We start from the raw sequence: 60948 nt of genomic DNA, 5'->3' as shown, positions 1-60948 counted from the left end.
AAACTTTTATATTTTTACTTTAGAGTAACATTGCAGAAGTACTGGTGCTACGTTTACTTAAAGCAACAGATCTGAATGCTTCTTCTCTTTCTGTCAGTTCTATTAACACAGATTACTTTAGATTACAAACCGCTGGCAGGTGAAGTAACATATTTATTCCTTATGAGATATGGTTCTTGCACATAACTAATGTAGTAATTTAATACACATAATCCTCGAAGCTAAAACTTTGGCTTCAAATCGACATAAATGAAGCCTATTTGCATACAGACTGCGAGGCTGTGGTTCCTTTACTGCTAAACAAGCCGCACAGCACAGGATGAGGAAATGGAAGTGAAGCAACAGAGTGACTTCACCCCTTTATTGCCTTGCAAATATCAGTGTTGAAAACAGAGCCCTCTTGGTCAGACACAACCGTTCAGCTCTGCCCTTGAATCCGCCGCTGATGGTACGTACAACCACACAGAAAAACTTTATCGGGTTAACTCTGTTGTGCAGGAAATGGAGACAGTGCATGTTTCAGGATCGGGGGGGTGCTTCTTTTTCGCCTGGCTCCTGTTGAGCTAATGGGACTTTGATTGAGGTTAGTTAATGAATAACTCAGGAAAGGTGCAACCTTCAGCAGACGTTTGGTCAGCTCTTACTGTATGACTCATGCAGTCACAAGGAGCACAGGTCTCTGTGTGTGTTTATTATACAGGCAGGACAGCATAACAGGACTTTGTGAGGAGGATTTTTAAACTTTGTATGAAGTTGTTTTGTTGGTTGTGACTGAGGAACAGTGCTGCTATGGTAAGTTGTGTCCTTTTTAAACACTGTCATTGACGCTTTAGACCTAGTTCTTTTTTCAGATATCACTGCTTGTTTTTCCTGTAATCATCTAAAGTGATTCTCTCCAGGTCTGTCAATGTTTGTTAACCAGGTTTACTTTGTAACTGCGGTAGCTTGAAGTTTCCTTCTAACAATCACACAGGCCTCGGCTATCTTTTCCTGTTATATCAGATGCAGGAAGTGAAAGTTTTGGTCGTTCAGAGTGGAGACTCCAGAGGTTGCTGTTGAGTCCGGTTCACATGATTTGCCCTCATTTCCCACAGGCTGACCCAAACGCCCAGCACACGGCCACTGGCTCGTCGGCCAAACTCGACCAAGTGCAAGGTCAGGTCAACGAGGTTAAAGTCATCCTGAAAGACAACATCAGCAAAGTGCTGGAGAGAGGCGACAGGTTAGACGACCTGATCGGCAAGACTGATGACCTGCAGGCGTCGGTGAGTATTCGATCAGAATAAAAACAACAGGGCTCCAGTACTGTGCTTCATTTTGAGATACTTGCTACTTTATACTACATAATGGTTTCATTTAAATAACTGTTTGAGGACCGAAGTGGTGAAATCAACCAATATTTAAAGCAGCAACCAGGGATTTTCATTTAGTGTTGATTCTGGCGGCCCCTGTGGACGCAAGCAGTAGTGTTTAATTGACATGTGGCAGCCATTAAGAACAACAACATAGAAATCTTCTCTCTGATGGTCTTGTTTATGTCATATAGAGGCCTCAGTATTAAATTACGAATGTTCCAAAACACCCAAACGCCCTCCTATTAATCCTCTTAAAACCCCGTAAATTAAAACCCCAAATGCTGCTTTAACATTAATGATTCAGTATTTACAATGTCATGTATAATAACACCAGTATATTAATCGATCCCTTTTCAAAGTGTTTTTAACTTCGATACTTTAGTTAAATGTTGTTGTTAATACGTCTATACTTTCCCTTGAGTAGGACTACACTTTCACATTACTGTATTGGTACTTTTACTTAAAGGAGAACTCCACCGATGTGTCACTGCGGTCTAATAACATTGTCAGAGCGATGGCGGATAGATCAGAGAAAAAAGGATCAGAGCTGATTCACATATCGTCTTTCTTTTTATTCCACACGGGATCAAAATCTGGTGCCTACATTACCCACAATGCAACTGACAGTAATTCAGGTGTTTATGCTTATAGCAGCTAATGTAGCCTCAAGCAGAGATGAGGAGCAGCTGCAGAGGTCTAATAAGCTCTTTCTACCTCTGCACACACAGATTATTTTCACTTTTCAAATTCTATTCTCTTCAGACCCGACACCAAATTCCTCAGATTGTGTGCAGCTCTCTGCGGAGCCACAAAATATTTCCTACAACTGTTAGTCAGAACTCCCAAAGACCTGTAAGCAGACACTGATATGTAAAATCGGTGGAGTTCCCCTTTAAGTAAAGGATGCGGGTGCTTCTTCCATCGCTGGTGTTTTATTAGGTTTCCGTTATCTTTCTTTTTTCAGGCTGACTCGTTCCAAAGAACATCCACAAGGGTTGCCAGGAAATACTGGTGGAAAAACATTAAAATGATGATTATAATCGGCGTGATTGTGCTGATCATCGTTATCCTCATCATCCTCTTTGCCACCAATGTAATATAAATCCTATCGGCACTCCTTTTACTACCAGCTCAGGACTGAAAGCAATCAAACTGGTGGATGAAGCTCAACCTGCAGACATCTGATTGCTCTGATCTGAGCCTCTGATCATTTCAGCTCAAATATTTTGTGTAAATTCAAAAGGAGAAATGTTTTGTATTGATCAGGTTTATCTGCGATGATGTGGATATAAAATTCAGAGCGGCGGAGCTCAAATCGCCAGAAACACGGCTGAAATACTTCCTTGAACACTCCAACAGTCATGTGACGTGACTCTATTAATATTTCATAAAGGATCACAAATCCAAATGAGTGTTTATTATTTTTATTATATTGCATTTCTTTATGTATAATTACCTGTGTGTATATATATATATATATACTGTATGTTTATGATTCTGTAATAACATATGTATTATATGACTGATGACTATGATTAAGCAGATAAAATGCAACAACGTATTTGATATCTTTGCTACCACAGTACTGTATATATATGTGTGTGATCTGTTCCAACCAATCTAACATTGCAGTAATGTAATAAAACGAAGCAATTCACAAATAGCATATGAGAACAATAAATACAAAAACCAGAAAGGGATGAGGAACGCGAACTGCTCGAAAACGTTGCAGTCTTCTAAAATAAATGCAAAACATCAAAAATCCAAAACTCTTTTAAGATACAACAAATACTTCGTTAAATGTAGAGGGGGAAATGTGCTGTAGGTCATAGTGCTCTTCATTTATTCTCTTACAATCAGCTAGTGATCTTTGCTGGATACCATCATCTCTCTGTGGCCAAATGCTCCAACCAGCTCCGACCGCTGACACCTACAAAAAACAAACAGACACAAATCAGCTCTGGATGAACAAAAAAATGGTTAAATTATAAGAAGAAAAAAAATAGGAATCCCCCGTGTTTATAATGTCCAATGTAAAAAAAAAAAAAAAAAACAAACTGAGAACAATTATTTTAACATTTTGTTTACAGTTTAAAAAAAAGTAATAGTTAGTCCATAAGCTAGAAATCCTGAAGTGCAATAAATTGAAGCGGTCAAAGCCAAAATATTAAAATGGAAGAAACCTTTGATTGGTCAAAAAATACACATTAAAGAAAGCATTACATGCAAATTTCTGCAAATGTAGTGACACTTCTGGTTTTACAAAAGGTTATAAGAGGAAAATTCATTACAGGAAAATTAACAAAAGGGAGGAGTTGTTTTCCATCGCTGTCAGTAAGACAAAACAGAGCAGTACATGTACACAAAGTAAAGCACTTTATCCCCCAACACAGTAGAGTCCAACTACGAACCAGGTTTTAGCTCATGGACTACTGGCTACAAGAGCTAAATAAAGAAACAAGCATTTTAGATAAGATTAGGAATGCATATATTAACAATAGGAACTGGGAAGTCCAGAGAATGCTGTACGTATCCTTTGAAAAGCAAATAGTTATTTTTTCATATTTATAATCATTACTTGTGGGGGGGAGTAAGGGCCTGTAAAAAATGACAATTACATGTGTATATTTTTAACTTTTACATTACAAACAGTTGCAAACAAATTAAAAATGGAAAGAAAGATGACAAAGCTGGACGTGTCCCATATTGTTTTTAGTTTAGAAATGCTGATACAGGATGTTGTAAGACCATACCAAATGGCAGCATTCGAGAGCGTATGCTTCTCGTACCCGGTCCGCATTGAGCGGGCCCTGAGAGTATCTGGGAGTCAGCTCATGGCCTGCAAGGAAGCTCCGCTGGCAGGTACAAACAAGGTATGTCAGAGTTAGGAGACAACATACTTCCTTTTCTGTTTCCTTGCACATCCTTAACTTTGGCATCCATTTACTGTAGTAGCAGTACTTTACCTGTTAACTTTACAGTTTAAAAAAAAGAAGGTGCAAAAGAGGCAGCAGAAGGCCAGCTGTTAAAATAATCGCCACAAGAGTGTAGCCTCTATGTTACCACTACTGTAAAGCACTTGAGGGTGCTGAGAAAAAGAAATTTACAAGAGGAAATTACACATAATGTAACCAAACAGCAAAGTAAATATGACTAAATTAAGTTTACAGTAAGTAGTGTATTTTTGGTTTTACATACCTACTTGAAGAGGAGGGTTTCCCCCATTAATACGGCTTGTAACTGTTGGTGTGACCACCACGCCGTGGCGACTTGCCATATCCACCAGATTGATCTGCAAGTGTGGCACAACTTTTTTTTTTTTTTTTATCCTTTCAAAAGTGAAACTAAATGGAATAATTAACATGAAAGTGAAGCTCATCAAGGTGTTTCACTGATGGATTAACTTACCGTTGTAGTCACCGTATCCATAATAGTTGTTGTAACCAGGGTAATCATAGCCACCATAGCCTCCATATCCTTGATTATTGTAACCATAATTCCCATAATTTCCATAGCCTTGATTCCAGTAGTTGCCATAACCCTGGTTCCAATTCTGATTGGGACCTGTAGTTAAACAGAAGACATTAAAAGCTTTCCATGTTTGTCTGGAGGTTGCGGTTCACGGTCTGTGCCTTAAAGAGTAACTAAACCCCCAAACCGCCTATGCAAATAGGTATTTAGTTGCTAATTGACATTTTAGTGCATTTTATTATTTGAATTTTTACAGATGATGCTAAATATGAACAGCGACCTCCCTCTACTGGTTGAAATCCGGCTTCCGATGTGGAAGCAGGCGACGTGTGCGCTGCCAGCTTTCGTCCCTCCTCGTCCCCTCCTATAAAACAAACGTCCCGACTCTGCAGACACCCCGACACTCCCTCTTTGAGCCTCTTTGAGCCGCTAACTAACGTCACGACACAGGTAGAGACTTTTTAGAAAACAGCCGTGAATGTGTTTCTAGTGGCCGTGAAAGCTCCGGCGGACTCTGCTGCATTGAGTGGTCCGTCTGTCACTCTGGCCCGGCTGATGATGAAGATGATGATGATGATGATTCTCCTGTGACGTCTTCTGCTGCATTTTTAAAAATGTGCTGAGAGGGAGGGAGCTAGCAGAATTTAGGGGTTCAGTTACACTTTAACCTCTCAATCCTCAGATGAAGCATCAATCTGTACAAAATCTTCAGAGTAAAAAACAACATGTTGTGGTTTTATGGGAAGTTATGTGCCAGTCTTTTAAACAACTTCCCATGAAACCTCTTTTACTCTTCTGTTTTTGTGTTCAATAGTGAGCTTTAGAGGTGCTAAGCTATTTCCCCATTTCTAGTGTTTACGCTAAGCTCACTGCCTGACTCTACAGACATGAGATTGATGTTGATCTCAGCTAACTCTAAGCTAAGAAAGTGAACAATTAGAGACATAATTAAACAGTTTAAGTCTTCTCCCTCCAAAGTTTCATCTGTCAGAATTTACTTTATTACAGAATTTAATTTTAATGTGAATTCAAAAAGCTGAACAGGAAGCATTATTTCACGTTTTCCACTCACCACCACCTCTTCCTCGAGACCTGGATGAGTACGAGTATCCACCTCTGCCTCCCCAGTACTGCTGCTGCTGGTACTGTTCCTTGGACATCGCCACTTTTATTTCACACTACAGGGACACCGGTTAACGTGATTTATTGTCACAGCGATCATGTGTCGGTTATAAAAGTCACTAAAATATGTGTACAACCACGTAATAAAGCTTTATGTGAGAGAATACAGAGCCTGTACCTTGCTTAATCCAATGTTGTGGTATTTTTTCTCCATGATGCTCTTAACTGGATCCTCCTCTTTGAATGTGATGAAGCAGAAGCCTCTTCTTTTGTTTGTTTTGTTCTCCATGGGAAGCTCAATTGACTCCACCTGTTCACGTTATCAATGAATGTATACAAATCGTATTTATTGTTGTTCAATTGTGTTTATAAAAAGGAAACGCTGAATCTGGGAGTGAACCTACCTCTCCGAAGGCACCAAAGTACTCTCTGACTTTCTCTTCAGGAGTGTCTGGAGAGAGACCTCCAACGAAGATCTTCTTTACGGGCTCCTTGCTCTTCATGGCCTTGGCTTTTTTGGGGTCAATGACCTTTCCGTTGAGTTTATGTTCCTTCTGTGAGGCCACCTTTGTGACAAAAGAGGGTCATACAGAAAAATAATCTCTAAGTATCAATTAACAACGTCTGTATCAATGTATCAATTAAATAATTAATATTATTTCCCATTAAATGTCAAAAAGTTGCAAAAAAGTCCCCAATTGAAGTTCATAGAGTGAAAGGTGACTTATTCACAGTAATAAACTCGATGATATTCAGTTTATAATCAATTAAAACAGATAAAAGCAGCTGGAAACAGCAGATATTTGGCTTTTTTTTAACTAGAAAAGTTCATATAGTTGCCAATTAACTATTGAACCTGATGATTAAGATTAATTCCCTATTTGACAGCTTTATTTAACAGTTTAAGTCAGCACCCAGTACCTTGGTTTGCAGTTCATGCATACAGTGTAAATACTGAACTATACCTTGTCAACACTTTCTGGTTCTTTGAAGAGCACAAAGCCGAAGCCCCTCGAACGGCCAGTCATGGGGTCCAGTTTTAATGTGCAGTCTACGACCTCCCCATACTTGGAAAAGTAATCTTTCAGGTCCTTCTTGGTCGTGTCCCAGCTGAGCCCTCCTACAAACATCTTCCTATTGGAGAAACAGCACATTTAAGGGCCCATAAATAAGAAAAAAAGCAGCACTTATTTAGGTGTTTACAACACTGGTATAGTATCTTAATAGTATGGAAGCACATTTCCACCAATGTGACGGCATAAAAAAAAGATTCTGTATGTTATTATAATGAGAAACTTTCTCAAAATAACTTTTCTGAGACACTAAGTCAAAATATTGAGAAGGTTTCTTGTTATTTTTAGATATTAAGTGATTATTTTCAAAAATATTGAGAAACTTTGGTATTAATTTGAGATATTATGTCAATATTTTTAGATATTAAGTGATTATTTTAGGTACTTAGTGATTATTTTGAGATACTCAATCAACAATATCGAGAAACTCTGATATTATTTTGAGATATTAAGTGATAATTTTAGATGTTAAGTCAACTTTCTCACTATAAAGACACACAATCCTTATTTTTCCGTCACCTTGGCAGAAATGTGCTTCCATATATATCGGCTTAACACTGTTTCATTAAACAAGTTTTAAGTGTGGAGGTTAATTCAAACAGTCACCTCATCTTCCTCATCCTCAAACAGTCAGATGAGTGTAAACGCCACTGTACCCCTCATCTCCCCCCCCCAAACATTTAAACCCTTCATCTCCTCATCTTCCTCATCCTCAAACAGTCAGATGAGTGTAAACGCCACTGTACCCCTCATCTTCCTCATCTTCAACATCCTCAGTCAGATGAGTGTAAATGCCACTGTACCCCCACCTTCCTCCCTCCTCATCTTCCTCATCTTCAAACAGTCAAATGAGTGTAAATGCCACTGTACCCCTCATCTTCCTCATCTTCCTCATCCTCAAACAGTCAAATGAGTGTAAACGCCACTGTACCCCTCATCTTCCTCATCTTCCTCATCCTCAAACAGTCAGATGAGTATAATAACCACTGTACCCCTCATCTTCCTCATCCTCCTCATCCTCAAACAGTCAGATGAGTGTAAACGCCACTGTACCCCTCATCTTCCTCATCCTCCTCATCCTCAAACAGTCAGATGAGTGTAAACGCCACTGTACCCCTCATCTTCCTCATCTTCCTCATCCTCAAACAGTCAGATGAGTGTAAATGCCACTGTACCCTTCATCTTCCTCATCTTCCTCATCCTCAAACAGTCAAATGAGTGTAAATGCCACTGTACCCCTCATCTTCCTCATCTTCCTCATCCTCAAACAGTCAAATGAGTGTAAACGCCACTGTACCCCTCATCTTCCTCATCCTCCTCATCCTCAAACAGTCAGATGAGTGTAAACGCCACTGTACCCCTCATCTTCCTCATCTTCCTCATCCTCAAACAGTCAAATGAGTGTAAACGCCACTGTACCCCTCATCTTCCTCATCTTCCTCATCCTCAAACAGTCAGATGAGTGTAAATGCCACTGTACCCCTCATCTTCCTCATCCTCCTCATCCTCAAACAGTCAGATGAGTGTAATAACACTGTACCCCTCATCTTCCTCATCTTCCTCATCCTCAAACAGTCAGATGAGTGTAAACGCCACTGTACCCCTCATCCTCAGTCAGATGATTAAACGCCACTCCCCTCATCTTCCTCATCCTCCTCATCCTCAAACAGTCAGATGAGTGTAATAACACTGTACCCCTCATCTTCCTCATCTTCCTCATCCTCAAACAGTCAGATGAGTGTAAACGCCACTGTACCCCTCATCTTCCTCATCTTCCTCATCCTCAAACAGTCAGATGAGTGTAAACGCCACTGTACCCCTCATCTTCCTCATCTTCCTCATCCTCAAACAATCACATGAGTGTAAACGCCACTGTACCCCTCATCTTCCTCATCTTCCTCATCCTCCTCATCCTCAAACAGTCAGATGAGTGTAATAACACTGTACCCCTCATCTTCCTCATCTTCCTCATCTTCCTCATCCTCAAACAGTCAGATGAGTGTAATAACACTGTACCCCTCATCTTCCTCATCCTCCTCATCCTCAAACAGTCAGATGAGTGTAAACGCCACTGTACCCCTCATCTTCCTCATCCTCCTCATCCTCAAACAGTCAGATGAGTGTAAACGCCACTGTACCCCTCATCTTCCTCATCTTCCTCATCCTCAAACAGTCAGATGAGTGTAAACGCCACTGTACCCCTCATCCTCCTCATCCTCCTCATCCTCAAACAGTCAGATGAGTGTAAATGCCACTGTACCCCTCATCTTCCTCATCTTCCTCATCCTCAAACAGTCAGATGAGTGTAAACGCCACTGTACCCCTCATCTTCCTCATCTTCCTCATCCTCAAACAGTCAAATGAGTGTAAACGCCACTGTACCCTTCATCTTCCTCATCTTCCTCATCCTCAAACAGTCGGATGAGTGTAATAACACTGTACCCCTCATCTTCCTCATCTTCCTCATCCTCAGTCAGATGAGTGTAAACGCCACTGTACCCCTCATCTTCCTCATCTTCCTCATCCTCAAACAGTGAGATGAGTGTAAACGCCACTGTACCCCTCATCTTCCTCATCCTCCTCATCCTCAAACAGTCACATGAGTGTAAACGCCACTGTACCCCTCATCTTCCTCATCTTCCTCATCCTCAAACAGTCAGATGAGTGTAATAACACTGTACCCCTCATCTTCCTCATCTTCCTCATCCTCAAACAGTCAGATGAGTGTAAACGCCACTGTACCCCTCATCTTCCTCATCCTCCTCATCCTCAAACAGTCAGATGAGTGTAATAACACTGTACCCCTCATCTTCCTCATCTTCCTCATCCTCAAACAGTCAGATGAGTGTAAACCCCTCTCTTCCTCATCCTCAGTCAATGAGTGTAAACGCCACTGTACCCCTCATCTTCCTCATCCTCCTCATCCTCAAACAGTCAGATGAGTGTAATAACACTGTACCCCTCATCTTCCTCATCTTCCTCATCCTCAAACAGTCAGATGAGTGTAAACGCCACTGTACCCCTCATCTTCCTCATCTTCCTCATCCTCAAACAGTCAGATGAGTGTAAACGCCACTGTACCCCTCATCTTCCTCATCTTCCTCATCCTCAAACAATCACATGAGTGTAAACGCCACTGTACCCCTCATCTTCCTCATCTTCCTCATCCTCCTCATCCTCAAACAGTCAGATGAGTGTAATAACACTGTACCCCTCATCTTCCTCATCTTCCTCATCTTCCTCATCCTCAAACAGTCAGATGAGTGTAATAACACTGTACCCCTCATCTTCCTCATCCTCCTCATCCTCAAACAGTCAAATGAGTGTAATAACACTGTACCCCTCATCTTCCTCATCTTCCTCATCCTCAAACAGTCACATGAGTGTAAACGCCACTGTACCCCTCATCTTCCTCATCCTCCTCATCCTCAAACAGTCAGATGAGTGTAAATGCCACTGTACCCCTCATCTTCCTCATCTTCCTCATCCTCAAACAGTCAGATGAGTGTAAACGCCACTGTACCCCTCATCTTCCTCATCTTCCTCATCCTCAAACAGTCAGATGAGTGTAAACGCCACTGTACCCTTCATCTTCCTCATCTTCCTCATCCTCAAACAGTCGGATGAGTGTAATAACACTGTACCCCTCATCTTCCTCATCTTCCTCATCCTCAAACAGTCAGATGAGTGTAAACGCCACTGTACCCCTCATCTTCCTCATCCTCCTCATCCTCAAACAGTCAGATGAGTGTAAATGCCACTGTACCCCTCATCTTCCTCATCTTCCTCATCCTCAAACAGTCAGATGAGTGTAAACGCCACTGTACCCCTCATCTTCCTCATCTTCCTCATCCTCAGTCAGATGAGTGTAAACGCCACTGTACCCCTCATCTTCCTCATCCTCAGTCAGATGAGTGTAAACGCCACTGTACCCCTCATCTTCCTCATCCTCCTCATCCTCAAACAGTCGGATGAGTGTAATAACACTGTACCCTTCATCTTCCTCATCTTCCTCATCCTCAAACAGTCAGATGAGTGTAAACGCCACTGTACCCCTCATCTTCCTCATCTTCCTCATCCTCAAACAGTCAGATGAGTGTAAACGCCACTGTACCCCTCATCTTCCTCATCTTCCTCATCCTCAAACAATCACATGAGTGTAAACGCCACTGTACCCCTCATCTTCCTCATCTTCCTCATCCTCCTCATCCTCAAACAGTCAGATGAGTGTAATAACACTGTACCCCTCATCTTCCTCATCTTCCTCATCTTCCTCATCCTCAAACAGTCAGATGAGTGTAATAACACTGTACCCCTCATCTTCCTCATCCTCCTCATCCTCAAACAGTCAGATGAGTGTAATAACACTGTACCCCTCATCTTCCTCATCTTCCTCATCCTCAAACAGTCACATGAGTGTAAACGCCACTGTACCCCTCATCTTCCTCATCCTCCTCATCCTCAAACAGTCAGATGAGTGTAAATGCCACTGTACCCCTCATCTTCCTCATCTTCCTCATCCTCAAACAGTCAGATGAGTGTAAACGCCACTGTACCCCTCATCTTCCTCATCTTCCTCATCCTCAAACAGTCAGATGAGTGTAAACGCCACTGTACCCTTCATCTTCCTCATCTTCCTCATCCTCAAACAGTCGGATGAGTGTAATAACACTGTACCCCTCATCTTCCTCATCTTCCTCATCCTCAAACAGTCAGATGAGTGTAAACGCCACTGTACCCCTCATCTTCCTCATCCTCCTCATCCTCAAACAGTCAGATGAGTGTAAATGCCACTGTACCCCTCATCTTCCTCATCTTCCTCATCCTCAAACAGTCAGATGAGTGTAAACGCCACTGTACCCCTCATCTTCCTCATCTTCCTCATCCTCAGTCAGATGAGTGTAAACGCCACTGTACCCCTCATCTTCCTCATCTTCCTCATCCTCAAACAGTCACATGAGTGTAAACGCCACTGTACCCCTCATCTTCCTCATCTTCCTCATCCTCAAACAGTCAGATGAGTGTAATAAGCCACTGTACCCCTCATCTTCCTCATCCTCCTCATCCTCAAACAGTCAGATGAGTGTAAATAACACTGTACCCCTCATCTTCCTCATCTTCCTCATCCTCCTCATCCTCAAACAGTCAGATGAGTGTAATAACACTGTACCCCTCATCTTCCTCATCTTCCTCATCTTCCTCATCCTCAAACAGTCAGATGAGTGTAATAACACTGTACCCCTCATCTTCCTCATCTTCCTCATCCTCCTCTAATCCTCAAACAGTCAGATGAGTGTAATAACACTGTACCCCTCATCTTCCTCGTTTTTGCTGGCGTCGATCCTCGACCCCTCGGCCTCGCCCCCCATCAGGCCACAGTCTCCCGCCGCAGACATCGGGTCGTCGCTGTTAGCCTCTCCATCCTCCTCCATTCTCATCATGGTCGTGTCGTCGCTGAATTCATAGTCGTCCGACATGTTTGTTTGTTTGTTTTCGTGGAGGGAGGAGGAGGAGGAGGAGGAGGAGGAGAGAGGGGGGGGGTCGGCTTTTAAAGAGCAAACTAAAACGCTCGGGAATCGAACAGCTCGGGATGCTAGCTAGCGGCTAGCTAATATTCTGTTGTCATGTGTTAGCTCCTGGCGTTATTAAAAGCAAACTGGGTTAATCTGCATTAATGCAAATAAACGCTGAGTAGAATATAAATTATTCTTTAAGGTAAAATGACGCGTCGGGAAGGTAAAAGGTTAGTTTTTGATGATGCGTGAGCGTCGTGTTTGTTTTCATCGCTTTTCTTCTTCGCGTGTGTTTTTTTTATTTATTTTTTTATTTTTTGTATTTTTTTGGTGCGTCTCCGCTCAGCAGCGCCACCCGCCGAGCTTCCGGCGCCAGGCGGTACTGCAGCCTCCCGAACATGTGTGCTCACTGTTGTTTCTGAGGCGAGTCAGTGTTAGCTGCGAGGGGATGGCAGTCACAGCAAGCTAGAGGCCGACAGCAGAACCAGACAGGGCACATTTAGAGGCAGTTAGCTCGTCTTTACTCTGCTTCACCTGCTCCGGGTTGGAGAAGCAAGCGAGGGGCGGCGTTCACTGCCTTTTAACACGCTGCTGCTGCTGCTGCTCGTTGAAGCTAACGTCGGCTGCAAGACTCCTTAAAAGAGATAAAAATGGCCTCTGTTTCAGTTCCTGCTGGTACCAGTGCACTCTTGTTGGATATTGAAGGGACAACCACGCCAATTACGTTCGTAAAGGTACGTTTTTTTTTATTTAAGTGTTGCTTTCTGCGTGGTGTTTATAATGCGTTAATAGCACGTCGGCTAATGATGTTAGCTCAACGACGGGCCTAACGGACTGTTATGGGCTTAAAGCAGACTCAGACCTCAATGTAATGTTTCTTTTTTATTCATTTTAGTGTTTAATTGCGTTAACCAACTTGTTTAAAATGTAATAACCTGATAATAACACACCGAATGCCGCGTTCAAAGTCACATCGGAGTTACCGTAATTACAAGTTTCGCCAACCTATAAAATAACGTTCAGCTCAACTCCTGGCAGCCAAAATCAGTTATTTATTTAATTTAATGTGCAGTAATTAAGCACAAAGTCTGATTAATACACTCTTATATTGTCAGTGCATGATATTTCCAACTCACACAACCTACTTTGTTATCACAGAGCTATTTATTTGTTTGTTTATTTATTTATTTATGTCATTGTTGAAACAGGCTGTGCATATTGTATATAGTGTCATCCTTTGCACTCATTGCACTACAGATGTTATTGTTTGTTTATATCTGTGTAACTGTACATAGTTGTTAATGTCTTGTTGTCCTGTTTGTTTGTGTTTGTTCTGTGTTTGTACATTGAGAGCAACGTAAAGTCAAATTCCTTGTACGCGTGCTCATACTTGGCCTTAAAAGTCTTTCCCATCTGAACCATCCATCACATACGGCTTGAACGCAGCATAACAGTTAATTTGGGAATTAATTAGTATAAAGCAGACCCCTAAATACACTAACAGTCAGTATATTGTGCACCAAACAATGACTGAAGTATGAAACAATCAAAAAGTACTGGTTATATGTTCAATCTGGATTTTGTAAATAAATACACACCAGTAGTGTGTCTGATTTATTAGTTTTCCTCCTCTCTGTTAACACACCTAATGAGTCTGCGTGGTTGTTTTCAGGATATCTTATTTCCGTACATCAGGGAGCACCTCGAGGATTACTTGTCCACTCACTGGGAAGAAGACGAGTGCAAACAAGATGTCCATCTCTTAAAGAAACAGGTAAATGGATGTGACTCATCAGTGATTTTAATCAAATTTTAAATGCAAGTTTGTTTTTTTTGCCCCTCCAGGGTCATTGCAGTTTGTCATTCAGCCTGACAAAGACGTAAATATCAGCATTTATTACGCTCTGTTCTGTTCTATAATCTATATCTAGGCTATAATCTGTTAGTGTCAACGTCTTAGTGAGTGGAGGAGGAAGACTTTGGCCCTCGTCGTTTATGTCAGTGTATCTGGGCTGTTAGCTAATGACACACCCATTATTTTCTTGATTAAATCGATTTTGTTTTATCCATAAAATGTCAGAAAGTACGTTTTTAAAAAATGCCATCATTTCCCAGATTCCAAGTTTGCGTATTTATGTTGCTTGTTTTGTCTGACCAACAGAAATAATCATATAGAATAATAATAAAAAGCAAATATTTACATTTGAGAAACCGAAATTTTGGCATTTTTGCTTAAAAAAAAAAAGAAAAAGTAATAAATCAATTATCGAAATAGTTGCTGATTAATTTTCTTTCCACTTACATTTCAGCTCTACATTTTCAACCAATCTGTGTTGAACTGTTTGCAATAACATTTTACACATGATGAATTTAAATTAGTTTGTTAATTTGTCCGGTTGCATTTTGTTTCCCTAAAATTGGGTCCTATGTGTAAGAAGGATTATAATTCCTACGGTATTCACACAGTGCGGATGTATAAACAAGTAAACACTCAACTAAAACAACAACAAACATGTCAAGATGTGACTTGAAACAGGAGGTATAATATTATACTGCTGCACTTAAAAGGAGTTTTATAAGTTTTGTGCTCATGAATATATCAAATGCAAACGTGGACGATAAAAAAAAAAAAACCTTTCTTGATTAAATTAATTTAATAGAAAACCTAATGAAAAACTCATGAAGCGAGTTGTGCTCCTGCAAAGAGTTTGATTCGATGCTCCCGTAATAAAAAGCCCCGACTGTCATGACAGATTGAAGAGGACATGAAACAGAATCGTTCGGGCCCCGTCCACACCGTGGACCAGACGGTCCACACAGACGAGGAGAAGGCCATTAGGGAAGTAGTGGATAATGTGCTGTGGCAGATGGCAGCAGACAGGAAGTCGACAGCACTCAAACAGCTCCAGGGTCACATGTGGAGGGCGGCTTATTCTTCTGGGAGAATCAAAGGCGAGTAAGTACACTGATCAGTTTCCTCACTTCAATATTCATACATTTTGTGCTGATGCTCTGTTCGAGCCTAAGTAATGACTTGGCAAGGTTTCCAGAAATATACTCAACATAAATATTGTATGTACTGTAACAGTTAATCAACCAGGACTGTTTCTGAGCGTCCGTTTCCATCATTACTGGACAGTAAAGATTCACATGGTTTGAATTGAAAAGTGTGTTTGTGTCACATAAGGACAACTCTCAACTTTTTAAGAGGTTTTCTAATCCAAAGTCCAGGAGAGGAGATATTTTAATGCTAACTTAGTTTATGGTCTCTATATTGTAGTTTTTATTGGTGGTGGTGGAGTCCGCCACTCCCAGGATTTACCCCAACGGATTTACAGGAAAACAAATACAGCAAACAGTATTACTCGCTATTCAAGCTGGCCTGTGGTGATGTTTATTAAATTGTCAATATATATACATATAACCAATTAGAGCTGAAACAGTTAATTAATAGTCAGTCAATCAAGGGAAAATGAACTATTTTGATAATCAATTAATAGTTTTAGTCTTTTATTTGTTTTTTTTTTTTTAGTAAACAAGTTAAATGTTAATTTGTTCCAGCCTGTGTGACAGTAAACTGGACATTTTGGGAGTTTTAGCCGGACAGAACATTCAATTTGAAAATGTCAGCTTTGGATGTAGGACATTGTAATCGGCTTTATTTTGTTTGTTTACTTTTTTTTCTTTTTTAAAATGTTTAATTTTCTCATATTTTAGAGACCCGATAATGAGTTTGACAATACTGTAAACCGAATAATGTTTATTTGTTCATGTAAAGCTATTTTATGTGTTTGTGGTGTGACAAACAAGATTAAAGTCACTGAGGTTTGCAGATATAGAATACAGAAAGGGTCATGGACTGATATATCAACATTAGATTAGTTAATCAATATGTTTATATTAGTTAATTTATCACAATACCACTATAATCCATTCTGAAAATGCTCCTGGAACTAATAAAACAATTCTAAACCATGCTAAAATCCCTGACAAATTCACTTCTTTGACCCAAAAACCGGATCAAAAAGCTTAAAAAAAAGTAAATAAGTTATTAATTTATCTTCTGATTGTGGTCTTGTTCCTAACAGGATCTACCAGGATGTAATCCCATCCATCAAAAGATGGAAAGAACAAGGATTAAAAGTGTATATTTACTCCTCTGGAAGCGTGGAGGCACAGAAACTTCTGTTTGGATACTCCGTCGAAGGAGATGTTTTAGATGTAAGTACAAACACTTCTCTCATCGTGTATTTAATACTCATCTACAGATTCATATATTTCCATTCAAACAGACATTAGTTTGTTTCTGTCTTATCAAAGAAGGTTGTTTGTCTTTGAAAATACCTTTTTTATTGGTTGTATTGTTTGTTTTTGCAGTTGCTGTTGATGTTATTGATATTTTGGCTAATTAATATATATATATTTTTTTTATCATTTCAGTTATTTGATGGTCACTTTGACACCAGTATAGGAGCTAAAGTAGAAGTCAAGAGCTATGAGAGAATTGCTGAGAGGATTGGCTGTCAGCCCGAGGAGATAGCATTCTTGACAGACGTCACTCGAGGTGAGTATGCTGGCAGCGTCGTGGATGTGAAATACGTTGCTGCTCAGATTTGTTCCCAGTAATAATCGTGTGCGTGGCTGAAATCAGGTTTTTCAAGCTGCGTCGAGCAGATCAAACCAGGCAAGAAGTCACTTACAGGAACAGCATAGAGAATCAGTCAGTTTTCTAAATAAAACACGGTAAAAACAACAATAAACATGGTTAAAAGATAAAGTCTTGTTAAAGGTTCCCTGAGGAGTTTTCATGTAAACACAGTTTCTGTTGACACTATATTCAGTGTTTCTCACCAAAACACTTTGTCTGTATCCTTAAGATCTAACGAATGCCTTTCTCTTATAACATTATCATAAAAAAGAGTCATGTTAAATTGTCCACATGCATTTTTCAGGGGTATTTACTGTTTATTTCAGGCATCTAACCACAAACCTGTTGACTACCAGATGGGGGAACTGGAAGTGCTAAAATGCTAAAATTCTAACTCAGTTCTGGTGTTGTATGTCTCGTCCCTCCACGGGCGCTGGAAGTACAGCTGGCATAATGAAAACTATTAGTTCAAATGTTTAATCTTATGACTTTCTTCCTTTTTTACTGGGATTTACATGTTATTTATGGCAGGGAACAGGTTTTTTTCATTTTTTTAAAATCAGTTTTACCTGCTAAAGTCTGTGTAAATTGTTGTTAATAACGGAAATAGGAATGTCTTGTATTTGACGTCATTATAAAGAGAGATTTCTGCTCAGTCCCAACTCTTTGGTTTGTCTTTGCAGAGGCCAAAGCAGCCGAAGAAGCCGGGTTCAACGTGGTGGTGGTGGTCCGGCCCGGGAACATGGAGCTGACGGATGACGAGAGGGCCCACTATAACCTCATTACAACCTTTAGCCAACTTGAACTGACGGGACGTGTTTAACACAAGAACTTCTCTGACTTCATTTCATAACGACCTGTTCCTTCTCCTCTTTGACCCACCCCCCCCACCCTCCCCCACCCTCCTTCCTCCCTTTTTTTTGCAACCCTGATGTTTTTGTTGAAGAAGTGTAGGAGATGCTGCCGGGACTACGGTTAGCCAACAAGTCCCGGTTCATCTATCCAGATCTTTCCGGATGCCTTTTCATGTGTGTGGAGACGGATAAAATAAATGGAACAACACTCTGATTGGACCATTTGATTGACTGGGAAGAGAACTTAAAGAAGAAACTGCACGTGACCTGTGACGTTACTTTACCTTTTTACCTTTTAGATGAACCGTCTTTCGGTTGCCAGTTCTGAAACCTCTCCGATGTTAATCAAAACTTTCCGACTGTGTGTGCCGTATTTGTCACCGTTTTGTAAACATTTTACATCCATGTGCCCCCCCCCCACACACACATACACGCGTGTTGTATGAAGTTTATCCAGTGATTGAGCTGTTTAACATTGTAATGTTTTAGAAAGTAGAACTACAGTATAGATACACTCAGTGGTGCTGCTGACAGAAAGTTCTCATTTCAAACTTTGTTCGAAAGTCTTAATAAGTCCCCCCCCCACTCGCAGGTGAACGGTGTCTATTTAAATGTGCCATCCTCGTTTGTCATCTGTAACGTTGGTGTTGGAAAGTCACCTAAAAATGCCAAATTGATGATTTGTGTGTGAAACGTAATTGGTATTCTTCAGGAAATCTAAAAACTTGCTTCCAATAAATGCCTTGTCTCACATGGAGGTCTGTGTGCTCTCAGTCCCAATGTCTATGTCCAACTGTGTCTCAAAATACTCGATGAGAAAAAACATTAAAACACTGAAGACTGTAAATCTTAATCGGTTAAAGGGTAAATTCTGATTAATCCAACAATACGTTTTTCAATTATCCCTCGTTGTATTGACCCGTACATTTTGGGGAATATGCTTATTCACTTTCTTGCCAAGAGTTAGCTGGGAAGATTGATGTTGTACAGTTAAAAATAACATGTTAACTACTGAGCTTTAGAGCTGGTAGGACGACCAGGCTAGCTGTTTCCCCCTGTTTCCAGCTCCATATCTTTTATACAGACATGAGAGTGGTAACAATCGTCTCATCCAACTCTGCAAATAAACTAACTATTCCTTTAAAAATGGAGCATCTAATTCCTCTGAAAATAAGCAGTTACAGGTTTATTCTCCCACGTAAAGGTGTTTCAAAGCCTCCTCGACGCCGCCAGGAATCATATTCAGGTGGAGAAACACTGAATGCTTTAAAAGCCTTATGGTAGTGTAGTCAAATATAAACATACTGAGTCTAAAAATACTGGAATCAGCCTTAAAAATACAGTATTTAAATGTAGAATGTAACTTCCCCCCCCCCAAAAAGGCTAGCTGTTTCCAGTCTTTATGCCAAGCAACAACTGGCTTCATCTTCACCAATGTACCAGTAACCCTGAATAATCCACCAACCTCTCTCTAGATAGCTTTCATTGGACATATACTGCTGAATAAAGACTACAAAAACACACTTTTCCTGTATATATTTTATTGTATTGATACTGATTGCGTCAGTAAGCATCTACAACTGTAGATTCACACAATCCCCCAAAACATTAAAAAAAAAGTTACAAAAATAAAGTAGAGGTCTATAATGTTGAAAAAGGTGAAAACATCCTTGCATACGTATAAAAAGGTAGCAGCACACAAAGCAGATTTTTGGTGTAGTTTTAAAACATGAATACATATAGTGGTGATTGTTGGCGTAAACAAACACTTACAGCTTGTTCAGATGGAATAAATGCATCTTAAACTATGTTGCGGATTAATTTTAAGTCTCATGCAAGTTATACCTGAGGATCTTAAAAGAGTCAGAGAGCGTAACACTGTAAAAGTCCGGAGAAAGTCTCTCGACAGGCTCACAGCACCCCGGAGCTGTTTTCGCACACGGCCTCAAAGCGGCTGAGACGAAACTCGATGGCGAAAGTGCCGAGGAAGACGAGCAAGAACATGACGAGCGCCCACTGGCACTGAGCTGCTTGCATGTGGAGGCCCACAGCCATCAGGGAGAAGTCTGCGTCAGGGTCAGTTAAGGGTGAGACGTACAAACGAAGGACTACAGGACATTAAAACAGTACATCTTCTTTAATGTGTGAAATTAATCTGTAGTTATTTTGATAATCAGGTACGTATTTTGTAGTATTTTATTGGATACATAGTTCTGTAGTTTCATTGTAGAATCGTTTAAGTTATCTATATGAAATTTTAAACATTAATAAACAACTGTTCTCTTTGTAAAGACACGAGTCACATGGTGTCTCACTCCCTCTGCCTGTGTTGTATCGCAGCCTCTCTGTGGTTTGTTTCAAAGCCGGTCTGCTCCAACTGAAACTGCTGTTTTTATCATCTACGTCGGTGAATTAAGGATTTATTTCCACCAAACCAGAGTTGGTGATTGTTGGAAACACTAACAGAGACAGTTTTGGTGAGTTTAACTTGTTTTTTTGTGGCCAATTTGATTGATGTTACAATGATATGCAAGGTAAAATTACTGTTTTTGTCAATGAAGTCTGGTTAAACTAAAGTTCTATCTCTGTAGGGAGTCTTTCCTTAAAGTTGTCAGACAACAATGAAAATAATAATTAGTTGCAGCCCTTTTATTATTTAAAGATGTAACATTTCCATATTTAAATGTCTAAAAACAACTTAGACATATTGTTAATTTGTTGAGTTATGTACTTAGATTATCCCAAATGTTTCCAACAATGTTCAAACCCAAAGAAATCCTATTTTCATGAATAAAACTTTAATGTTACCTCGTCTGTGAACATGATTTCTGCCTGAGTAACATCAAATAGTTTGTTATTGTCATTAAACGGTGTCTTTTGTTATTGTTTTAATGGGAGAGACTGCCAAGCGGCATGAAAGACACAAAGGCATAAAGATAACGTGTAGTATTTGATCTCTATGGGGCACAAACAATATCTAACACTGAATGTAGGAACCATGAATGAATAATTCATAATGAATTTTAGTGTAGTTTAATATCAGGTTTATATTTCTTGGTATTTGTTATTAGTTGTTTTTTCTGATATATTTTTATATATATTTTAATATTTTGTTTATTTTTGTGTGATTGTGGTGATTACAGAAATGTGGGTCACATTAATAAAGGCGGTGACGCACTCACATAGAGCTAACTTTGATTACTTTAAGTTTATGCACATAATTGTAAACGTTTTCTTCAATAAAAGTTATTAAATGCATTTGTTGGATCTCAGTGAATCTTTTTGTCCAGAAGTCTCTACACAGTCATTCACTTTTAAATAAGCTCATCAAACTCATTAAACTGTTAAAGGATACAGAGGATCATGCAGATGGAGATGGATGCAGACAACAGGAAACGAATGATAGCAGTCTTCCTCCCCTCGTTGTTCATGTCAACTTTCAGGGTGATATAGGACTGCACCCAGCAGAACAGCGTTCCCAGTCCAAATGTCATGAAGGTGCCAAAGTTGTGTATAATCTCATCGGTGAATAGCTAAAAAACCCCAAACCAGTCAGTCAACTCACTCTGATCCTGTCCATATATGAACAGTCATGTGTGTATCAGTCAGCGTTTACCTGGAAGTTTCCTACGAGCGTCATTCCAAAGCAGGCGATAGAGAAAACCACCAGACTCCCGACGTTCAGCCAGGCTCTGTTTATTATTGGTTTGAGCTGAAGGTATCTGAGGACGGCGATAATGAACGCTGAAACACAGAAGAACCAACGGAAAATGAACGCGAATTAACAGTCGGCTTAATTCAATAGATGCTCGTGCGTTAAAGTTAGTTTTGGTCTTTTCCTGGGTTTGTTGACAATTAATCATCAGTCTTATCCTTTAAATATCAGAGTATTATAACATGATGAACACGATGGTGGATCGCTGCTCTCACCCAGAAACGCAGACAAGTTCATGACCTCGCTGAAGAAGCAGCTGGCTGGTGGAAAGTTGCCGGCAATACTGAAAGTGGTGGGAAAAACAACATTTGTGTTTACTGCTCTATAATACAGAATATAAACTTTTATTTTTAAATATGAAACATGAGTGTGTACCTGATGTATGGAGGATAAAAGGATCCATTTCTCCTCCTAAAAGCACAAAAAGCTTAATCCAAAAATATCAATATATGTCTTTATCTGCTGTATGTAATGTTGTTTAATTCTTACCTGTATTTTGAACCCAGTGGTGCAATACGCTCATCACTCACAGCAATGAAGTATCTATTAAAATGCATCAAAACATAGACAGGGAACAGAATATTAAAGATTAATAAAGGTTTTTAATACTTTATTATGATGTTTCTTTTATCATCTTTCATACAGTTGTTTATATAATGGTCCATTACACATTTTTATATATATTTATATAAATAAACAACACATAAATTGTGCATCTTTTGTAGTAATTTGTGTTTCCTTGCAGTCGTTGTGTCTCTTTTTGTAGTCACTTTGCCTCTTTGCAGTCTTTTTGTTCTCTTTAAGATTAGTTTGCTGTAAGTTATTCCTATAACTAACAGAACTTACACGAGCCACAGTCCAGCAGCGGTGAGCACAGAGTGTGTGAGCGGAAGAAGAGCCCACGGGCTGCAGTTCAACATCCTGTCTCCTCTGACACCACAGAACAGAAAATATGTGTTAGTTTGGAAAGATATGAACATTGTTGGCCACCTCATTATCCGCCCTTCTTCCCCTACGTCCACTCGTCCTATCAGAGGATGAAGCACAGTGAAGATATTATATGAATCTAACATGTTGTAGCTATTCTCAAAGGGATCCCTTGACCTCTGATCTTAAGATATCTGAGGAAAATGGGCTCACCTTTGCAGACATAACCCCACTTTATGTAGTTTCTGCACACTGAGGGTCCATAAACTGTTTAAACTACATACATTGGGAAAGCTGAGACACATACATGATGCCACCCCTCAAAGAAAGTCTGTAAACGCCTCTTTGGAGATGTCACTTAGTAAGAGAGATGCATGAGTTCACCTGTATTATACAGTACTTATATATTATTTAACACACTGCATCATAAAGCAGCTTGTTAATACAGGAAGTGGCAACAGTCAGACAACAACAGCAGACCCCCACCCTGTTAAATAAACAATTAAAAAGATAAGAAACAGGATATTCTGGTTGGTCAATAAGATAGAAGCACCTGTCGACCTCACCTGTCCGTCCTGTGGATGATGTCTCCGTGGCTCCGTTACAGGAACACTGTGGATAAATAATGTTATTAACTTCTCTTATACTTCATATGTCGGTGATAAACGTTAACAGCTCTTTATTAACACCGATATAAAGGTGCAACGTCGTCGTCGCAGCTTCAATACGGCAGGTAGGCGTGAGAGGGGACGACTTCCGGTCGGTGCGTCTGTCCTTCAAAATAAGAGCGCTGGGAAGTTTCAGTTTCGGTTATTGAATAAACTGACTGTGATATATTTTATTAATATTAACTGTACAATGAACCCAAATAGTGAACAAAGTGACTGCAGGAGGTTTGTGCAAAACGAGCGGATTATTTTACTGTATAATATTACATCAGAGGTGGGTTTTCTGATGGTTTTAGGAACTTTTTTTAGTGTATTTATATATTTTTCTATCTAAGTTAACAATTTAATTTAATTTTCTTCACAGAATTGGACTAAAATGCTATACAGTTTTGAATATAATGTGAAATATCTATAAAATATGTCACTGTCTATGTATTAGACTATTTACCTTCAAAATCAAGAAGGTCTTGGGGGCCCCTGTGTGTAATATTTTTCTGAATTTCCTATGAAATGTCTAAATTAGAATTAAGAGTCAGACAATAATACAAACCAAAATAAGATTTCTGAAGGATTGGAATCATTATATTTAGTATAATTGTGATTCTGATTAATGAGGCTTTAAGTGGGTTAAAAGTTAGGTGCTCAAGCTTTATATAAATATCTATATATATATTAATACTTATATTTATCATCTTTCGTTTATTATCTTGTTTTTAAAGTGTCCTATGTCTTATATATGATAAGTTAGAGAGTGGGGACAAGCTAAAATACTATTTTTCCAGTTGTTATTAAGGATTAATATGAAATTTCTTCAAAACTGCAATTAGAAACAAACTTTGATTTATAATATAATGTAATATACAGATAGTTTTCATGCTTATACATTACTATTTATTGTATTATTATTATTCCATTATTACCTGCAATAACTGCCTCTGCCACTGGATGGAGTTACAGGTTAAATAACTTTTTTTCAGGAAGCAGAAAACATCCTAAAACACATCTGAAAGTTAAACTGCTTCCACTTTATCTTAAACTTTTACACCTTAGGAGTGAAACAACGTGAGCTCTCAGTCAGTAGGTAAAGTATAGAATATATTAAATATACAGTGTGTGTATTTACAGTACAGGACAAACAAAGGAGAAGTCTCCACCAATCAGAGACGGTGACACAGAGCTGCGGGGGATGCTACGGCTGCTCTGATTGGCTGAATCCGGAGCAGACACGCCGACGGGGGACTGGATGAGGTGTGTTTCTGCTGAACTTGGAAAGTTTTTTTAAATGAGTCCTCTGACCGACAGGGTGGCTGTAAAAAGAAGAAAAACCCCGCTAGACTTTGTGGATTATTTCCCCTCCTGGGTCGGATTAAAAGAAATAAGCTGCAGAGGAAACATTCAGGGTGTGTCTGCACAGTCAGGAACTTTTTCTTTCTTTATGTGAAGATTTTGGAGGTTTTTCTTTGAAGTGAAAGCAAAGAGAAAGTTGGCCGCCACCATGCCGGGGAACAGTGGAGTTTACGCGGTGAAGAGGAGGAAGAAGCCCGTTCAGAAAGTGTGAGTTTTAATTTAATTAACTCCTAATTGATCTCCTTTATATGACAGCAGGGTGTTAAACAGACACTGCACTACAGTAACCCGACAGCGCTGGACTCCTAGTGCACCTGAACGCACCACGAGCAGGATTATAATAATAATAATAATAATAATAATAATAATAATAAAGCTTTTTTACATTCACACCGAGCACCACGGGTGAGCCAGGTGCTTTGCTGGAGCTCTACCTGTGTGATGAGTGATTTCCAGGCAGTGGGTAGTTTACCTGCAGAGAATGTCACGCAAAGGTAGTGACGTCAGCAGCGGCTGGATAAGGTGAGTCGGGCAGGTGATGGTGGCCGAGGTGGCCGAGGTGCTCACCGCAGTGTGCAAATACTCGGTTACAAGTAAAAGTCCCGATAATTCATAATAACATTTAAGGTGAAAAGCAGAATAATCAATTATTTTATTGTAATTATTGATACTTTTCATGTTGCAGCTGGTAAATGTGGATATACTGATGTTAATTTAAACTATTATAATACATTATTTATTAGTTTATTTATATATTTTTTAGCATTTTTAATCTAAAGTGACCTAACTGTCAAATATAGTGCTGTAAAAAGTATAATGTTTGCATCCAAACTGTAGCCAAGTAGAGGTTTAAAGTAGCATAAAATGGAAATCAAGTAAAGTTATTGAATGAATGTATTTAGTTACTGCTAAGTTGTTGTTTCTTTTAAGGAAAAGTTCTGCATTCAAGTAACAATCTCATCAAAACATGCTTGAAATAAAAGGTAAAAATACAAATTTTGCAGATCAAATACGCCCCATTATCAGAATAATGTGTGTATATATGATGCATTAATATGTAATCTGTCACTCGAATGTTGCACCTCGATCAATCAAGTCTTATCTTAACTTATAATAACACATCATCATTTATTTGTTGACTGTATTTCATATTCTGCAAAGCAACTAAAGTCTACAAATATTATATAAAGTGACTAAAAAGCAGTTTTATTATTAAACTTTATGTCTATGATGGATATGCTGTGATTTGTTATGGATACACTGACTTTATTTATTTACTCCCTCAGGCGTTTACCTGCTATTGTTTCCAAAATCTCGTCTATTGTCACCTTCAGCGACTACTGTTACCACAGTATTCATCAGCAGCTGATCACCGATTAATAAATCTCAACTAACTGCTTCATTTGACTCTAAATTCTCATGTTTTCCTCCAGATTCTCTCTCTCTCTCTCTCTCTCTCTCTCTCTCTCCTGTTTCATCTCCTCATTCCTGTCTGCTTTGTCCTCGTCCTCCGACTCTTTTCTTAGATCTGTGTGTTTATTCAGGGAAGGATGACACACAGGCCCGCTGCGTGTCCTGACATGTCTGAGAGGAGTTATGTTGTGGTAATTCGTAGTAATAATGGCACAGGCCAACAAGTGGAAGATCAACACATGCAGTCTCAGAATTATGATGTAACTCTGTATTTGGGGTAAATTGTCTGTCGATAATTTTCTCCGTTGATTGATTTGTTGTTTGGTCCAGAAAATGTCACCAGTGACGTCCTCAAATGTCTTGTTTTGTCCCACAAACATAAGATATTCAGTTTACTAGAGACACCAGAAAATATTCACATTTAAGAAGCTGAAATCAGACAATTTGGACAGTTTTTGATTTAATTTAATTAATTATTAGAATAGTTGGGGATTGTTTTAATAGTTGAAAACTTGCCGATTAATCAACGAATCGTAGCAGCTGTAAGCACGACTTTTCATTTTGAGGCAGTTTGTTATCTTTTGTTCAGATCGAGAAGAAGATAAAACAGATTTTTTTGCTCCATTTTCTCTTTTATGTTCTGTTTTCATGCCACACAGCTCTGTAGCTTAGCACCACAGCTAACCTACTAACCTGATAGATTACTGTGCTGCACTAATCCTAACCCCAAAGGGAGGAGAGCTGTCGTTATTCGTCTCCATTAAACAGACTAGTGCTGCAACTGATGGTTATTTTCATTATTGATTTATCTGCCAACTATTTTCTTGATCAATGGATTCATTCATTTGGACTAAAATACAGTAAACATTGTTCCTCACAGTATCCCAGAAACCAAAGGTGACTTCATGAACAGTCCGAAACTCAAAAAATATTTTTATTATTTACTATCATGTAAGACCAAGAAAAGCATCAAATATTTGGCATTTTTTATAAAACTCACTCAAAGAGGCCACACCCTTAATTATGCATACCTTTATAAGCCTTCATATTATATAAACAGGTGAGTTATATAGTTATATCTTCTACCGGGCTGTAAACATGTTTATTTCTGCTGTGAAGTTTATTTTGATATGGGGCCTTATGGAGATTGACCTGCTTTTGGAGCCAGCCTCTAGTGGCCGTTAGAGGAACTGCAGTTGTTGTTACTTTTGTTACGTGTTGGCTTCATTTTTCAGGCTCACTCTAACTAAAGCTGCTTATATTGATGAGTTTTTACTTCAGTAAATCTAATATGTGCAGGTATTTAACAGAGTGAATGTGCTGCAAACTAATACAACAAACCACATTTCTCTCTCTGTGTGTGCTTTCTCGTCCTGTAAAGATAAAACTACCAACCAGACTTTGAGCCTCAGCTGGCTCTTAAAACCAGGACGTTGATTCTTTGATGTGGTTCAGAGTTTATTTGGGCTGCAACCGACTACATCGTCTCTCAGAAATTCACCACTGGAATTTTTTCAAGGGACGTATTGTTGTCATGAGTCAGTGCGTCAGTGTGACACACAAAATCTCCTACGTGCACCCGTACGGACGTTCAGATGTACTGTGTTACAGGATATGGAAAAAAAATCAACCACAAAACCAAAAACTCCCACTTCAATTCTGTGGAAATTCCACTGTGTGCTGTAGATTGTAACATGTTTTAGCAGGCAGCATCTCTGAACATCTCCTCTTATGTCTTGTGTTTAAGTGCAAAGCCTCCACCGGCGAAGACCAATCCGTCCAAACGCCACCGAGACCGCCTGAACGTGGAGCTGGATCGTCTCACCGGCCTGCTGCCGTTCTCCGAGGAGGTCAGAGGTCGTCTGGACAAGCTGTCTGTGCTCCGGCTCAGTGTGGGATACCTCAAGGTTAAGAGTTACTTCCATGGTCAGTCGCCCCCCCTGGCCTCACGTTTTTTTTAACTCTGAGAGTAAAAAGTCGCACCGCAGAGGTCACATAAAACTTGCATCCATGTGTGAAGTATTAGAAGTATGTGTGGGACAATGTGTGAGGTGTGAAAATATGCTGCTCCAGACATTTTTGTGGCGGAGCTGTGAGTGTTTGGGGTGGCGGAGAGGGAAACCTGATACGGGGAATAATGAATAGTAGCCCTGCTGGGAAGGGAAACTGGAGAGCGTGCTGCAGGGGCAGATGGGAGTCCAGGCAGAGGAACATGAGACGGGCAGACAGGAACAGTAGGTCTTTATTCTGATGCAAAATACACACCCATTCAGAGGCAGCAGTTGGTTGCCTACGCCGTCTGCATATTGTCTGGGTGTCAGAATATGTGGTGGAGTCGTCTCCACGGTCGCTGGAAGTGTGATTGATGTATTTTAAGAGCACAAAATCATCGGTTTTAAATATACATTGCTTTACATTGTTGTCTGAAAAGGTAGGCAGTGTTCCTCGTACGTACGTAAGTAAGTATATATTCTTTTGCCACGCTACATGAGCTCATTCAGTTGTTTTGAATTTATTTTCAGACTAAGAACATTTACATGTAGTGTTTCACTTCTGTAAAGTTAGAAGACTCAAAAGAGACGATAAGAATCGAAGCAACAGAGGCAAAAATATCCTGAGGTTTAGTCCCTAGTATGACTCAAGTTTTCAAAAACACTAGACCCTACGTTTGGTGTGAATCTGTAAGTCTTCAAGCCAACCTTGAAGGCCTCACTAGGACATCATCAATGGTCATTTTCCAGAGCCACAGACGAAGAAAACAGATCTAAATGAAGGTTTGATTATAACAAAAATTGCAAAACTAGCTGTCGGTGCCATTGTGACACCAGATTTTACACCACAGACCAGCAACCCTGTCATTGTGCCTCTCTGGCTCTGCTATCGCCCGGCTGATCGCTGCTGTTGATGGAGCAGGGCTTGGGGGGTGAAGTATGGTGGCACGACATGAGGGCTCTTGACAAGGCTGTGAATGGAGTGTTTATTTATTACACAACCCTCGTTAAAGTCTGACCAGAGGAAGACGCTTCTAGACATGAAGCTGTTTTAAATAATTCCATATTCAGCTTTAAAAAAGAAGAAAGGGAAATAAAAACGGAGAGAGTGGAGAGCTGCAGTATGAGGAGAGAAAGTCTGTGTTAAAGCTGCTGCAAGTGACTCCGTTTTGAGGCCTATCAGATGAAGACCGTATCTCCATCAGCACGTTCTGCCCCGTGCTGTCGTACATCGTATTGTGAACATGTTATCTCCTCTCAACTTTGATGTTCGTCCAGCAGCACTGTGCCTTGTTTAATGTGAACTGTGAAACAAGCAGCATAAAAAAAGATGGATGTTTAAGTGTGAAACTCACAGGCAAAGGCTGTTATTGACAATAAATCCCTCTCAAACCAGTTGAAGCTGCTCGAGGTGGAGTTAGCTTCAACTACTTTGTGTACAGTTAGAGTTAGTTTAGTCCCAAACTAGGGATTGGGCCCCTCCAAAGGGACACAAGATAAATCTGAGGGGTTGTTAGATGATAGTTTTTGGACTTACTAATAATTGTATCTTTGGACCTGAAACAGATATTTAAATAAAACCATCTGAGAAGTTTAAAATAGAAACATGGACAACTCATAGAAACCTGAAACATAATACCAAATTAGACACTGATTAGATTAGATTTTTATATAAGATGTGACAACTCAGAAATATTGGAAACCACTGGTTTAATAATTAACTACGCGTCATATTTTACAAGTGTCTGTTTTTTAATGTCGATTTTTGCATGAAAAATATCTTTAATTAGTAACTCTAGCTGTTTAAATACATTTAGTGGAGTAAAAAGTACAATATTAAATGGCTTATATGAAAATACTAGATACAAGTATGTCAAAATTGGCCTCAAGTACAGTACTTGAGTAAATTTACTTACTTTACATTCCAGCACTCACTGTAACAGACACCTAGTGAAGTCATCTCCACTGCAGACCATCTCTATTTGATCTTATTTGACGAACCTGAATGTTTGTACGGTTCACTGTGGGGAAGATAACTACAGCTGCAGATGATGGAAATGTACTTTGCAGTTTAGGGACGAGGCTCACTATGATACTTGCGTCGGATAGTTGTTTTCAGCCCGTCTATGTCGACTGTGTCTGTCCCTGTCAAATAAACTATACATAAATCGGTATTTGGAAAGATGAAAAGAAGGTATTTCCTTCATTTTTGTTGTTTTTTACTCTGTACACCCATTTTCATCACATTACCTGCTGATGCTAATCCACCCTTCCTCCTCCTGCCTCCTGGCCTGTGACCCTGTTAACTAGTCACTTTATCACCAGTTAACAGGGTCACTGGTTAAACGGAAACACCGGTGAGCCACGGGACGCATGTGACTTTCTCCTGTGTGGCACTGTTGAACTGAGGGTGCGCTTCAGTCTTAAATAACATATACTGAACATAACGTGATGATGTGGCAACACGTGTGGTTGCAGCTGTGGCTTGTCCGTTTGGTCGGCTTGTGAAAAAGCTTGGTATTTCTTACAAAATCTTTTTATTCTCGCTTAAAGTAAAGTATTAAAGTGAGACAACCCTACAGCCCAGGTCAGAGGATCACTAAAGTCATTAGAACACATCCTCTGGGCGCCATTAATATCTGTAAATGTTGAGATATTCGCTGAATAAAGGAAAACTTTGACGTGCTGATGTCGTTAAAGGAAAAATCAAAGGCTCACCAAAGTTAGAATTTATCCTCCAGGAGTCACGAATATCTGTAGAAACCATCATGACAGTTCATCCAGTAGTTGTGCAGGTATTTCAGTCTGGAAGCGAAGTGGTGGACTGACCGATATTAAACCCGCTCACGTAAGTTAAAAAAACATCGTTGGTCGGAGATCTTCCAGGATGAAAGTGTCGTAGCTTTAATTGCTTTTAGAGAAAAGAGTTCTCGGTGGCCTCCTGAATGTTCTTCTTATTCTCCGTCTAATCTTCCCCAGCGGTTTCCTCTGATTGTGGAGGATGTTTGTTCGAACACAGCAAAGCCTCAGAGGTGTGTTTGGATGTTTTCAATATGAAGAAAAGGGAACAAAAACAGTGGAGGGCCGTTGTATGATGTGTATTGTTGTGTGTGAGATGGAAACAAATCTCTTGTTTGACTCTGAAACACTCAAAAACCTCAAAATATCAAAGAACGAAGGAATATCAGACTTTATTTCAACTAGGTTTGTAATCACAGGTGTAATATCTGTTAATATTCAAACAAACTACATTTATATTCTCACAAACACTCACAATAAATAAACCATAAAGGCTCCAAGATAGGAAAATGATTCCTCTGGGGAGCAGGAATGTTTTCCTGTCACATTTGGATATTTCTTGTTCACAAATGGACATTTTGACCTGATAATGGGCGCTAGATGAAAGTCAGAGTGTCGCCAAAATCAAGTGCTGATGATGAATATCTAACTGCAGATTTCATGAGAATCTGGCCAATAGTTGTTGAGGCATTTTGCTCTAAACCAGGAAAACGTTAAGTGAATTTACAGCCACAAAACAACAGACACAAAGTAGGTTTTCATCCAGATTTGAACTGAATTTAAAAATGAATCCGCAAAAGAAAATTAAATCACGTTTCCATCCATAAGTCAAGCAGCCAGTAATCCACTGCAGAAGAAGAAGCTGCACTATGCTTTTATTGATACAGAAACGTTTTCCACCTCCAAGCGTCATTTGTGTCATATTGTGTCAGATTGTGCTCTAGTGTGCTTCTGTATTTTTGCTCATTAATCCACATCAGCATTAAATTTGGTTGTGTAAGAGTTAGCAAAACATCTTCAGGATCAAATGGTTGCAACATAAAGATCCTTTAGGTAATGTGAAGGGGCCTAAATATATCCTATAACACTGCAATAAAACACCATTCTGAACTGTATATTTAGTGTAAAGGCAGCGTGAGTTCTGGTGTTGTTACTCTTCAGTAAGGTCGCCGGCCACTGGTGAGGATATGAGTTAAACTGAAGGTACAGACACTGTATCCAGATAACGGCACAAAGGACACAGACGAAATCCACAGACGACCGGCTGAGAAAGAAGGAGATGTCCTGAAGTCAGTGTCCTGATCTAAACAGAGCTATTACATCAAGAGCTCAAACTCCTCTGCACAAATCCCCTGCAGGGACAAAGCCCCAAAACACAAACATAGAGAGTTCCCGCAGCTTTGTAACGCTTCTAGGTTCAAAAATGTTCATAAAGATTCATGCAACCAGGTATTTTCTGGCATTTTGGCATGAAAAGTGCTCCAATGTTGTCTAAATTAAATTTAAAAAAAAGTCAGATTATCATCTTGTTTCTAGGATTTAAGGCAACAAAATCAAAATATTTTGGAAACCTGGGTACAGTTTATATCTTTGTGTGCTTTTTTTTGAGTGTTATAGATTGTTCGATCGATAGTGTGTCTTTGTGTGTGTGTGTGTGTGTGTGTGTGTGTGTGTGTGTGTGTGTGTGTGTGTGTGTGCTGACGTCAGACCTGCAGAACCCAGAGAGCACAATCAGGGCCTCTGAACAGTCTACTTACTGAAACTTGCTCCCTGCAGCGGGCTCTGAATGAGTCCCAGGTGATGCTGCTGCTGCTGCTGCTGCCATCACCAGGAGTGGAGGTTACCATGGTGAACCCTTGTCACCGTAGCAACAGAGTCCTGCTCAGGAAGTCTGACACCATAGGAAGAGACGGCGGCCTGGGGGGTGGGGGCATTGTCTTGTTTGGGCCGTGTTTGCCTGGAGAGCTGGTTGTTCGCGTCTGCTTCCTGTGTTTGTCGATAACGAGGGGTGAGCGAGGTTTAATCGAGGTCAGCGCCGGCCTTAATTTCGGCCTCCAGCTGCATTTTCCTCCGAGATAAATCTGCGTCCGCTCTGCTGAGTCATAACCAGGCCAGAGAGATGCTGAGGCCTGCTTAATTTGGACAGATAATAATATGTGTTAAGGAAGTATGCAGCGGTTAATGCAGGATATCTGATTCTGAGAGCGGTGGCTGAGACACAGTTTCTCAAGTACTTTACTTGTGTTACTTGTGAATACTGATGCCTCTATATGACCTCCATAAACAAACATGACCAACAGCGAGAAGCTATTTTTATATAGTTTTTCTTAATGCCAGATTCCCCTTGAAATCAATGAAACGAGGTAATGAAAACATTATCGCTTTTGTCCAGAGGGGCCGCCAGAATCAACACAATATGACAGTTCCTTTAAGGACGGTTTTCATGTACTTTACTTGAGTATTTTTATCTTAACCTACTTTATACTTCTACTCCATTACACTTATCTGACAACTAAATTACTTTTCAGTTTAAAGTTTTATCTAGAAAACCAAAAGAGAGTCTTTAAAATGGGTTAAAATAGTAATATATAGTAATATATACTTAGTTAGGGCCACTGCACACCCAGTCCAAATTTTTCCGATAGCTTGTCAGTTGATAATAATCATTTGTTTTTTGAATTCTTATTCAAAACATTTGATAGCTTTATTTTCTATGAAAGTAAGTGTTTTTAGCTATTTATCTATTTGTTTACCTTTATGTTTATTTGGTGTAATACCCTTGTTTGAACACTGTGTGGCAGTCACCCAAAAGGGGGAGTGCATACATGAGTACAGGAAGGGCGATTGAGCCAGGTGTGTTGCATAAACATGACACCGTCTAAAGACAGTGTAGCAGTAGCTTTTGTTAAGCTTATTTAAAAGTCATTATAGATGCACTTTTGAACAGTTTGCAAAGATATTCACCTTACATGTTTAAAAGGTGACGATATGTTAATGTAGCTGTTACAGATTGTTGCGCTGCCCTCAAGTGGCCAAAAAATCAGCGGAAAAGAAGTAAAGAAATGACCTGAACTGAAAGATTAGATCTAGTTTCATGAGATATTAAGACTCTAAAGATATCTTAAATCAGATCACAGGTGCCGTGTCTTACAAACAGAACCACAAAAACAACCCCCTCACCTATAAACCCTTCGTTATCAGGTCAGACTGCCGGCTGCTAACCGACAGCTTAACCGGAGCAGAGTTCATCTCCTCTGCAGACAGACGGTTGGTGCAGTCAGACACCTCCAAACACAGGAAGGAGCTTTCTGCTGATGGCTGCAAGATAAGCAGAAATATATAAACTAAGAGCTGATGCTGTCTCTGCTGCGTATCTCGCATCCACGACGTCGGGATAGTTTTACCAGCAGTACGGAGTTAATGAGACATGGATCAATAACAGTGTGAATCTTAGCACTGAATCAGGTTTTATTTTTTGGTGACTTGACTCCATGAAGGGAAATATGTATCCAGACTTTAATATCTCAACAACTACTGAAGGAATTGCTATGAAACTTTGCACATTTATGATCCCGTCAGGATGAATCATCATGACTTTGTTCATTTCTCCAGACTCCCCGATATTACCGATATGAATGAATATAATGATCAATATGACAATCCAAAGGTTACCAGAAAGCTGCTTTCTTAAATCAATAACTTTATTAAAGAATATTTAAGTTAGATATTATTTAACATGTTAAATAATTTTACCTATACATTGTAAACCAACTCTAGTTGCTGAGAGCGGATTCTTCTCTGTTACTCTGTGCTGCTCTGTACAGACTTGTAAACCACAGCGCCCTCTGTTGGAAAAGCTTTGCAATGGGCCCAATTAATTTGTTTTTTTTCTGCATTATATACCAGGAAAAAACAGTTTTCATATCAGCACATATGCACAGATACAATACCGATATGTCTCCAGTAGTCACATATCGGCCGGGCAATGTATCGGTCACTGTGAATATCAGATTGTCGCTTTAAAGGAGCAGATACACTGAATCTAACGAGGATGCATCTGGATCCGTCCCGGCACTGAAACTGTGAGCTGGGCGGTGCTTTGTTTTGGATCTGCCGCTTTCAAAACAAGCGCCCCCATTTCAGGCCGTAAAGGTGTCTGTGGAGGGGGTTTCCATCATCTGACCTGCAGGTCTGAAGAAGCATTCTCTCAGTTTTAGCCTTGTTTCTCTCTCAGCTGGGTCTGAAGGGTTACAGCTCTCCCTTTCAGGCCCGCTGTGTACTGACTCTGCGTGTGAACCCTCTTCCTTGAAAGCTCCACGGTGCTGGAGGAGGAAGAGGAAGGGAGGGAGGAAAGGATGGAAGTGAAGGGAGGCAGGGTTACAGATTCAAGTTTAACAAGTCCACGTTTCAGTAAAACTGTCCGATTTGTTTAGTCTTTCGTTCTAACTTTTGCACGTCTCACGCTGTGTCCAGTTTCTCTGTCACATGTTGACGTATTCGACCCATTTCAGCCGGTTGCAGATTGTGTTCTAATAACAAACTCCAGATTCTTTCAGGGGTCTGAGTTTGTAGAAAGCTGCTCTTCACCGAGATGACAGTGCAAATTCCTGGGTTTGTTGGTGGGGGTGAGACGAGATGCAGATCCAGTGGGTTTGTTTTAAAAAGGGGAGGGAGAGTGGTGGAGTAAGAGGAGGGGGAAGGGTAGGGAAGTTTGTTAGCGTGCCATAGAGTCATTACTGTAAGGAAAGGAGGTTTTTCTTAGCTGAATGAATGCCAGCGATCACAGATTAGATTATGCAACATTTTGCCAAATCTTAAAGAAAAAAAAAAATCACTTCTTTTTTTAACACAAAAAGAAAAGTGCCGTTCTTTCCGGTTACACCAGAAATTTAGACAGACAGTATTTCCTGCTTACGTTGGTGAGCTTCATTTGCAGTTAATTCTGGGTGCAATCTGCAGGCCTTCGTCTTACACAAATAACATGGACACTGTGCAGCTGTGTACACATAAACGCTCTCGGCTGTCCTGCTGATGGAGGTAAAAGCTGCCTGCGTTCGGCCTGCAGGACGTCACTGATACTTTGTCTGTTCCACAAATAAACCTGTGAAACATTAGCAGGGATGCAGCGAAGACACACGCAGCAAGTGTTGTAGAAACACACTGGATACCAAACAGCGTTGAGCTTTTGTTCTTGGAGTCACTGCATGTAGTAACAAGTCTTAAATTAATGGTAAAGTTTGGTCACTTCAGAAGATAAATTAAAGGTTGTCCAATCAGAACAGGTCCAGTTTTACTCTCTTTAAGCTCTGTTTTGGTCTCCTGAGGGGAATATCTAGTTCTTTAGCTGCTAAATGCTCCACCAGCTGGTTGCTATCTGTGTCACTTTGTTGTTTGGTGCTGGGCAGTTGGTGAACTGTGAGTTTATCAGAGCTTTATCAATTATAACAGCTGCCTGTTGCTGCTGGAAACTGCACATATGAGAACAGTGAGAGTGAACCGAAACAGTAAAACCAAAACAATGAGCTGAAAGACCCTGAAAAGCTCTGTAGAGCTGAGGGAAACTACAGTCGGGTGATAGTTCTCTGCAGTTTAAGTCAAATCAATAGCTCCATTGATGATACACAATATTGATCATTGCAGCTTTAACAATTACACCAATGCCTGCAAACATCCACTTCCAGCTTAACTTTATACACTGAACTCAAAGATGTTGAATTTTTGTGTTCACAAGTGTAGATTTGTGTAGAAGTTGCTCCAAGATTTGTGGTATTTATACTTGAATATCTTCTTTAAATCTGTAAGAAAACTGGAGAAAGAGAAATGCTTTAAGCTGCACAGCTGCAAACTAAAGGGTTGGCTCATACAAACTAACATAAATTATTATTATTTCAAATAAAATCCTATTTTTGCTGCCACTTCGATAGAATGAAGGTAAATGAAGGAGACATTACACTAGTATATGGGGCTCACAGCTGTAGGAATAATGTTCTGTAACTCTGGATATCCCAGCCCTCAATATCAACATTTATTATTTGGACAATTTAATGAACACTGTTGACCCTATAACTTTTAAAGCCTTGTATTAAGATCATTTAGGGACATCATGACATGTTTTTATTCTCCTATTACAGATTTTGTCAGTGTGCTGTTCAATATATATTTCTGTCCTCCTTAACTTGCCTGATGAACTCACTTTTTTAAGAATCTTTTGAGTTGTTTTATTGATTTCTTTGTGAATTGCAGCAGCGCTCCAGAAGAGGTCAGCTCCTCCGGTCTCTGCGAACGGTAGAAACGGACAGTCAGTGTCTTTGGATGGAGTCAGTTTCTCAGAGGGAGATCTCCTCCTCCAGGTACAGCTGCAAAACATTACATTAAACCTGTGTATTTGTCAGCGTGTGTGTGTGTGTGTTTGTGTCATGTTGTATTTTGTATTATTTCTGTAGGCTTTAAATGGTTTTGTGTTGGTTGTGACGACTGATGGCGTGGTCTTCTACGCATCGCCGACAGTCCAGGACTTCCTGGGCTTCCATCAGGTAAAACTGTGACACCAAACACAGTGTAATGACTCATTATGCCTTTAAGTACTTGAGTAAATGTAAACTCCTTCCCTTCCTGCCATCAGTCCGATGTGGTCCACCAGAGTGTGTATCATCTCGTTCACATGGACGACAGAGAGATGTTCAAATGTCAGCTCCACTTCGCCCTCAACCCCAGAGAGAGCGATGTGACAGCAGAAGGTATGAATCAACTCATCAATATCTACCTGTCACAAATATAACACACGGTTTATTCGCATCCTGGAAAACCTGGAAATTTAGAAAAGAAAATAACTAATCAAAAATGAAACTTAAAAAACTTAAATCGCCATCATTAGTTCTACTTAGAACATCTTTTATATGATGTGGTTAAGTGTCTGTGTCTTTTCTTTTACCGACACAGAGACACCGTATTGATCCTACATGGAGATGTAATTGTTATATCAGATGCAGATGAACCTAGAGGACCGATATGTTGTGATACAGTATAAATACTGTGTGAGATTAATGGTGTTCCTCTGCAGATGGGCAGTCCGGCAGTAAAGCTTCGAGCAGCTCTGTGAGCTTGTTGCCTCAGTACATCCCTCCAGAGAACTCCTCTTTCCTGGAAAGAAGCTTCTGTTGTCGCCTTCGCTGCCTCCTGGACAACACCTCCGGATTCCTGGTACCATCATAAACAGCATGTGTTACACAAGATTAAGAGTCTGCAGCCATGCTAGCAGCTCTGTGGAGGGGAAACGCCAAAAAATCGATAAAAACAATGTTTAATTAATTAAACATGCACAAAGGGAAACCATATACAGCATACTGCCATTAGAGTACAGTAAGCTGATAACTAGCCTGCTCACACACGATAAAACCATTAAACAAACTAATAACTAGCAGCAGTTAATCTTATCATACTTTAGCAGTTACCTAGTGTTTGTTCTCAGTTCTCCCTGGCTGTAGCTCGTTGGAAAATCATGGCTAAAATCATGTAGTGGAAACTTTTCTCAACTTTTCTGCTTCAAACTTCCACTAAAGAGCTGAAAACATCAGATCTGTGTGAAGATCCAAAGAGGAAACCGTAACCTTCCTCACACTGACTCATGAAACAAACGTTGTTTTCTACATTGTTTCCACCATTTGAGGCTTGACTTAGGCTTGTTCCGCCCTCTTTGTCTACACCTTAATTAGCGCCACCTACTGTTCTCGATGAACCAACTTCTAATATTCACGTAAAAGAGTAGTGGGTGGAAACAAAACTCTGCATCTGGATGGGAACCTGGCTAATGACAATTCTAACATGTTGATGTTTTACTTTGTCTCCTCTCCAGGCTCTAAACTTCAGCGGACGTCTGAAGTACCTGCATTTGCAGGGAAACAAGGAGGCTGACGGGACAGCGGCTCCTCCTCAGCTGGCTCTGTTTGCCATCGCCACTCCTCTGCAGCCTCCCTCGGTCATGGAGATCCGGACTAAGACGCTTATGTTCCAGTCTAAACACAGGATGGACTTTGCTCCTGTGGGCATAGACAACAGGTTGGCTTTTTGTTTTTTGGGTGAAATATCTCTTTTACACCAGATTGTTGACTGTAGATGGAACCAGATCAGCGTCTGTAACTCTGTCATTGTGTTTATTTGTTTGTTTTCAGGGGGAAGCTGGTTTTAGGATACACAGAGATAGAGTTGGTCACTACAGGCTCCGGCTATCAGTTCATCCACGCTGCTGACATGATGTACTGCGCTGACAACCACCTCAAGAGTGAGTTATCCTACAAGACACATGCACGAGAATCAATGCACTGTTATTAACTTATTTACAGTTCCTGCCTCCTGTGTTACTTATAAAGCCTACCTGCTCTGTCCTCAGTGATAAAGACCGGAGACAGTGGCTTCACGTTCTTCCGGCTGCTTACTAAAACCGGACACTGGTTGTGGGTTCAGGCCTCTGCCAGGATAGTCTTCAAGGAAGGGAGACCGGACTTCATCATCGCTCGTCAGAAAGCCCTGACGTAAGCATCGGCTTCTTATCTTGAGCTCTTATCGTTCCAGGGCATGTGTTCTTACTTAAATCTCTGTGAACATTGACCTCTTGAAGGATAACGTCAGCGTTTTCAAGTCTCTCTAATAACAATAACAGTGAGCTGGCTTTGCTTGCTGTATTCATTCCTCCTGACATCGAAAGATCCCTTCAAGTCCTCATCTTGTGCAAAAATGTGTTCAAACCTTTATATGAAGCAAATATGAATCTTTAACAGTCTGAGTTAAATAAACTAAGTGGAAAGTTACAGTCTTTTTAGTACAAAATTCACTCTTTTTGTTCCTTTTACTGCAGTTAGAGGGAAACACAAAGACAGAATTTTTAAATTTTGTACAAAATGAGGACTGTGGATTTTGTCCCCCGTCACTTACTTAGAAAGAGAATTAGAAAGATTCAGCATCAGAAGTACTTTATTGATCCCCAAGGGGGGAAATTGATTGTGTTACAGTTGCCCAAGTTGATAAACAAGACGTTATAAGAACTAATAAGAAGAAGGTTAAAATATCTAACAACAATATATATAGAAATCAGAAGAATATGAATAAGAGTGTAAATATATGTACATTAAGGGATCTTTTCATGTACAGTATAAACAGTTTTAATGTTCATATGGTCACCTGAGAGTTGTTTTTAAACAGATTAAAAAATTGCAATTTATCCATTGAAATGTATTAGTTTTCTGTCAAGGAAACTCATTATTATGGAAAGCAGGAGGAACAATTTCATTAAAAATGCAGTAGATGGACCCACTTTTGATCTCATTTTGACCTCTACTGAAACCAAACCTCTAATTTAAGAATCTGAAAGCAAAATATTACATTTTGTTTTTAGTATATACCTTTGCTTGTTGCTCACTGTAGGAATGAAGAAGGAGAGGAACACCTGCACCAAAGAAGAAAGCAGCTCCCCTTCAACCTCGCCACCGGGGAAGGCGTCCTGTACGAAACGTGGATGGACGCCTTCTCCATGCCTGGTCCTCCTGCTCCAGACACCATGGAGCCCACGACAGCGAAACCTCTGGACCCCGCCTCCCTCCTGGGATCCCTTTGCCGGCAGGACCACTCTGTTTACAACCAGAAACCCAGTTCCCCGCTCCCAATCTTCGACCAGATAGAGGACCTTGATTTGGAGCCACCCCAGTCATCCTTGGAACAAGCCTTCCAGGACAGCCACGCTCTGCTCAGCGTGCCAGGCCAGATCCAGGCTTCACAGAAGAGGCCCATGACCGGGGACTTCACATCAGAAGCCATGATTGACTCTTTGAAACAGATTTTGGGAGATATCGGTGATGGAGGGATAGAGGGTCTTGAAGTTGAGGAGACAGAGCTGAGGGACTGGGAGAACACCCTCGTTAGGATGAACAACGAGAGGGAAGACGCATCAGTGGAGCTAGATCGCATCCTGGCCAATGACGTGTTCTCATATGTGGAGGAGGCTCTGAAGAGTGAGGCCGGATTTGTGCAGGGTTCAGGGAACAGTTCATCCACTCAAGGACGGCATCCTGGGTCTGTGTTTTCAGATAATGAGCAGCCGATGACGGACATGACATCGGGACTTGCTGATCAGACTCTGTCAGGACATGTTCTTAACAATGTCGGTTGTTCAACTGGACTAAAAGGTGCTTCACACACGCTGACGCCCACACAGTGTTGTAACACTCACCAGGGACACACCTCTCGACTGTGGCCTCCAGGCAGCAGCAATCACCACTGTGGCAACCAGATGATTTCAACACAATCCTGCCACGCTGTTCATTCACAGCCTGAAGCGACACAATGGCTTCCATCTGTGCACAACATCCCCAGCAGGCATCACTCTAGCGTGGATGTGACGGACCAAAATGTACAATATTCACTAAACTGCACTGGTTCCCAGCAGACTTACATGGGGCCACAGCTTCAGAGCCCCTCAGCGTGGCAACAGCAGCAGCTGCCGCAAAGTTTTTACCATCACACACTGACACATTCCTCACACACACCAGGCAGCGGAAACTCAACAGCACCGTCATCCCACCCGCAAATGCAGCGATTATCTGGCACCTGCATGTATGAAAACGGAGGAGGTCACATACCGAACGTTGCTACCGCTCCTGCCCAACAGGACGGGCCTCTCCTGGGACCCACGTGCTCCAGAGGGCCCACACACGTCGCGGGGAGGACCAGAAACGCTCCCTTCACCCTGTCCCATCCGGGCACGGCAGTCAGCAACCAGGGGATGATGCAGTCGTCCTGTGCAGATGTGGGCAATATCAGTTTGCTTAATCTGAGCGGAGATGGGCTGGGAGCAGCTCCAACTGATTATCCTCCGGAAAGTGGATCATTACAGTCGTCGTTCTTCTGTTGGAACGGTGACGCTCAGGTAAAATAAGCTGCTATTAGAGACACATTTTAAGCAATTTTGAGGTCATTTGGGAAGGAAAACTATTTTTAAAGACAGATTACAGATTGGTACTTGAGGACTTGTCCAGATGGTTATAATTTGTCCTGGAAAACACATTAAATTGGCTTCAGGCAGTTCTCGCCCTGTTTTGATGAGCCTGTCCTCCATCGCAGCTGTCCAGCAAACAGCTGAGAAGTGAGAGGAGTTATTTCAGACGTCCCGTTCATTTTAAAGGAGTCTTAAAGGATTAGTTTGGATGTTTTGAAGTAGGGTTGTATGAGGTGCTTGTTCATCTGTAATCATCCTTATTATTTGAAGAAGCAGGCTATGGTACCGGCATAGAAGTGATGTACTGCTGTGGGTGGAAGGTACAAAAGAGAATGTGTTTTAGCCACCTAAAAAAGTCAATAGCAGTTCAAGTGCATGCTATATTATTATTATTATTATTATTATTAGAGTATATTCATCACTTTACCTTACCGTCAGACACTGCTTGTGTCAATGGAGTCTGGTGGCTTTGAAGGGAGCGTAGATGGGTATAAAACTGCTTCAGTTCCCCGTCAGACGGTACCTTCATACAACCCCACTTTAAAAGATCCAAACTAACCCTTTAAGGGACTGACAGCTGCAGTACTTTGAAGACTTGAATGGACACAAAGCTCTCCAGGTGTACTCGTCCCTTCGTTAGAATAAAACTGGTTCTTTGATGTGAAAGTTAAAGGTGCATGAACATTTAAGGAGAAACATCAAGTACAACTCCCATGGAGCATTTTGGTCTGAAACATCCGAGCACCAAGCTCAGAGGAATATTGTGTATATAAGGCTATAGTCAGCTGCTAGTTAGCTTCGCTGTCTCCCCCTGTTTCCAGTCTTTATGCTAAGCTATGCTAATCAGATAATCACAGTTTTTCTCTTTTCTTCCAAAGATCCCCAAAGTTCCTCTGAACGGCGTCGTTGACCCGTTTGCCTTCCCTGCCCGTCCTGCCGGAAGCATCAACCTTTCCCGCAACACCGGCCCGTAGCCACCGCCGCCGCCTCCACCGCCGCCGCCTCCGCACTGCACTCAGAGACTCCGATCAGACTGACAGATACAGATGATGAGGAGTTTCCCTCCCACGACACTCTATATAAGATATTTTATAGACGTTGTGTCTGCTGTGGCTCGCCAAGAAAAATAAACCTTCTCATTTCAAACTGAAAACAGATTTTATTATTAGATAATGATTATCCTTTTTTTTAACCATTGACTCTTCAAATATTTATCAAACAACTTTATCTAGTAGTTTTTAGATTGGCTGAATGGAAGCTGGACCCAAGAGGATTTATTGCAAGCGGACTTTACTGTAAAAAAATGTGAGGAATAAAGGACACAAAGGCTCCTGTTCATATGGAGAACCATTTCACAGCAGTTTAACTCTTCCTCCTGTACGTCACAATGTGAATCTTTGTATCTGCTTCTGTTTATGTCCTTTAATTAGGCTGGTTTTGTTTCCTCCAAAAACAGCGTTTGGATCTTACTCAGCTGTGAAACTAACGAGTAAAATGTGGAACCGTTTCCCAACACTAACGCAGCTCTGTTGGAAAGAAATGTGACTTTTAAAGTTACATTTAAATTTGCCAATTATCTGGCACTTTGAAAAGAACTACAATATAATTTAGTTCTGTATTCAATAAGCATGTTAGACATGAAACTCACACAAAGCAGTATTAAAATACTGTAAAATCTATTTAACTTTAACTCTTGCCCTTGAGCAAGAATCTCAGTGGCCAGTACTATATAATAAAATATAAAATACAATGACGCTTCACTGTTCTACCACCCACATTTAGCATTTATGAGTAGTATATAAACATTGGATAAATGTCAGATTGAAGGACATTTTAAGGGTTTATTAATGTTGTTGTATTATCAGTTGATACACCAGGAGAAGGTATAATAACAAATGTAACAAATATGTAATAAACACTTAAAAAATGTCTTTATATGCTCTAATAACTGCATTATACAGTCTCTCCAGAGCACAAATTCAACCAATCACTGTAAATTCTGAATTCGACCTTGCAATTTTGTCCAATCACAGCAACTGTTATGCTAATTTGACAAATCGTTGAGTTTCTCCAATCAGTCATAGCAGTCCCCCTGTACAACACTGAGCCAGTAACAGCTGAGAAATATCTCCAAATGTCACACTCGCCTCGCTTCGCTGTTGTTTTACTCTTCCCCTCAGCTCCATCTGTCGAGATCAGTCTCCATCCTTCTGGTGGGTGCGAGATTAATCCCAGGACCCGCAGTTTTTGTTTTTTCCCCCTCCCGAAGCAAAGTTAAAACCGCCCGCTCCCGCAAGATTTGCATTATGTCCTGCGAGATCCCAATCCCAGTGCAGCCCTCTACCATATGTCACCCAACTACGAGCAATGTTGTTCTCACTGGAACACGCTGACTTTGATTTTTAATGAATTATACAAAAAAAAAAAAAGGCAACTATGTCTGTAATTCTCACTTACTCCAGCAAGAAAAGGCCTAAAAACATTCCAACATTCTGGAAAAGCTGCAGCGAAATCCTGGAGGGACTGATTATAGTGAGTTATAAAACATTTATTAACCCACTTGTGCCGTTATAAAATGCTGAAATCTGGTGACAAAGTGATGTCTGGACTTCAAAACAAGATCACAGTTAGTGAGTGGGCACATGGGACTACAGTTTTTTCCCAAAATGGTAGAAAATGCCTTAAAAATAAGCAATAAAAATGGAGGGATTGTAATTATTTTCAGTACACACGTGCAACAGGCTCCTATCTATATATTCTATACAAATAAAAGTTGCACACAGCAGACAGAGGAGCCATTCTGCATTAGTTTCAGTGGGTTTTAATTGCCATTAAAACTAATGGAGGAAGTGTCCGTTTGCTTCTATTAAACCTCAGATGTTGCTTTTTTTTAGATAACTTCTAACAAATATAAAGAAGTACCCCTCACAAGGAGCACAATCAAGTATTTGAAGTTGAATGTCAAAGATATGCACCCATAAATGCACTGTAAAAACATTTCATATGGAAAACATTGAATAAGCACAATTTTAGCATTTTTCCTCATTTTTGAAAAATCCTGACTTTGACCTTTGATAAAAGTGTGATTTCTTAATGTTTTCTAAAAATACAAAGTCGTACCTTTAAACACTCGCTTAAAGTATGTCTGTACCAAATTTCAAGACTTTAGACCAAACTGATTGAATGTTATGGCTTTTCTTACATCATACTGAATATAATCTTTTGGGTGCAGATGTATTAAAGGTTTAAGCACCAGCACTGCTTATAAATGCTAAATTATATTGAAACTAAACAGTGAATTGGTGGATAACTGTTGTATGATGATAAAACTGGACACATATGGATTCATAGCACTTAAAGATGTTTCAGTTTCAATGTTTCAGTTATTATTTCTTCTGTTTTTCACGTATGTACACATTAAACGGGAGAGATGGCAGCTCTAGTGCTCAATGTGAACAGATCTAAACAAACAGTATAGTTTCAGTTTGTGTCCATCTCAGCTGCATCAAAGCAGAACTTTGTTTGCTTTGTCAATTATATTCACAATTATACAGTTTTGCCTTTAGGAAGTTGCCATATTATTGTGCTTCTGTTATAATAAACGCTCTGTAGCTGCTTTGTATTATTTGAGAAATAACCATTGAGGACAGGTCTAATTTATTTTGCCATTAAAGAACTGTAACCATCCTCCTCCTCCTCCTCCTCGGCCAGCCTCGTGTGTTATTCTCCATAGCACACGTGAAGTATTATCTCTGCAGCAGTTCGTGCGAGGACAGCGTGTGATTGTATTCAAACTGGGTCGCCCGCTGACATTATAGCTTCAAACCTCAGACGTGAGAAGGTATCAGGTTGTGATCATGTGCTCTGTCTGCAGCACCGGCTCCACTGGCATCTTGTGTTGTTGTCCGTGGAGTGTTATGTGTGTCTGTGTGTGTGTGTATATTTTATGTTTTTGTTCCCTCTGAGATAAGTGTAGTTCCCACAAGTCATTACGTAACCCGCCAGCGGCCTCCCTTGTCTGTCTGCAACTTACACAGTAAATTCCCCCCCCCGCCTCGGCCTCTTCAGTGTCTCCTCCGGGTAGGACTCTGGTTTCTGAGAGTCGGGGCTAGCAGCTTTGAGTTATTTTACTGGTTCCCAACTTTTTTTTTACTTAAAGGACACATTTTTCTATCATTGAGTAAACTGACAAATACATATTTTATGGATATTTCGTATTATATTCAAAACTGTACAATGAACCCAAACAGTGAACTCAGTAACTGCAGGAAGTTTGTGTAAAATTAGTGATTTGAGTTTATATTATGTATTTTTTTAATCATTTTCAACAATCATACACACTTAATTGGCTTCTTTATTGACAAATTTAGTGGTTTCTTGCCCCTGACGCTTGACCATTGTTCTATTACACCAGTGGTTGGGACCCCCATTAGGGGTCACCACAGCTTCATAGAGGGGGTCACGAGGCCTTCTTGATCTTAAGGCGGCCGATATCTCAGTATTTGGTTCAATGTGAAGTAAATTGTCTTATAGAACTCATCTGAAGTCAAAAAAGTTGAAAAATGAAAATAATTTGGGGATGTGGAATCTTTTAGCTTCCTCCAGAGCCACAGAAGAAATTATAGAACAGTTTTCACAGGATGAGTGGTCCAAATAAACTGATTATCATGTGTAAAATCAGTGAAGTTCCCCTTTATTAAGTACATAGGTAGTTTTTAATGCAAATCATTTATTCATATTTAAGTTAAGTGACTTCAGGGTAGTTAAAGGTGATCTGTAGTTATTTATTTAGGCCTGTTGAGAGTAAAAGTTTAATATTTTAGGTTGGAAACGTGTGCTTCTAATTGGTTTATGTGTTTACTGTACATATACTGTACTTAATGGATATTGATTCCTTTCCAAATTGAAGATAATCGACAGTGGATGCAATTTCCTTCCTCTTAGGACACGTAATCACTGAATATATAAACTTCCTTTTGGAAACAAAGAGGTTAATGCAATCCCATTTCATCTCAAATCCTCAGATTACCTTCAGTTTTTGTCCTGTCTAAGTGAGCAGTCATCCAATGCAATGCTAAACCATTATTTTACTGTTGGAAAATGGGCAGAAGACCTGTATTTTAGCTTTTTTTTTTAAAGCTTGACTAAGTCCAGCTCTGAAATCCAAACTGCCCCTGAAGAAAAGGCCGACTGGCTCGTCTGAATGAGGGATTAAAGACAGGGAAAAATACAGTAACCCAATATCACAATCAACTGGACCCGACACGACGTTCTCACGCGAGGAATCTGATGCTGCTTAAGAGCAAAAAGAAAAAAGAAGAAGACGGGCTTGTGAGAAAAAAAGGGGGGAGATGGAGGGAGGAAGTGGCTCTGAAAAACAAATGAGTGCTCTGGGAGTTGGTTCATAAAAGCTGAAGGCAGCAGTTCAGCTTCAGTTCAGTGACTAAAGAGGGGAAAGAAAAGCCTCAGACGGACTTTCTATGAACTTTCTGTCATTTTGAGTCAGTAATAACAGGAATTATTGACCAGAAGGAGTCAGCATGGGAGTTAAAAATGGATTAAAATCAGATTTTAGATGTTTTTGTCTTATTTAAATTAGTTTTAAGAATTACTAAATAAACAGTTAATTTACTGATGTTTTTCCTACTTTAGGAAGTGTTTTATCATGTTCTTGTGGTTTCAGTATCATTGACTCTGGTGCAGTTGTATTCATTGAAGTCCTTGTGCTTTATATATATTAATATATATAGATTTCAGAATTACATTTTGTACTTTTTACTCCACTGTAGCTTATTTCTTTATTCAGCAACTATTGTTCCTGGTTACTTTTCAGATTAAGAGTCAACTGTGTGAGTTTTATTGCATTATGTAGTAAATAAAGAGTAATTTTGGTCACAGTTTTGGAGATTTAAGCAGTTCCACCAATGAGAAAATCCCACCGTAAACTTTATTTAAAGGTTTTATTTAGAAGGTCAAATATAATATTTAACAAAAAACGCTGATGCATCAATATTAACAATCTAATAACGTCACATAGAGTCACAGGAGACATTTTACGGCACAACCAGCACCTTTACTTTGATACCTGTGAGTATATTTAGCTGATAATACTTTTACATTGTTGTTCTGGTACTTTGACTCAAGTTAAGGATCTGCATATTTCTTCTTGGCAACAGCAAACAGTCTCAGTCTGCAACCAGAGTGCTCCCTCTGGCGCCATCGTGTGGTTATAAATAATACTACAACTAATACTGAAGAAACAGTTTAAAAGAAAGAAACAAGCAAACAAAACAGGGGAGTTTATTAAACCAGTGATTCCCAACCTTTTTCCTGTCATTTAGTAAATAGGCTTCTTATGATATTCAAAACTGTACAATGAATGAGTGATCTGGATGAATTTTGAGCAGATTATTTCCTATTTAGGGAACTTTATATACAATAATCTGTCTGTATTCTGTATTTTTTAATTATTTCTAACAATCATACAGACTTAATAGGTTTCTTTTTTAATAAATTCAGTGTTTTCTTGTACCTGACGCTCGGCCATCGTTCTATTAGACAGTTAATGTTTAATTTTTGCTGAGTTATAGACCTACTGTGTACATCGTTTACGTTTTCTAGCACGCCTTAAAATCAAGGCCTCGCGACCCCCTGTGAAGCTTTGGTGACCCCCTAGTGGGGCTCCTGACCCCCATGTTGGGAACCACTCTACAGCTACGCTAGCTGCTCTGTGAAGGCTGTAACACTCAGAGATTTAAGCCCTTTCTCCTGAACATTCATATATAAACTATTTATCCTATGTACCATGTTACAGACACTAACTGCAAATAGAAAGTTGTGATACGTTAACCTGCAACCTGTAAAAACAAGCAGGAAACACACTTTTTGTTTCCATCAGTGCAAAGTAGCATTAAACATAAAGTATATCTACCCCCAAGGCTGATGGGAATCCCATTAAATTTGTAGGTTTTTGTTAATAAACTTTAAGTATCGGATGATGGATGAAGAGCCAGAGAATCCATCCAATAGTTGTTGATGTATTTGACTCATATCCTCACTCCTCCTGAGTGTGCTGACGTCGATGCGGAGGTTTTGCCTGAAGATGGAGCTGTTGCATTATAAGAGGAGCAGTGTTTGGGCTGCAGTTACTGTACTCAATGAGTAATGTTCCCAATGTTCCCAAGAGGAGACTCTCTCACAGTCGGGGCAAGAACTCGTCACACACCTACTGAGTGAGCACTTACATCAGCTGTTTCCAAGAAACGGATGAATAAGATCCTCACGTTGTTGATATTTAATAAAAAAGGTGGGAAAGAGAGAACCCACGCTTTCTGAACTTGGCCTTAAAAATATTACCATAAAAATCAAAGTAGAGTTAAAGTCTATTTCTTGAAAGTCAGTTCAGTTTCATCCAGTTACAGTCCGAAAAAAACTCATGTCTGATCCTTTTTAGAGTCAAAGCATCACTGTGTGCATATATATATACATATAAATTAAAGATCCCAATTCTCTGCTGCTGTAGCAACCCGAGTGGAAACTCCAAGTGAAAATTAGGAGACTCTCGGGAAAACCAGGAGGGTCGGCAGATATGTGACTCCTCCTTCTGGGAATCCCTTCATTACTGTCTGGGAAACAGAGAAGGATATCAGGTCTCACTGAAAGGGCAACAGGACACACAGATTTCTCTTTGCTGCTCAACGGGGACATCCTGATGAAGAGGAGGATGCAGTCAGGCAGATCTCAGGACACATCGATCACAGTTGATTTAGTATTTCTGGCGGTACATTAGGGTCATTAAGTCGTGCTGCATCAGCGCAGTAAGAATGTTGCAGCCTGTTTTCTTTTGCAAATCAGTTTGTTTCAAGTATTTCCTGAAGTTTCTGACTTACTGGAACATCTTCTTGTTTAAAGATTTTAAGTTTGTTTTAGACCAATTCATTTGAATTAAAAACCTATTTTCATTTGAAGGAAATGTGGTCTGTAGGAGCAGATTGAAGCCATAACTGTCTCAATGAGATTGGGTACTTAAGTACAGATTTGAGGGTACTTGAGGATTTCCATTTTACGCAGCTTTATACTTCCATTCTTCTACATCTCAGAGGCAAATATTGTACTTTTTACTCCACTATGTTTGTCTGGCAGTTTTAGTTTTCAGATTTAAAACCCTTCCTGTTCAGTGAAAATCACGTATCTCCAGATATTTATGATAAACTGAACGATAAAGGGTTCCTTTATATACAGCCACACTACAAACATGCGATAATCTTATAGAATCTGATGCATTGCTGTAGATTAAACTATCCAACAGTATATAAAGGAGTTAAAATTACATCTACAGCAGTAAAATGCAACTACATTTAGCTGATAACACGTCTGTATTAAGACTTTTTATTTTTCAGCTGATTCTGTCGCCCCCTGTGGACAACAGCGGTGGTTCGTTTCATTGATTTCAATGGGAATCTGACCCAGTGGCCAGCATTAAGAATAACTATATAGAAATAGATTTCTCTCTTCCCAGGAGACTTTTGCAGAATTTCTCAGAAATATCACACTCTGAGCTACAAATACAGACCCAGACTTTCTGTCAGAGGCTTTACAGTAACATAATGAAGTACATCAGCTGAAAGGAAAGCCATAAATCCAAGCACATGGACTCTATTGACAGCTCGCTGCGGGGACATCGCCTACACACATATTGTATGAGCCGCTGCAGTGCACAGGTACAGCGTTATTCATCAAGCATGCTAATGGGAAGAACAGGAGGGTGCTGGGAAGCTCGTTATGTTGTCACATAACCGAGTGCTGCACGCTGTAGGCTAACCTTCTCATAGCCTCTCTATAGTCGCAGAGAGAGGGAGACAATAAAGGATGTTATAGTTAAAACAAGAATAAAGACGTAATGTTTTTAATATTCTGCTCTGATTTCTCTTTAGTGTTGGATAAATAGTTTCTGTTTATCTGACAATATGGGCATAATCTGTATCTGCTTGTTCCAGCAACATCAAAACAGAATTATTTTATTCTATTTATTTATTATGATTAACAACATTAAATGAGAGAAACTCAAGATTAATTGATCAAACTACACCTTATTCACTCTTGGCCACTGAAATGGCCAAATCCAAGATGCTTTAATGATTTGTTTTGGCTCCATATTATGACTTTAACTTTATAAATTATGGAAATGTTTATATGTTGTGCATCGTTCTATGTACTCTAACTTGAGCCTGACATACAGGACCTGGAGACGCTGTAATACATAATCACACAAAGTGCAACAAACCAACGAATACAAACCTTGTGAATATTAATGTCAACATGTTAACATATTTTCATTAATTCTGGTTTCATATCCAGCAGAAACCACTTGTTTTTATATCGTAGTTGATGAAAAGAGACGCCCAGGTAGCTCACCTAGTAGAGTTGATACCCCACGGTGCCACATCTGAGTCCCTGCTGCAGTGGTTCGACTCCGACCTGTGGCCCTTCGCTGTGTGTCATCCCCCTCTTTCCTGTCACTATAAATTAGAGACAATAAAATCCCCTCCTAAAAGAGATTCCTTATTTTCCAGAACAGAGTTTTAATATTTTTTCCCAGTAATGAGAAGTTGTTTGTTATTTATTCGACTTTGTTTTTGAGTTGTTGCCCATAATCAGGAAGCTCATGCACATGCATCAACCTTCTGCGGGTGCTCGATGACAATTATTTGTACAAAAAGAGCAAAAAAACTCCACCTCCTTCACTGATTTTGTAGTAAACAAACAAACAGGGAACAAACGTTGGAAGCATTATTGGCCAGACATGTTCACAGATGACTGAGCATAATTACTATGCACCAGGAAGGAAGACAAGAAACACAAACATCCACATCTACATACATTCATGTTCATAAGAGACACAAACACATGACACACAATAGTATATTAAAGAAATAAAGATAGTGAGGACATACACTGCAAAAAAGGAACCTAGAGAAAGTTAAAAAACCCTTGTTTCTGGGAAATTAGTCTTTTAGTCTAAAAAAAATAATAATCCTGTTAAACATGTTTTACATTAGAAAAGTGATCTGGTTTAAAGCAAAATATATCAATATATGAGAATAAGATCACTCGCACTATCTATCTATCTATCTATCTATCTATCTATCTATCTATCTATAAGAAAATTAAAGCAGAAAATTTAGTTTGAATCCTGTAAAAACAGCAGAATAACTCGGAAGGGATCAAAAATAGATAAATAACACAAAAACAATACGATACAATATTCTTCTTTAAATCTACATGAACAATGTTTCCATGTAGAATAAAAGATTTAGAACAAATAAAGCAGTTTAATGTATTTGTCCTTCCTTTAGGTTTTGCTAACATCACATACAAACCTGCCCCCACAACACTTTGTGGTATTTCTTGCTCATATATTTTGATTTATTTTGTTAAAAAATGATTAAATGTTTTCTAGTTGAAGAGGTTATAAACTATTTGAAGATCTTCTGTCTTGTAAAACACATATTTAATATCGCACACAGGGAATAGCGGACACATATAACAACAGGCAAACCTACAGGTATGTAATGAAATATCCACCCTAACAATGTGCTTTGTAAAATCCTTCTTTTGTTCTCACATTTTTACCTCTCAGTCGCTCTCAGTCTGTCAGAGAAATTATTCATAATTTTCAATCAGCGATTCGTCAGTGTTTAACAGTAATTGAATTTTGATATGGGGGCAATTATTCATCATTTAGGGTTATTTGCATTAATTTGAAATATTAATGGGTTCTTTTGGGTGAGAGAAGAGATGAGTATTTGGTCACAGAGGAGCTCCACCACTCCAGGCATACATCCACCGACGTTTACCCAGCATCCTCCGCGCCGTCTGCACAGGTCGAAAAACTCCACGGATTTTCTTTCTTGAGAAATTATACATAAAAACGGAGAATAAAGAGGATTGTTTGAACGTGCAGAGGAGAGCTTAAGCTTAAATCCTTAAATGTCCCTTGAACGTCTCCTCAGAATTATAATTGCAAATGACGATTTTCACGAAATCCGAAATGTCCTCATTTAATCTCGTCTATATTCCCTCCAACGAACCAGTCAAAAAAACATACACGTTGTCATGGTAACCGTGATATATTTCCCCTATCAGACTCAGCTTCTTCCTTGTTTCTATTTCTCCCACTGGTTTCCTCTCTGTTACAGTAAACGGTGGAAACGTAGAACATCCGAAGCTTGAATTTGTGTGGTTGTTTTTAGCCACGTTAGAATCGCGGGTTCGCCTCTATTCACTATTAGCCCCAAATACGGAGCTGCAGCGAGGATATTTTGAACAAACATTCATGGTTTCCAGAGGACTATTCTCAGGGACGTGTCCAGAGGGGGGACCCTGAAATCTGATGGGCCACCCCATTATCCGGACCTCTTCCACTCTCTGTCTTTCAGAGGTTGTAGTGGACTCCGTTTTGAAACTAGTGAAGATTCTGATATCATATGAAACTACATGACCTAACGCATCCATTGGTACCAATCATGTCATGCTTGCATGTCGGGAAGAAAATAAATAACACTCCAAATTTAGGACCTTTGAGATATCTGAATGAAAATGGGTCCTATGGGAACCAACAAGTCTCCCCTTTGCAGTTTCTGCATACTGGAGTCCATAAACAGTGCTGGAACTGGCCCACTTGTTCCCCATGGTCCTAGTTTTCACTCATCCTAAGAAATATCTCAAAGTCTACCAGATGTGGTCCGGCATGTTGTGATTCTCAGATGTTGAACCATTATAACTGCGGTGAGTCTCCGACTTTAACTCCGACTTTGCTGCACACATTCATGAATGAATTGTAATAACTTTGGTGATCCCTTAACGTTTCATAGAGCCACTGTCAGGTCAAACTGTACCTGCAAAACTAATGGCATTCCCATCAGCCTCAGCTGTGCTTTGTGCTTAGTGAATGCTATCACACTAAACTAAAAATCTGACTTGCTAAACGTCGGCATGTTAGCATTTAGCTCAAAGTGACTGACTGCAGCTTCACAGAGCTGCTAGCATGGCTGCAGACTCTTTCTCTTTTCAATTTCCCTCCAAGTACCAGATGATAATAGGCAATCCTATGGTGTTACATTTCCCCCTCCAAACTTCAAGTATAATGAGATTTTATTTTGGGGGGGGGTTGGACACAGGGAGAGGTCACAGTAAGAGGAGAGCGGCTGCGAGGGTTGTGAGACGAGAACACGTTCGTCCGTTAATAACAGAAAAGAGAAATCGGTTTCAGCCTCGAATAACTGATTTTCTGATTCAGCGCTCAGAGTGTCAGATGTCATTGCCCAGATTGTTTTGACACCCCGTTAAGAAATTCAGGAGGAGGACGGCAGGCTCATGAAATTTGCAGATCCTGATTGAATTTAGGATATTTTCATGAAGGCTGTGTGTGTGTGTGTGTGTGTGTGTGTGTGTGTGTGTGTGTGTGTTGTTGGCTGAGATGGGATGGGGGGTATGGTGGGTTTGGATGTCTCTCTCAGCTGTTCTCCTCCTCTCTCGTGGGATTTGAGAGCGACTCCTCCGCCCATCGGTGTAGGTGCTCTCTTACATCAAGCAGTCAGATATTGGATCTTTTTTTTCTTTGTCTTACACACCTCTCTGTCTGGTCACGCTTGACTTTGCTCGGCCTTTGTACATTTTGACAGACCTCAAAAGCTTCAGGTTCACCTTAACGCCAACCCTCCCGCCCACCACAGAAAATACTGACCAGACTCTGAAGGGAAAGTTAAGTTTTATTATCTCATTTGTTCAATTGTGATTTCTATAAAATGTTTCTCCTAATTTGAATATTTAAATTCAGTTTTACAGCCTTTTTTGCAAAGATAGGAAGAACAATAGTGATAGTGATAACAACAAGCTGTAATCACAATACTGACTCATTATCACCTTTTAAACATATAGTAGCTTCCATTTTGAGTCGCGTTTCTGGCCACCTGACGACTACAAGTCCAATATTCGCTCACCTTCTCGCTCTGTTTTTGGTCTCTACCAACTCCTGATTTTGGTCATCTGCTGTTTGGTGCTGAGCAGTAGAGTTGCTGTTAGCGTGCAACCGAACGGGGCTCAGCAGCCTCCCAGCGAACGCAACCTCCGAGACAGATGGCGGCAATAACAAGGTGATTTTCCAGATGGACCAAAAAGCCAAACCCAGCAAATAAAACACCTCAGTACTTAATTCCCTGTCACCAAAGTGACCTCCGTTGGCATCAGATTCTGTATTCGGTCTGGCTGTGCTGTTCACCAAGAGCTCCCGGTCCAGTTGGCCTTATATGACACTCCAGGCTCTGTATTTGGAAGGAGAAACTACGGTAGCTGCAAAACTATCTAAAACTAACTAAAACCTATCTGCAGTCAGTGTAGATATTTCAGTCTGAACCAAAGTGGTGGACAGACCACTGCTCTCACTAAGAACCATTTCACTATCGTGGCTAAAAGATATGGATTATGAGTTTTTAATATCTTGAGTTTGTATTATATCTTAATGGAAAACTCTTCCCGGTTGCTAAAACAGAAGAGTTTTCCAATAAAACATACTGACCTCTCGTGTCCTCGGCACTGATGCTGTATTTGTCTTGTGAGATCCTAACATCGTGACTTTGTAAAGTCAGAACGATTCATTTTCACGTCCTAAATCTGCCACAAAATCCACCTCCAGAAAACGAAGGAACCCCGCTGACTGAAAGACGTTGGCTGATATGTAGATCAGGGGCCGAGGCGGATACTTCCCCTCCTTTAACTTCTCTGTTTTAATGTCTCACCTTGAGATCCACAGGGCATCCTCCCAGGAGTCCCTTTGTCTATGAATGCTAATGGGACCTCTCTATGTTAATAATAAATAGCAGCTGATAAAATAATAAATTTCTAATGTCCCTCTCAGACCTCTTTCTCTCTCCTCCGTCTCAGATTAGTTTATCAGGGCTTTGCCGCCCCAAACACTTTGGGCTTAATTATTTAAAATGCCTGAAAAATTCATATCCTTCTTTTTTTGGGTGCAAAAGCCATCGTTCAGCCTGTGAAAATTTGGAAAAAGAGGCAGAGGGGGATGAAATATTCAGCAGCACGCGGGCCCTTCAATTATTTTTCAGATGCATGAATGTTAAAAAACACATGCAGACCGAAATGAGCATTTTAAGGCAGAATAATTCCTACAGCAATATAATACAGCTTTGTCAATTATTCAGGGCTAAATCTCCCTGCCGACACTTTACACATTTATGTTTAATCACATTCAGGGAATTTGGATACAATCACTTGGCTGTCATTTGTTTTTTTTCACCCTGAAGCAATGCAATTAACATTAAAGAAAAAAAAGAAAAAAGTTTGAAGATATTTTATGCTAGCAAATATATAAAAAAATAAATAAAAGTCTGTCCATTTGGGAGCAGAGAGCTCCAGTTTATTGCTCGAAGGCTTCCAGTTCCTTTACTGGTCAAAGCTTTCCTCGCTGCCTCCGTCCCCGCTGGTTTGGCTCCCATCAACAGACAACAGAAAAACATAAAAAAAGATGTTTCCATTCTCATCTGTAATTTAAGCATTCCTCTGTGTTATATCCTATCCATGGTATCACTCCTCGCTACACAAATGCTTTTTGTTTGCTGGCTGTCATCGTGCTGTATTATTTAGAGGCAGAACAAACAAAAAAGCCTTCGCTGTCTCTTCTTCCTAATTCATTTAGGAAGGCCTGTCAGTGTATCTACCAAAGGGATCAATTTCACCACTGCAAACCCACTGGATCAGATCAGGTGGGACTCAAACACACGCTTTAAAAAACCCGCCCACGCTGGCCTCGGCGGGCACTCTGAGGAGCAGGGTGACGACATCTTTGGAGGAGTTCTTTCTGAAACTTTCTGATTAAGTTTTAGGAGAAGACTTTGCAGTTTAATAGCAGTTTGAAACTCCGTCATGTAATTGAACGGAACATAAATGATGATGAGGGTTAAATGATGGGCTTGGAGACGTATTTGAGTCTCAAATTAATTTAAATTGCTGCATGACATGCCCAGAGGTTCTGGGTCAGTTTTTTTTTTTTTTCCTTCCTCCCTCTTATCTCGTCCGCTGTCCCTGTTTTTAACCTACTATTTAAATAAAGGATAAGGAAATAACACAGGGACGATCTAAAGATAAATCTTACAGATGAGTCTTTAAGAAACCAGCCAGGTATCAGCAAACGGTGCTAAATAACACAACAGTGTCTTAAGTCATGTCATTTCTTATCTTATGCTTAACTTAATTTACATAACAAATCTAGTTTACATAGAGGTTTGCATCTCTCCCTTCTAAGACGATCTGATACGTACACATGGGCTGCGATACGATTCAGGGACGATGCATTTTAATATGGAACAATTTGGTTCAATTTGTTTAATGTAGACATTTATTTTCATATTCGTATATTCTAAATTATAATAATTCTACAAAAGTGACATTACCTTACCTTCAAATATATATATATATCTCACAAGTATTATTTTCTTTATAGGAAGACAAATTAATCATTTCATATTTACATCATTGTTTTCCAACAGACAAAGACAACAAAGACTTTCTGCAGAGATCACCTTATTTTGTGCGTTCTTGCTTGTGCTAGCTGTGTTAGAGACTCCTCGTTGCCTGCAGGTGAGTGTTAAGATCTGTCGTTCTACCACTGGACTTAATTGAATTTCCTTCCTTCTGATAGAATCCAAATGTCTTCCAACTTTAGATTTGGTGGTGCGCTGTAAATCGTTACTCTTTTCGCTCGATTCATGGTACATTTAGATCGATAAAAGGTGTCTGCGTACCGATGTAGTCGCATCTATCACGTTAAAACCGATTTCTGACTCGTATCGGTAAAACTTAACGCTTCTGGTAACCAAATCATTCTGAAACCGCAGTAGTCTATAAAAGAGAGCTCACGTTATCCTGAAATCAAACGCTCATTGCTCCAAAGGCCCGTTCTGGTATCTCCAACTTAAGTACGTAACTTTTAAACCAAATCTTGAATCTGAAGTAGTTTTGTTGCCTAAACCTAGCCAAGCTGCAACATGTTTATTATTTTTGGTGCCGTGATAAAGACGCTCACGTGACTGTTGTTACCATAATGATGAAGGATTTTCCTGCGTGTCCAAAACTCATAAAATGCAGCCATCTATAACAGAATTAAAGGTCCAGTGTGCAACCTTTCAGGAGGCTCTGTTGCCAGAAATTTGCCCATGTTTCTGCAGTACCAAACACTGGCTCTAGTTTGGGGCATTTGAGTTTCCCCTTGGCTCGGCAGGCGATCTGCAACTACACCGTTAGATGCCACTAAATCCTCCACACTGGACCTTTAAATGATGCTCTAAAAGTTTAAAATGCATAGACGTGACACAATTGCTCCGACATTGATTCTTTTAAATGGAGTAGAGCTGAAATTATTCAATCGATGTGCCTATTGAGAAGAATTTAATTTGTAATTATTCTGCCAAATGTTTCATGATCCAGGTTTTTTAAATGTGATGATTTTATCCTTCTTCTTGTTGGGTTTTGAGTCTTTTTCACTATTTCCTGATCCAATAGTATAATAACAGCCTATAGATTAATCAGTAATCATTAGTTGCAACCCTAAAATGGAGATTTATTTATATTTGACTAAGAGGAACCGGCTTACCCACAATATTTTAAATGATGTAACCATTTATGTATACTGAGTCTAAAAATATAACTATATGTGCACTTGGAACCTGCTGAATCTCATTTTCAGACAGATACAAAACAACATGCACCAGCACTAGGAGACGAAGTTTGGTGTATAAATAAGAATATAAGGTGCTTAAAGCCTCTAAAAATGTGGTTTCAAATCCAAAGTATTCCTCTATACCAAAAAATAATCAACATTAAAAGTTAAAGACGCCCTTAGTCATTATTTTTTAAGTTTAAAACAGTTTAATGCTCAAACACTTTGGTATAAGAAGCTGATTTGTGACTTTCAAAGATTTGTTATATCTGACAAAAGTTGTGAATCAGCTGGATGTAACTTCAAAAAGAACAAATAAGAGTAAAATTAAATCCACGTAGCGTCTGTGTGTGTGATGTAAATGAATGAATGCGTTCATTTGTGTTAATAGATATTAAAACATTTATTAACCAGCTTCATGCAATCAATTATTCATTCTGACGGCTCGTTTTAAAAATCATGTCTGGTACATAGCTGACATTATTATTATAGTAACGGTCTCATATTAGCATTATAGCATGCATTATTTAGGGTTATGGTTCAGCGTGTCAGACTGCTCGCCGCGGTCACTCACGAGTCGCATTAAATAGACGATACTGTGTTGATTGACTGTGAGTAAATTCACACAAACTCACATTTTCGTAATCTTGGAATGAAAGTGATCGATTGACTGCGCGTTGATGTTTATTAACGCCAACGACGGGATTAATTCAGTAAATCTCAAAAGTGCTAACACCCAGTGGAGTTTAAATGTATTTAAATGTGAATCATTTTGCACTTGTGTACACTTAATTGGTCAAAATTTGTATTTGTTTATCACCAAATAGCTGCAGAACTACACCAACCTCAGCTGTACTTGTGTTTAATGCTAACAGGAAACATCGTCAACAGCCAGTCGCCCTCTTCTGATTAGACGACGTTAACACTGTTTTTTTATATAAATGTTGTGACGTAGAGTCGCGTTTTTAAACGGTCGACTCTATCTCAGCATTTATTTTAAAACGTAAAGGTTAATTTAAAGCAGTAGAGGGCGATTTGAGACATTATCAACCCACAAAATGCAGATTTTCATAAATTTGGTGATAATTTGAACACCAGCATTGATGTGTTTCACAATACAGTCGTATAATTCAGTTTATAGCTCAAAAAACATGTTTTAGGGTGGAGTACCTCTTTAAAAAGAGCTTTATTCCAGCACATCTGATAATTAATAATCAGTTAATGACATAAATACATCAATAATAAACTAATCCACTAATTTCCACATAATCCATGATGATAAAGATGCAGAAAAATGGAAATTCGTGGCAAGAAATAGCATATTTTCATTATTTTTGTATTAGTTTTGTTAGAGAGCCCCCCAAAATGTCACAAATAGTTGTTTTTAGGGGAGTTTATGTCCCCCTGGTTCCACTGTAGTTCTCACCCTGAGATCATTCTTTCCCAACATGGAAACTAAAGGAGGGAAATTTAGATCTTAAAGTTATCTAGTATATCCCTTGCAATTTGTTTACAATTTACAGAAACATCTGACTTGTTTAATGACATCATATGTTGTCATTGTTGCTTTTTATGTATATTTTTATATACAAACTGCTCATATGTGTTTACATGCTTGCTGTTTCTGAAAATACTTGAGATTATACATATACATTTAAATATTTGGTATATATTCTGGAGATATGAGAGAGGTTTTAGGACGGAGGTGCATAAAGAAGTGTGCAGCAGAGAATACTGCAGGTGAAGACACACAGAAACATGAGAAAAATACAATATGTTTTAAACATTAAGCGACCGACGATGAGTTGTGGGTACAGTTACACACACACACACACACACACACACACACACACACAACTACACACACATAGACTGGCATACAATCCCTACAGGCCCCGGGGCCTTGCTCTCAGGCCCCTCAACTGGGTGACAACAAACCTGCCGCTCTGATTTATGGAAATGCAGATGGAGTTTTTATTACGCCTCCTCCTGACACACACACACACACACACACACACACACACACACAGACACACCTACACGTACACACACACACACACACACACACACACACACACACACACACACACACACACACACACACACACATCTCGGTTCGGCTAAAGGGAGGACAAAGGAGGTCAAATACTGTAAGAAACGTGTCAACTCTGCAACAAAAAATGGTGATTAGATTATGGGCTGTGTGTGTGTGTGTGTGTGTGTGTGAGAGAGAGAGAGAGAGAGAGAGAGAGAGAGAGAGAGAGAGAGAAGACATCTTGATATTTAATTGCTGTAATTAACATGTTTAAGGACACAATAAATTATACAGTATGTTA

The 60948-nt window shown here is 39.8% G+C and overlaps 5 protein-coding genes across 19 annotated transcripts; 3 read left to right on the top strand and 2 right to left on the bottom strand.

The window, feature by feature from the left end:
* The first annotated feature begins 286 nt into the window (after window positions 1-286).
* si:ch73-234b20.5 (uncharacterized protein LOC449923 homolog) lies at window positions 287-3016 on the top strand. 2 transcript variants are annotated; one of them, XM_051413331.1, is made up of 3 exons: window positions 287-448; window positions 1095-1265; window positions 2320-3016. In XM_051413331.1, the coding sequence occupies exons 1-3, from the start codon at window positions 446-448 to the stop codon at window positions 2455-2457; spliced, it is 312 nt and encodes a 103-aa protein (XP_051269291.1). In that variant the 5' UTR covers window positions 287-445; the 3' UTR covers window positions 2458-3016. The 2 variants fall into 2 exon arrangements, with proteins under 2 accessions (XP_051269291.1, XP_051269292.1); XM_051413332.1 differs by lacking the exon at window positions 287-448 and adding an exon at window positions 582-792.
* Window positions 2764-12815, bottom strand: hnrnpd (heterogeneous nuclear ribonucleoprotein D). Of its 13 annotated transcripts, none has more exons than XR_007886301.1 (9): window positions 12332-12814; window positions 6914-7082; window positions 6353-6514; window positions 6127-6258; window positions 5899-6004; window positions 4764-4919; window positions 4558-4647; window positions 4109-4210; window positions 2764-3285 (listed from the first exon to the last, which is right to left on the bottom strand). XR_007886301.1 is itself a non-coding variant. In XM_051413318.1 (8 exons), the coding sequence occupies exons 1-7, from the start codon at window positions 12496-12498 to the stop codon at window positions 4580-4582; spliced, it is 960 nt and encodes a 319-aa protein (XP_051269278.1). In that variant the 5' UTR covers window positions 12499-12814; the 3' UTR covers window positions 2764-4210; window positions 4558-4579. The 13 variants fall into 13 exon arrangements, 11 of the variants coding, with proteins under 11 accessions (XP_051269278.1, XP_051269280.1, XP_051269276.1 ...); XR_007886300.1 differs by having other exon boundaries at window positions 4554-4647; window positions 12332-12813; XM_051413318.1 differs by having other exon boundaries at window positions 2764-4210.
* On the top strand, window positions 12816-18793 carry enoph1 (enolase-phosphatase 1). Its single transcript, XM_051413328.1, has 6 exons — window positions 12816-13268; window positions 14207-14308; window positions 15288-15490; window positions 16623-16755; window positions 16975-17098; window positions 17866-18793. The coding sequence occupies exons 1-6, from the start codon at window positions 13185-13187 to the stop codon at window positions 18003-18005; spliced, it is 786 nt and encodes a 261-aa protein (XP_051269288.1). The 5' UTR covers window positions 12816-13184; the 3' UTR covers window positions 18006-18793.
* A 767-nt stretch (window positions 18794-19560) lies between these two features.
* On the bottom strand, window positions 19561-23442 carry tmem150c (transmembrane protein 150C). The gene is made up of 8 exons (XM_051413330.1): window positions 23245-23442; window positions 22598-22681; window positions 22241-22294; window positions 22127-22162; window positions 21967-22034; window positions 21653-21780; window positions 21392-21569; window positions 19561-20102 (listed from the first exon to the last, which is right to left on the bottom strand). Exons 2-8 carry the CDS (start codon window positions 22669-22671, stop codon window positions 19948-19950), a joined length of 693 nt encoding a protein of 230 aa, XP_051269290.1. The 5' UTR covers window positions 22672-22681; window positions 23245-23442; the 3' UTR covers window positions 19561-19947.
* Window positions 23443-24606: 1164 nt separating this feature from the next.
* Window positions 24607-45567, top strand: LOC127370866 (aryl hydrocarbon receptor). Of its 2 annotated transcripts, none has more exons than XM_051413313.1 (11): window positions 24607-24900; window positions 27854-28032; window positions 37143-37246; window positions 37340-37429; window positions 37519-37633; window positions 37957-38096; window positions 38749-38951; window positions 39065-39174; window positions 39283-39424; window positions 40314-41811; window positions 42759-45567. In XM_051413313.1, exons 1-11 carry the CDS (start codon window positions 24842-24844, stop codon window positions 42852-42854), a joined length of 2736 nt encoding a protein of 911 aa, XP_051269273.1. In that variant the 5' UTR covers window positions 24607-24841; the 3' UTR covers window positions 42855-45567. The 2 variants fall into 2 exon arrangements, with proteins under 2 accessions (XP_051269273.1, XP_051269272.1); XM_051413312.1 differs by having other exon boundaries at window positions 24608-24900; window positions 37140-37246.
* Window positions 45568-60948: the final 15381 nt, after the last annotated feature.

The sequence above is a fragment of the Dicentrarchus labrax genome, unplaced genomic scaffold (assembly GCF_905237075.1).
Source record: "Dicentrarchus labrax unplaced genomic scaffold, dlabrax2021, whole genome shotgun sequence".
NCBI classification, from domain to species: domain Eukaryota; kingdom Metazoa; phylum Chordata; class Actinopteri; family Moronidae; genus Dicentrarchus; species Dicentrarchus labrax.
This window is presented reverse-complemented; position numbering and strand designations above follow the sequence as displayed.

What these genes read in the sequence shown, in the direction of transcription:
- tmem150c (XM_051413330.1), bottom strand. Translation starts at nt 22,671, where the DNA reads ATGTTGAACTGCAGCCCGTGGGCTCTTCTTCCGCTCACACACTCTGTG. An exon ending in GAACTTGTCTGCGTTTCTGG is followed by an intron (nt 21,781 to 21,966) that starts GTGAGAGCAGCG and finishes TCTGTGTTTCAG; the next exon opens with CGTTCATTATCGCCGTCCTC. An exon ending in CGCTCGTAGGAAACTTCCAG is followed by an intron (nt 21,570 to 21,652) that starts GTAAACGCTGAC and finishes GGGGTTTTTTAG; the next exon opens with CTATTCACCGATGAGATTAT.
- hnrnpd (XM_051413318.1), bottom strand. Translation starts at nt 12,498, where the DNA reads ATGTCGGACGACTATGAATTCAGCGACGACACGACCATGATGAGAATG. An exon ending in ACTTTGGTGCCTTCGGAGAG is followed by an intron (nt 6,259 to 6,352) that starts GTAGGTTCACTC and finishes TAACGTGAACAG; the next exon opens with GTGGAGTCAATTGAGCTTCC. An exon ending in TGGATACGGTGACTACAACG is followed by an intron (nt 4,648 to 4,763) that starts GTAAGTTAATCC and finishes CCACACTTGCAG; the next exon opens with ATCAATCTGGTGGATATGGC.
- enoph1 (XM_051413328.1), top strand. Translation starts at nt 13,185, where the DNA reads ATGGCCTCTGTTTCAGTTCCTGCTGGTACCAGTGCACTCTTGTTGGAT. An exon ending in TCTGGGAGAATCAAAGGCGA is followed by an intron (nt 15,491 to 16,622) that starts GTAAGTACACTG and finishes TGTTCCTAACAG; the next exon opens with GATCTACCAGGATGTAATCC. An exon ending in CTTGACAGACGTCACTCGAG is followed by an intron (nt 17,099 to 17,865) that starts GTGAGTATGCTG and finishes TTGTCTTTGCAG; the next exon opens with AGGCCAAAGCAGCCGAAGAA.
- si:ch73-234b20.5 (XM_051413331.1), top strand. An exon ending in CTGATGACCTGCAGGCGTCG is followed by an intron (nt 1,266 to 2,319) that starts GTGAGTATTCGA and finishes TTCTTTTTTCAG; the next exon opens with GCTGACTCGTTCCAAAGAAC.
- LOC127370866 (XM_051413312.1), top strand. Translation starts at nt 24,842, where the DNA reads ATGCCGGGGAACAGTGGAGTTTACGCGGTGAAGAGGAGGAAGAAGCCC. An exon ending in AGGGAGATCTCCTCCTCCAG is followed by an intron (nt 37,247 to 37,339) that starts GTACAGCTGCAA and finishes TTATTTCTGTAG; the next exon opens with GCTTTAAATGGTTTTGTGTT. An exon ending in ACTTCCTGGGCTTCCATCAG is followed by an intron (nt 37,430 to 37,518) that starts GTAAAACTGTGA and finishes TCCTGCCATCAG; the next exon opens with TCCGATGTGGTCCACCAGAG.